Genomic DNA, 71,837 nt, shown 5'->3' on the forward strand with positions numbered 1-71,837 from the left:
CATGTATGTATATGATCATTCTTATCACTTACCATGTGTATCTCATGCACAGTAGAGTATCAAACTCGTTTGAGTAATGATTCCTGGACCTTTAATGGAGGTGTTTCTGCTCATTCCATGCCAATTGAACAATTCTATCAAGTTTTGTGGATATAAATATGTGAGAGGGTGAATCAAATAAATTTGAAACTGTAATACGAATTGCTGGCCTGACACCAGATTCAAGAATCAATTAATGATAATTCTTTTGCGTACTCACAAACATATATAAAACATCTTTTTGGGAAGAAAATGATTTTTTTTTTTTTTTACTTTTATTTTCATTTTGCGTAAATTACACCAACCTTCCTTTCACGATATAACACTCTCCTCATAAGTTTTAAGAAATGATTTGTAAAAGTGCAACAAATAAGTGTCCTTTTAGACTATGACCTTTCTAATAGAATATTCTATTTAAAAAAAAATGATTCTTATCTATGAAGAACATGACACTCCCCCTTATTATTTGTGAATATTCTATTAAGAATCTTTTGTTCAACTTTTTGCTCTTTCAATCACAACTAAGGAAAATCAAATGAATATATTGCAAATTTTGATTGATGAATTATAAAGTGAAACACAAAAATTTGGACCGAAGATTTGTATTCTCGTTTATACAATGTTTGAGACTTTAGAATGTTTTGAGTCATTAATATATTTAGCCTTGCTATTTAGGTAAATCGATTTATATGAATGTTCAAGGAATCAAATTAAGGAAGTCTTAAGGAATTCCAATCATAATAAATTTTCTTAAGGTAAGTAAGTAATTTCTATATAGATTGTGTTTGGATGTAGTTTTTTTTTTTTTTTTTTTTGAAGGAGAGTTTCAACCTATGACATCCATTCTTAATGATAGCTCTTTATCATCAGACCAAGACACCAATTAGTTTTTAGTGTAGGTAAGGATTGAATTTCAGATCTCTTATTCAACTATAAGAAATTTTATCAGTTAAACTAACTAGAACTATTTCTTTATTTTCTAAAAGTTAGTTTAAGTTTTTTTATTTTTTTATTTTTTTTAATACATGTAATAGAATTTCATTCTATAACGTCCTCTTTCATGACAATTACTCTTTATTATCATACCAAGCATTAATTGATTTTATGTGTAGGTAGAATTCATACCTCAAATTTATTATTTGGCAACAAGAGAATTTACTGGTTGAATTAACTGAAAACGAACATTAAAGTATAATTATACCTTAAAAAAATTAGCCTTTAAAGTTCTACTTAACCAATTAAGCTAAGAAATTTAAATTATAAAATAAAAAAAAAAAAAAAAAAAAACCAACAACAACAACAACAACAAAAACAAAACCTTGTTGCCAAAAAATATCATAATAGGCAGTAACCAATTAAGCTAAAAAATTTAAAAACAAAACCTTGTTGCCAAAGGATAACATAATAGGCAAAATAATACAAAGAAGTGAGACATACCTCAATATATATACAATTTCATTCATAGTCATTAAAAAAAATGTCCCATTTTTAGGGAAGAAAAAAAGTTATTATTACTAATTTGTTGTGTCAAATCAAATAGGAGAGATATCATGACATAGTCCAATTTTTTTTTTTTTTTTTTTTTTTTACAGAATAATAAATAAATATAAGATTGTACTTGTTTACTTAATTAAACATTATTAATTATCAAATTGCGCAGCCACTAATTATAATCTAGCTTCCCTTAAGTCTGCGGTTCGGAAAAAGTCACATTATGATTCCTGTAGCTATCAATTCAATTACCTGTTGTGTTTCAACATAACGATACTTTGGATGCTGTGGCTGTGAGAGAAGGAAGAAACTGAGTAAGGTTGATATGGGGTGGTAAATCTTTAAGATGGAAACTTCTATTACCTTTAGCCAATTAGCATATATAAGTTAGAAACTGATTCAACCTTGTCCATCATTTTGACTTATGTATCAGTGAATTAATAAATATTTTTTTCCTATCCAAACCTCAAAATAAAGTCCCTTATTAATTATAAGGCAAAGGCATCATCCAAACCAAAGTTCATTTAGTAAGACCCTTGGTTCTTTAAAGAGGCTAGAGGTTATCCAAGAGATCATAAGACTCCTTCACACAAAGAGACAGACACCCACAGAGAGAGAGAGAGAGAGAGAGAGAGAGAGAGAAAGAGAAAGAGAGTGATGGGGAGGGCTCCTTGTTGTGACAAGGCAAATGTCAAGAAAGGGCCATGGTCACCAGAAGAAGATTCAAAGCTTAAGGAGTACATAGAAAAATATGGAACTGGTGGGAATTGGATAGCACTTCCGCAAAAAGCTGGTAAGATTTAACCTAAAGCAAAGATTAACCCATTTCATAGCTATGTTCAAATATTTGTCTCTCTTTCATGTTTTGAAGTTTTCCTTGTTTCTTGGTTGTTTGGCTTTTGTGGTGGATCAGGACTGAAGAGATGTGGGAAAAGTTGCAGATTGAGATGGCTTAACTATCTTAGGCCCAACATTAAACATGGCGAGTTCTCAGACGAGGAAGACAGAATAATCTGCACCTTATTTGCAAGCATTGGAAGCAGGTACTCTAATTTGTAATTTCCACTTAGTACTTTTCACCAAAATTTGCATTTTTATTAACAAATATTTGGAAAAATTTCCCAAATTGTCATATGGGAGTCATTGTTATCCTTTTTTTCCTTAATTACCAACTATTGTCATGGAAGAATATTGAAGAAATTTATCCAAAAGGAGTAACAGAAGTAAATGAGAAAAAAGAGAAATATTTTAGGTTGTCTCTTTTATTAGGGGGAAAAAATAACTTGCATTTATCAAGAATCTCCTATTTTTGGATAATTCTTCTGCATGCATGCCAAGTTTAGATCTAAAATCAACACCCACTTGCAGCTATTAAGTGAAAGCTCAGAGCTTTCTTCTCATTGAACTAATTAATATGTTTAACAATTTCAGGTGGTCAATCATAGCTGCTCAATTGCCAGGCAGGACTGACAATGATATCAAGAATTACTGGAACACCAAGCTTAAGAAGAAGCTTATGGGAATGCTTCCTCCATCTCAGAGAAAACCTCCTCCATTCCCATCTTCTCACCAAGGCCCACCATTTCAATCTCAACCACAATCATATAAAGAATGCAGCTTATCTTATTATAGCCCAACAACAACTAAGTCTTTCTCAGGCCTTGAATCCATGTCAGTCCCATTGAATTTTTCAAACACCACCACTTCTTTGGCCACCAATAATCCTTCATCTCTTTTCCAAACCCAAGAGAGCTGGTTGAGTTCCATGCAGTATTATCCTGTGAAAGAGAACCTCCTCATGTTTGGAAGTGAAGGAAGTACTTGCAGTTCATCTGATGGGAGCTGTACTCAGATCAGCTATGGCAGAGAGGTCAAACAAGAAGAAATGGGTTTTCAAAGTTACATCTCAAATGGGTTAGAAGAAAACCAAAAGTTCATGCTTAATTATGGCAGCAACAGTATTGGAGGGCAAAACGTCACAAATGGATATTTTGGAGAAATCCCATTAGACTACGGGATTGAAGATGTTAAGCAACTGATTAGTAGTAGTAGTACTAATTGCTCTAACAGTCTGCTCAATAATATTGATGAAAACAAGACACAAGAGAAGGTCACGTACTTCTACTACTGAAAAAAAAACTGATGTCTGATTCTGACTGTAAGTAAAATCAGAAAGATTTGATGGGGTAAGGGCATGGTGGTAGTGGTGGGGTTGAGAGAGAGAGAGATTCAGAAAAAGAAAAGAAAGCTTATGGGGGTTTGTGTTTTGATGAAATCAAACATTTCTTCTTTTGACAGTACATGGTAAAGCTTCTTTTTATTTTGTGCATTTCTTTTTGGGAGGATATGATGATGATGTTATGTTTGTTGTACGGCTATCTCTTTCTGCTTTTGCTCTCTCTCTCTCTCTCTCTCTGAAACCCCCAATCAGAAATAAATGTTATGAAAACTAGAAAAAAGAAGATGTTTTCCTCATTCAAGACCTAGAATCTAATGTCAAAATAAACCAAGCCAGAAGTACTGTTCCCTTTAGTTTCTCTTTTTCCAAGACTTTTAAAATTTTTTTGGCTTTGAGCATTGCCTAGTGAAAAGTCAGTTTATACATCAACTATATCACTGTTTTGTTTCATGCAATAAAGGGTAATTTAGACCCTTTGGATATAGGTTGCACAGCTTTCAAGGAATATCTAAACCCCAGAATCTTTTTCTATGAACTAGGCCAGGACCAAGGTGGGAAACTTGTTTACTCGAACTCAAAAACAAAAACAAAAAAACACTGGAATTTTGGAGTTTTGCTTCAGGCCCAAGCTTTAAAATTTGACTTATAGTTAGTGATGATCTAATCTTAGTCTTAAAGTCCCCTCACATTATGACTTGAATATATACTATAGTTTAAAGGTTCTATATTTCTTTCTTTTTTGGCTAAATGATTACTATAGTTTAAAGTCATCACAAGCCACCAACTCTCTCATTATGTTAAACTGTATAGACTTGTTCGGTGAATCAGTAATATTCTAAGTTCTGGCAATATATTCTATAGCAAAAAAAACCTATAATCTTATTATGAAATGTCGCTTAGATGATCGATAGGCAAGAAGCAAACAAAGTAATAGCCAACAAGAATGCTATTGGCTTGGACATGGGAGGACTGTTATTTGAATTGAAAAACATTTTCCTTTTCTATACTAGCTGAAAGATCATTAGATCTCAAGTGGGTACTGACTGTTGATCTGCATTGAGAGGCAATATAATTACATTAAATATTGATCACAATTATTACAAATCAACCTTGCTCCTGTTAGTAAAAGCTCTTCCTCAAAAGGTCTTGATTTTTTAAACTAATTATGAATAATTTGTATGTGATAAATGATAAATGGTCATACTAATGGGTTCTTTTAGGACAATTGTTAATAAACTATTTAAAAAAAATTGATACTATTTTCATAGAAAATATAAAAAACCGTTAAAATAATTAATTTTTTTTTTTTCCATAAAAAGTTTTTGAAAATATTTTCTAAATTAATATCTTTAAGGCATCTGTTAACTTTTCATAATAATACAAGCCTCCAATATGAATTTATTAAGTGGAAGTCCTAAATTAAAGAGATTTTTTAATTTAAGTGTAATTGTTCAAATATTCACTTGCTAGTAATACAGTTAGTCAAGTATAACCAAAATTTTTCATTCATTAATAATAATAAGAGTAAGTGGCTAATACAATATTGTTAGGTTCATAGTGAACGAATTTTTCAATTAACAAGACATTCCAATGTATTACATTAAGCTCTAACAAAGAGATCTCAAAATGTTAATACTCAACCCTCACAAACCCAATATCCCAACAAACTTGTAGTTTTAAGTAACTTTATACAATTAAAAATTAATACAGCTATTAACCAACACTTATCTCTTAAATTCTTGATCACGATAAGTTGCTTGGCTAATTAATTTGGAGGTATAGTTCAGTATTAATATTAGAGTTTTTCTTGCCCCTTTGTTATGCACATAGAAAAATATGCAAGGCAAAATGGTTGGTTGTGTAGCATGTATGCGTGTCCGCAGTGTCCATTTATTTTTTTCATATTAGGACTGTGGCACAATAATTTTAAATAAAAAATAGGAAAAAAAATTTGTGGATTGGTTACCTTATTTGGGATAGTAATTCTAAAATAACACACCTTACCACAGACTTTTTTATAGACTATAATTGGCTGCTTACTACTTCTATATAAACTAACTATTTTTTCTCCACCACTTACAACCTGCTCTATTAGAATTGTGATAAAAAAAAAAAAAAGTGTATGTCATCTCTCTCTCTTTGCATTGCACCGATGCCAAACCCATCAACTACTTCTTGCCATTGATCTACTTTCTCTCTATCATATTGGCAACCCATCAACCCCATGGAAACTTGTCGCTCATGCATCTCAAAACTTTGTCTTCAATAAGTCAATTTTGATTGGTTTTAATTTTTTTTTTTTGTTATTATTATTATTTTATAGGATTTTTTTGTTATTATTATTGAAATGTGAGTATGTGATGGCTGATGGGTTTTAATGATTATGGTCTGGTTAGTATGTAATGTATTTTTTACTATTATAAAGTATAAATTATTGTTAAGATTTTTTTTTTTCTAGAAGAGTTAAGATTTTTTTTTAAAGAAGAGTCTGGTTTTAGTTAATAGTTTAAAAATAAGTTATTGTACTTTAAACATTGTTTTATGGGTGTTATTGTACTTCTCTGTTTTTTATTATTATTTTTAAAATTTTTGATGGTTATTAATTGTTGAAGGCCTAGTGAGTTATACCTAAAAGTTAAGAGAAATGCTATGTCTACAACATTTCTACAATATTTTTACAACAAATCCTAAGTGGTAAGTTGTTACTGGTTGTTTTTGTTGGGGCAAAAAAGTAATCTTAGTGTTAGTTTTAAATTTGAACCAATAACAACTAACCACCCATGATTTGTTGTAAAAATGTTGTAAAAATGTTGTAGACGTAGCATCTCTCAAAAGTTAATATTAATTAATTGATTATCATGTCATGTTCTTTTTTCTTTTTTTGGTTATATAAATATATTATTATTATTATTATGTTGTTATATTTGTATAGTGTGTGTCGTGTCCTTGTCCATATACAATGAATGATTCACGTTGAATGTAATTGATATGCTCAAATTGATTTTGTTTTGGTTAAAAATTAAGGACCCTCATAGCCTAATTGTTAGCTATACATCCTCTCCTGTTTAGCTATTGATTTTTTTTCTTAACACTGAAAAATTGGGATGCAGAAATTTATGCAATGAGACATTTATTAATAGAATAAAAGTTGATTGAAACAATTTATTATGACAAAGTGACAAGGAATCCCCATCGGGGGAAGCAGTAGTCTTAACTCGGGCTCCAAAATCAAATGGTGCACAAGATCTTTGTCAGAGGCCACTATTTCTGGGCCTCCAGCCTTGTGTCTACTGTCTAGTAAAGCCTAGATTAAAAATTATAAAAAAAATTTTGCAACCAATGAAGTTCTAATAATTAACAACTAAAAGTGAAAAAATCAGTAATCCTTTCAGGCTTTCACCTAACTTTACATGCAAATCTACATATATATTTTTTTGAATTTAAGATTAAGACAAGTCTCTTTTGCCAGCTAAATTGAAATTTTGTTTTGAGTTTCATTACTATTTTTTAAAGCAGTGAGGGAAAGCTTTTCTAGGAATGTCTTTTCCTGTGAAGTGTAAAGGTCAAAAGGTGTGGAACCTACTGACAGTCTGACACCAAATATTTTAAACTAATCTTTTGGAGTGTCTTTTAGAGTGACATAAATCTATCAAAGAAAGATGATCTGTTGTCAACATAGAGGGATTAACATATTAGAGAGGCATGGAAGTTTGTATAGAGGAGAGGCATACTGTGTTGCTGCTTTTATATGTGGTAGTATCATTGTATTATTAATCAGAGCTTTTATCCATACCCACATTTCAGACCTTCCCAGATCACCACCGTCCAATATGTAGTCTTTGATTGACCCTTGTCTGTGACTGACCTCAATGAGCTGGTTTTTTTTTGAACAGGCGGCTTGTTTTTTTTTCCTTTTTTGAGGGATGAACAGGCGGCTTGTTAAAAGTCCAATATTACACATCATGCATGAGATGTTGATGATAATATTTAATGGGTATCACATCAATTACATAATAAATTATTTTTTTAATATTTTTTTTGAATTTTAAAAGTTGATGTCTTTTTATTATTAATAATAATATTATTTGATAGTAGGGAAGAAGGAAATTTCAACTCTAAATATATTTGCTGAAAACTCTAAAAAGTGTCAACTAATTAAGTTATAAAACTCTTAGCTAAAAGTTGATTTGTCAATTTGTAAGATTTACATATTATGATTTGACTATTATAATCCCTAGTCCAACAATTCAAAATTGAATCTTGTAACAACCAAAGAAAAAACACTAATGCGCTATACTATATTTAATGGGTATCATATCAATTACATAATAAATTATTTTTTTGAATATTTTTTTTTTTTGAATTTTAAAAGTTGATGTCTTATTATTATTATTTGATAGTAGGGAAGGAGAAAATTTCATCTCTAAATATTTACGTTGAAAACTCTAAGAGGTGCTAACTAATTAAGTTATAAGGATCTTAGCTAAAAGTTGATTTGTCAATTTGTAAGATTTACATATTATGATTTGACTACTATAATCCTTAGTCCAACAATTCAAAATTGAATCTTGTAACAACCAAAGAAAAAAAATACGAACCACATATGCGTGATACTATATTTAATGGGTATCATATCAATTACATAATAATTTTTTTTTTTTGAATTTTAAAAGTTGATGTCTTATTATTATTAATAATAATATTATTTGATAGTAGGGAAGGAGGAAATTAAATATTTTCGTTGAAAATCTAAGAGGTGCTAACCAATTAAGCTATAAGGTTCTTAGCTAAAAGTTGATATGTCAATTTGTAAGATTTACATATTATGATTTGACTACTATAATCCTTAGTCTAACAACTCAAAATTGAATCTTGTAGCAGCCAAAGAAAAAATACTAACCACATATGCGCTATACTATACCCCACTAAAACTAGTCTAGTCACAATTGGGGTTTCCTATAATTGTTTGTGACCCAAATCAACCCATGAATGCCTAATGTGAGACTTAGAACACACTGCACAACACACGCTAATAAATATCAAATCAATTTAAGGCATCACAAACAACTCCCCCCCCCCCCCCACTTAAATCCCTGATGTTCTTGTCAAAGCCTATTTTGTGGGGTAGTGTCTATGAACTCAAATGGGATTACTAGGTTTGTTTTGATACTATTTGTAATGACATAAGGAAAAACACTAATTACATCTGCGTTATACCCCCCAAAAAGACTAGTCTAATCATAATTGAGTCTCCTTATAGTTATTTATAAAGTCCATATCAACCAAATATATGCCTAATGTGTACTAAAAACACACCAAAACAATAGACATTCAGTCAATATCTAGTCAATTTGGGACATCACAAATCCAATTCAAAAGGTCCAATCATTTTCATAATCAAGATTACTAGATTAATGTCTCGTCTATAATCTCATTGTATTTAATCTAAACCTAATAAACATATAAAAAATAACTCGGTATTAATGACATCTTTTGTAGTGCTCTATATTTGTATTTTGAACCCTACTTCTCTCACTATCTACTTATCAAAACTTAATAAATAGATTAAAAAAAAAAAAAAAAAACTCACAAGAAATCTCTTGAATCATTTTGAGACATATAATGGTGAATAGCTTATGATGTCGTGCCATTAAATTTGTGCAATATAGTTATTATTATTATTATTATTATTATTATAAATAAAAGGGAAAAACTTAATTACAGTACTTAGGTGATTTTTTTTATGTTCTCTTAAAATTCAGCCATGTGGTAGTACTTAACTAAAAATATATTTCCATTCATGAGAAAAGAAAGGCATATGGCTAAATTTTAAGAAGAGAACCTAAAAAAAATCACTTATGTACTATACCTAAGTTCTGTCATATATATAAATTCTATGGGATTTGAAACCTATAACATCAATTACATGATAATTAATCTTTACCATCAAATCAATATACCAATTTGTGGTGTGCCTTTGTGAGTTAAAACCCATTTCCCTTTCCTTTGTGTGTGTTTGTTTTTCAAAAAAAATAAAAAGAAAAGAAATATATATATATATATATATATATATATGTATATATAAACACACACTAATTGGTTTATGTTCCTTATTTAATGATAAAAACAACCTTATCAATTAAATTAACTGAATCCCACTAAAACTATCAAGGTTTTCAAAACCGGACCGGACCGGAAGATCGGACCATAAAAATCAGGAACCGAGATGAAAACCGATTTTTTAAGCCTAAAGAACCGGATTTTTTGTTAATTCAGTGAACCCCTAAAACCGGGGTTGGACCGCACGAACCGGTGAGAACCGTGCGGTCCAACCCCTTAGCAATTTTTTTTTTTTTTTAAACAACTTAACACAATTTTATTCTACTTAATTAAATTATCCATCTCTTACAAGGAATAAAAAAATTATAATTAAAATCTTTCAAAGATATTTAACTTTACTTCAAAAATTAATCATAAATTTTAATATTTTCATGGTTATTATTTTATTTTATTAACTTTCTTATTTAATTATTATATATATGCTTGAAAATCATTAAATTTCCCTCACATATATAGATATATTGTCAATTTTGCTAGTTTTATAAATTTAATATCTCTATTTAGGTTTTAATTAATTATTAAATTAATTATGACGTCGTCACGGTTTAATCCCGGTTCGACCTCAAAAATCTTAAACCTCTCCCTTTTACGGTTCAATAAACGGTCCGGGTCTGAAAATCTTAAAAACTATTACACTCTTCATTCTCCAAAATAGTGATATGAAAATTAAATGAGATATGATACATTATAAGTAATAGCACACTGTTCATCCTGAATTGGCACATTAGCACGCTGCTTATAGTCAAGAGCCAGTATTGGTATTTGAGATATTGGCTTTTGACTATAGTCAAGAGACAATATCTCAAATACTACGTAGTTGGGTTAGCTATTTAAACTTCCAAAACAAGGTTGTCAAAATTGGGATCCTACGTAGGATCGTGGGAGGTAGGTAGGTAGGATCGTGGATCGTAGGATCGGATTGTGGATTGTGAGATCCAACATTATTTGAGAAAAAAACAAAAAATACACATTGGTATGTTAAATAATCATATAAATTATACATTCATTTGTAAGCATTATTTAAAGATGTCAAAAATCTCAAAATGTAATACTTTATTAGAATATTTTTTATTTGAGTCTAACTGACATGCTCTCTACATTAGAGTTGAAAAACCTTAGTCTATTGGGATTTTATTTTTAATTTGGGTCCAACTGAGCCTTTTGTCCAGTTAAAAAAGATTACAAGAAATCAAGGTCGCTTGAGATCGTCAAAATCGTATAATCCTACTGATCCTGAACGATCACAAAAATCCTTGAAAGATTTAGATCGTTTTGGGTAAGTGGAATCGTAAAATCGTAGGATCCAGATCGGAATTTTGACAACCATGTTCCAAAGCATATGATCTTCTGTATATGTACCTCTATTATTTTTTTGATAGAATTTTCGCATTATTGTTTAATGGTATACAAGCTATTAGCAAATTGTAACCCTTTTACTAAGAGTCCAATATAACCAAAAATAAAATAAAATAAAAGGTTATCATGTGTCTTAATGAAACCTACTATCAAATTTGACATAAACACTACTTTATTAAACAAGGTCGAAACTGAAGTAACATGAAATATACGTACGTATTGTTGAATTTATCTAAATTTGCAATTATTTGTGGTGGTGGTGGGAAGTTAATTTCATTTGAACTGCTCTATTTTATCAAATTTTCTACATCATCTACTTCCAGCTGGAAACAATCTTTTTTTTAAGGTCATAATTTTAAGATATAAAAAATGCTCTCATAATTTTATTAATCTTTTTCAAATTTATCATTGGGGTAATTGAGCCTTACAGTTGATCCATCAACATCCCTTCCAAATTATGGGACCAAAAGAATCCAATTCTTATTCAACATAAGTAGCCAAGAGAAGTTGAGATAGAACAAAGAAACAAACAGTACTTTCCAAATTTCCAACTAGCATTAAATTCCCTCAAAACAGTCCTAAGCGGCATAGAAAAGACAAACACTTATTAAATGGAAACAAGTACTACCAGAAAATCTCATTTCTGAAGCTGACCATGAAAATATATACGACAAACAGATGAGATCATAAGGCATGTGAAGCGTTCCACTCTTTCCTGCATTAGAACAAAATAACCTATAAAATTTGCTTTACCTCAGAATCAGATAAATGCAATGTACAAGTAAAATAAAGTATCCACAGCTGCAAGTGAAACAAAACCCTGAAATGAAGGAAAGATAAGATAAAGTAATAGAAAATTAGGCAGCCAAATAATAGAAATAATCTAAACCAATCAAGTTCAACATCAGTAGACTCATGCACATGCTGGAGATCCTAAAAACATCTGCCACAAAAGGAACTCAAAAACAATGCAGGTAGTACAGCCGGATGGGATCAAACCTTATGTGTGAGATGTTTCTTATCATAATTAGGTAAGGCCTATGAAGCATTGTCATCAAGTCTGTGAACGCGGGGATTCCCCAGTCGTGTTTCTTTCTTTATTAGTAAGTAACACATGAACCTGATGGGTTTTGAAACCCAAATCAAGCCATCAACCTTGTACTTAAAGAAGAAAGAGATACCATTTAAACTAGAGCTTATTAGCCCAAGTAATATTTTAATTATCTACTATCTAAGCAAATATGACTACAAACATAAATACAGCACCATGCAAGACTCCAATTCCTCTATTGAGTGAAAGTGCATCTAGATGTTAGTTCATCAATTGTTGCCCTTGGATATCACAACACACGCCCTGGGATATCCACTGGATTATGTGGATTGGATTATGTAAGACTCAACACACGCCCGCATAACACACACACACGTCCAAGGGCAACAATTGTGCATCCAGTGGATATCACAACATATCCAATCCAATCCACATAATCCAGTGGATATCACAATCCACTTAAATTTTTGACATCCTTGTTAGGTCCCACATTTTGTTGTAGTGTCCTTGAGCCACATTGCCGTTACCCCACTTGGCTATGATACCATTTTTCATGACTTAAGGAAAACACCAGCTACCATATATACCCCAAAAATGACAGATCAAGTTCCAATCGAGGCTTATCTTAATCACCTATATAGCCCAGTTTGACCTAGTAAACATTCGGTGTGGAACTCAGCATACATGCCCACATAACACACACTCATACAATCCAATTCACATGATTTGAGGTACCATAATATCCCCACTTAAATTCCTAACATGCTAGTCAGATCCCATGTTGTGCTGCAATACCCTCGAGCCACATGACATTACTAAATTAGCTTTGATACCATTTGTCACAACTCAAAGAAGTGCTAATCACATTTATGCTATACCCTATAAGTATCTAGTAAGCATCTAAGGTAGACTCAACACAAGTTGCACAACACATCTTAGCCTATCAAATCCAATCCACATAATCCAGGGTATCAAATTTAGACCCTAACTTCATTGGCTTTTATATGCATCAGGACTATTCATTCAAGTATTATTATTCTCCAACTTTGTTGCTTGCAATTTCCCTTTGCAATAAGTATAGGGATACAAATTTTTAACTGCTGACATGGCTTGTTTCGACTAGTGCATTATAAAAGTGGTGTCAAGGACTCAAGGGCAAGTCTTTGTGAAAGTGATGTTGCTCCAATTATAACTCGCTACCTTAGCAAGTTGTAAAAAAGGTTGTGTGATTGTGTCATTAACATTGCTCTTCCCTTTGTGCCATCCTCCATAATTTGCTTCACAAATATGATGGCATGTGTGCATCCACCACAATCATCATCTTGAGGGAGAGAGAGGAGGGTGGAGTGAAAAACTTAATTAGTTTGCAAATGCAAGCAAGGAATCAGAGAGATTGGACATACAATTTGCTCAGCGTGCCGTGCTGGTGCGGACACGAGGTACAAGCCCCCAATTACACGCATGTATAGGGGGAAGAGCAAAAGAAGACGGCCTAACCTGTGGCCTTATAGATGGAGTCTATTAGTTATTGGGCTTGAGATTAAGCAAGCCCGAGCACGACATGTTAGGATTTTTGAGTCTGCTAAGGCATTTGCACGACATATTCATGATTTCTATAATGAGATTCACAAAAAAAATTCAGGCAAGTAATTCTCAATATAAAATTCATGCTAACACTCATCGACGTCATGCAGAGTTTCAGGTAGGGGATTATGTCATGATTCGGATTCAACCTGAACGGTTTCCCTCTAGGACCGTTAAGAAATTGCAGGCTCGTAGTGTCGGACCATTCAAGGTATTGAAACGAATGGGCCCAAATGCATATGTCATTGACCTTCCTCATGATTATAGTATTAACTCCTCCTTTAATATTGAGGATCTAGTTGCTTATAAAATCCTCACAACTATTCCTGATACCCCTTTTGATGAATCTTTACCTAATCCTATTGATGCCCCTATTCCCACCCCTTTACCCTTAAATCTGCCCTATGCACATAAAGAATCTATTGATGCTATTTTAGATGAGTAGATTGTTTCTACCAGGGATGGAGGAGTTCACTGTTTCCTAGTTCGGTGGCGAGGGCGACCAGATTCTGATTGCACATGGATTACTCGAGATGAGCTACAGCGATTGGATCCTGACTTGCTGGAGTACTATCAAAGTTCTTCAGATTTCCACTCGACGGAGTTGAGTTCTTCTCACCCGGGAGGAGTTGGTGCGGACACAAGGTACAAGCCCCCAATTACACGCACATATAGGAAGAAGAGCAAAAAGAAGATGGCCCAACCTGTGACCTCATGGATGGAGCCTATTAGTTATTGAGCTTAAGAATAAGCAAGCCCAAGCATTTAATAATTAGGGTTTCTTTATGCATTTTTATTGTTAGTTATTTAAGCACTTTTTCTAATTATTGTAAGACAGCTTTTGAGAATTATTAAAAAAACGTGTGTTTTCTTTCACTGGTGTCAACTCCAGTTTTGCTTGGTGTTGACTCCAAGCAGCCCTTAGGTGTTGACTCCAAGCAGCCCTTAGGTGCTGACTCCTAGGGTTTATCTTTTTGTTCTATTGTTAGTGTGGTTGTCCTACGTCACGTGCTATGCCATTTTTTTGATTCAATGAATAAAATTTGTCACCAAGAAAAAAGAAAAAAAAGAAGAGTATCACCTTTGACAGAAGTTTGTCAAGGGCTTCCCCCCACCCCCCGGTTTTTTTTTTTTTTTTTCTTTTCTGTAGTTCTGTTTAGAAGCATGTTGAACTATTATTCATAAAGACCATGTAACTAAATAAAACCCAATCCACATTCCAGGGACTTAAGTTGGCTCAATTTACCAACAGGTGCAAAGTCAAAATGAAATCCAGGAAAGATAATAATAACATTTGACAGATCTAACCAAAGAAACTCACAGCGCAATTAACAAAGTCTATGATGACTTCCACGAATGAAAAGAAAAAAAAGATCATAAAATTTGCACCATATTTTGAACATCAAGCAATCAAAACCAATTATCATGCCATTCTTGCACCAACATAGAACTAATTAGGCGGTGGACCAATCTTTCCATTTGATCCAAGTGCTGATATTTAATCCTCAAGTATAGTAGTTCTCCACATGATTTTTGTTATAGTTTGAAGATATAAAGTTCCTATATGTTTTCCGCTGTAAGTTGCCATATGGATATGCAATACATGTTATTTGTTGACTATAAAACTCAACCCTAAATATTTTGGACTACTAGTGTATTATGGTAAATGCAACAGGAGATCCAAGTTTAATCAAATGTGTTTAGAAGAAAATCCCGAAATAATACCTGACTAAACAACAGCAATGTTTCCAATAGTTTTAAGGTCAAAGATCTCAATCCAATAGCCATCAGGATCCTTAATAAATGCTATCCCTTTCATTTTTCCTGCACCCAGTTCCAACAGAACATATTTATGCATAATCAAAGTGAGAAGTTTGAGGGAAAAAATGAATCTCTTCATCCCTTTTTATAAAATTAATACTGCCCACAATAGAATCAGACAATATTTATGCATAATGAATAATAAATTTAAACAAAACTTTGCTACCTATGATTGAATATCAGTAAGCTCATATAGGCTAACATCTCCAATAACATCTTTCTTTCACCCAAGGAACTAGAAGACTTTTACCCTATCAAAGGCTTTCAATATCCTGAGAAATGGTTGGAAACAGGGATATGTGGATCTCGTGGTCTTTGGTAATGGAGGTACTCCCCTTAAAGATGCTATTTAGGAATGAGAAATCCAAGCTATATTCTTACATAGAGGAAAGGCTACACCAGTTTTATAAAGTAAACAATGGCTCTTCTAAAGCTACACTCAAGTCAAAGCTATCCGGCTGTGAACAAGGGTCCTCAAGGAGGCATCATGCCATGCTTAATATATTTTCTCACCAGCAATCCCCACCCATAATTTGAACTTGAGATGATAATGTATATAAATAAGTCAACAAACCATGCTTAATAACTTTAGTATATGATAGAGGTGTCTTACCATCATCCGGTTTCTTTACAAACTCCACTCCTAGACGTTCAAATCTTTCACATGCCTTGGATGTGTCATCAACAGTGATGCCAATATGTCCTAAAAAAAAAAAAGAATTTAAATTTGAATATCATCCACTATTGTTCCCCCAAAACTGGATAGATCTATATAAAAGAATATCATATTCTTCTAGAGTGTGCATGTGCATGCATACACACACAAGTTGAACACCTTCAATGCACAAAAATTATTTGCATACACCCACACTAACTGAATGCACCAAATAAATAAAAATTATTTGCAGCCACAGAAAAAATAATTATAAATGTTGTTCAAAAATACTCAAAACTATTTGCATATGCAACAGTAAGAGACTGATATGAGGACTTGTGGGCAAGAAAGATAATGATGACCCCTATATCCATGAACAGGCCCATCATATATATGTTTTTCCGTTTCTCTATGGCACCCATTAGTTCAGCAGATTAAATCAATGGGCTTAATTGACCTGACAACCCCACATATGCAACAGATAAAGGGAAAGATGAATTTGGCAAAGATGGACTATAAGTCAACCTCCACAGGTAGGATGGGAAAAACACATTTATCACAATCACATGTAATCAAATTGAACTTTGAGTTACATACCAAAGCCACGAGGTTCTGAATTCCCATTGTGGTATCCTTTGAATTCAGGATCACTTTCAGTACCCCAATTGCTGTAAGAATTATTTGCAAGTTAAGACACTATCAAGGGATATTGGGTGCATAAAAGATGACATTGCACATAGTATTCTTACTGTGTTAGCTCAATTGTAGCCTTTTGACTGAAGGTCCAAACTGTTCTATCAACTGAGTTACTAGGAGCCAATGTCGGATCCTACAGCAGAAAAAATATATACATAAACTTCCAAATTGTTTAGTAAAGTGAGGAAATTATCTGAAAGTGACCTCAAGTTTTTGACACTTAACAGACTAAATGGGAAAATACAAAAATATTTCTGAAAAAAAAAAGGAGATAGAGAATTCAAATGACATGATAATCAGATCACTAACACAATTCGTAGTGAAAAAAAAATTAGGTTTCAAACATGATAAGCTGCATCGATGTTCCAGCAGCCATTAATGCATTAAGCAGAAAAATAACCTTTGCAAATGCAATGTCATGAAATTTACCTCATAGCCCATAAAGTATAAGCTAAACTTCATTTCTGGAAAGTCCAATCTCTTAAGTAGCCTGAAATTTCCAAATGTCATTATCAATTTCCAGTTTTGGACAACATATGGTTACACAAATTTCTAGATCCACTCCAACATGCCAGAGATGAAATTTCCAGATGACTGAATTGGTAAATTGGTTTAAAAACTAAAGGTAATTATGTAGCTCAATAAAAGGCATCTTATGAAATATGATATGAACATTTATGTGGGCATTATCATGAATCTAAACTCAAAGAAACTGCTAAGTATCTTAGAAACTGAGTCACCATAAATCAGCACCACCCATTAGACACTGTTCATTAGGAGTGAAAAGAAAAAAATCAACCCCCCAACCCACAGACGTCAACAATGCTAGAAACACACTTTTCACAGCTTGCTAAGGTGAAAATCAACTTACTCTTACATGGGCCTACTACTGGCAAGTGGCACCAATCACAACATGCCATGCCAGCATTTGTGAAAAAAAATTTAAGAAGATTTTGTATCACTAAATTTATTGCTGTATAATTCAATACTAGTCCCAAAAAAATATTGCAATGAAAGAACACAAGAAATGAAAGGACACAATTGAATAGTCACTTTGGTTGATAGTTTGATACAAGCCCTCTAAAATATGCCTTGGCTGTTACTAGCCATCAGAGATTGAAAAGTCTCTTTTCCCACATTTTCCTGCCGAATTATGTAGAATTTGCACATTCTGTACCTGTCTTGCTCAAGTGACCATTGAGCAAGCCCTCGCTCAAGCTCACTTGACCTGCCTGCATTTACCCTATCCTCACTCAAGTGGGCTCGCTGAAGTATCATTTTAAAACCCTGGTTTATCGTTCTGGAAATTCCGTTTCCCAAACAACACTATGCTTGCATTTTGGCTTCGCTCAAGTGGGCCTTGAGCTAGTTTGAGCAAGCCACCAAAACTCAGTTTTCTATTTTATTTCTCTTAATTCTTTTTATTCCAAAGTAAGATTACCCATATATTATAACCTGCATTTGTAGTTGTATATGATGTGGGCAGGTTATGCAAGGCCTTGGTCTAAATGAAAAGGGTGAGTTGCAAGATTACATGCCATTGGCTGGCAGCAACACTATCGGCTCTTATTACCTGATTGGCTCGCAACTAACTACGCTCCTCACTTATGCTTTAACTATCTTTGTTACAAATACAAGATTGCTAATTGTTAGAAAATCTAAATTCTAAAGTACTAGAATGCGCAAGGCAGCTAGCTCAGATGCACTGCATCAGTATATACCTATGTATACAACAAAAAAATGTGGACTACATAGTAAAAGAGAAATTCGGTCAGCTTACATAAAAAAAAATGGCATCAAACATGTCTAAAAATTACAACATAACCCAACCAGGTTAGGATTACATATAAGTGCAGCTTAGTCCCATAGACAAAGTATAAATTATACCATAACCCAAAGCCATATTTCTAATTACAGAAAAAGAAGAACAACTTACGACATGCCCAAGACGCGAGAATAGAAGTCAAGGCTCACTTTGGGATCCTTAATCCGATACATCTGCAATCAAAGTATAAACAAAAAAATACCCACAATTTTATAGTAAACAAAGATTATCATGTACACGAGGAATCTCTTAAAAAAAAAAGCTTATAATTATAAATTACAGTTTGTTGCATGAAGTAGCTCTTAGTGGCTTCATCTGGGTTTGCCTGAAGGCCCGGATTGTTGGCAGGTGATTCTTTCGCTTCTGAGGCCATTGAGAACAATCGGTAACGATTCAGACCCTGCATTTTTATTATAGTAATTAATTAGACAAAATCATCAAACACAGAAAATAGATAATAGAAATGGGAAAGGGAGGCGAAGATTCAAAATAGAAACTTGGGTTTGATTGGATTTGAACCTTATTGGATTTGGGGCTGAGCAAAAATGGGAATGAAGAAGATTGTGAAAAAGAAAAAGTTATGGGTCTAATGGTTATGGTATTGTTGGTCAATCGGAGAAGAGAAAGGCGAGATACTATGCTCGTCACTGAAGAACAGGCCATGGACTCTCTCTATATCTACATATGTATATAGTTACACTAATTTTATAGTGTGTGAGTGTGAGAGAATTTGAGAAACCAAAAAAAAAAAAAGAGTGAGATTTTTTACCTTTTTGTTTTCTAGGACTGGATAGTGGATACTAAAAACTTTGTTGGTCTTTTGTGATGTGTTTGTTGAGATATAGTTGTGTCCGACGAGAGACAAAACACACTCAGACTGACAGGTGGCTGAGTTCCAACACACCACTTTGCAATTTGCTATATAAAAGAAAAAGAAAAAGAAAAAGAAAAAGATAAAAAAGCATGTCTTTCTATCTTTTTCTTCAAGGCCCACTTGCCTCTCTCTGTCTTAATAGTGGGCTAGGATAAAGGCTGGACCCAACACAGCCCAGGTTCCTCGTTGGAAAATGCTAAGCTCAACTTCACTTGATATCTTTTTACATTTTATGTGAATTTTGTTAAATTCACAGTTAAATTACATTTTATTCTTATATTCTGTATATTTGTAAAATTTTAAAAAAATGAAAGATTAATAACTATAACATCAATCAATTGTTTAAATTGCAAATTTTTGTAATCTAAAATTACGCATAAGAAAATATGTTTATGGATCATATTATAAATAATATCTGATTACCACAAACTTTAACATGTGTGTTAAAAGTTAAAGAACTTAAAATCTAACGATTAGATTTTCAAAATATGCAATAATGTTAATTTTTAAAAAAAGAAAAGAAAATTGTAGCCTTAAACTACAACTAAATTTATAGTCAAACTTTGTCCATCCATCTTTACTACTTCTTCTTATAAAAACTAGATAATACCACAAAACTACAAAAATTTTGATAAATACAATAGAATTTCGTCTCTTGCCCCACTTTCCTCTCTATGCTAAAGACCTTAGTCTAGCTTAGTTAACATTTTCATAATCCAATCTAATCTAATTTTGGTTTAGGAAATATTTATAGAAACTTTTTATTGGATTAAAAAAATAAAAGTTTTTCAATAATGGGGTTATGCTAAAAACGCATCGCAAAAGGTTTGAGATCATTGATGGGGTTTCCCGTCCCCAAACCTTTTGAAAAATCAATATAAAATGCATATTTAGCAAGCTCCAATTGCTCCCTTGTTAACTTCTGTTAAGGTGAGTTATTATTCACAGAGAGAAAATTCTCATTACTTAGGTGTGAGATCATTCGTGGGGTTTCCCCTTTCCAGACCTTTTAAGTATCAATACAATATGCATATTTAACAAGCTTTATTGCTCCCTTGTTTAGCATTTGTCGAGGTGGGCTGTTATTCAAAGATTTTAAAAAAAAAAAAAATCCTTGCATACCATTGCATTTTAGAGCTAGTACTTCATATCAATTGTAAAAAAATAAAAATAAATAAATAAATACAAACCTGGTATTTCATAAAATAATTGTCGAGGTCCAAAATGTGCAACAAGAAGGAGTAGCCTATGGAGATAAAGAAGGACGTGGGCCTTAGAGAAGGGAGACCTGGTCCATGGAGTTGAAGAGGGATTTGGGCCCTGGAAGAATCAAAAGGCCCAACAAAAAGGGCGTTACATGACAGAAAGAAGAAGAAGAAAGTACAAGAAATGATAGGATGGGAAGAGAAGGCCCCAAGAAAAGTGCAAATGACTTTAGATTAGCCTGAAAGCAAGTCCTTGGAAAAACCCACATTTATAACAGGGAAGCCCCAAAAATGGTGCAGATGACTCGAGATTAGTCTAATAAGGAAGAGTCAACATCAAGACCATAGAAGCTTTGAAATGTCCCTATTTAAGCCTTAGAGCAACCACATCAGCTCATGGAAAAGATTCCGTCTATTTTATACAAAAAATCTACTTTTTCTATTTTACACCATTATTTTTACAAAACACCCACATCAGTTTATCTATTTTACAAGACTTTTCAATAAAATATTCATTATTCATCAATTTTTTATTATTTTCCCTAATGGTTATACTTTTTTAATTTAAACTTATATTTTAAGTAAACTACCAACACCGGTGGCTCGGCCAATGGAGCCGCTTGTGGTGGAGATCTGATGGCCCACCGGATTGGTGTCCCCGACCATTGTACTGCCATCACCGGTGGGCCGATTGTTGTAATAGTGGCTCCGACGACCGCCGCCGAATCGATGTCTCCGACGATCGCCGCCGAATCGATGTCTCCGACCGCCGTATTGCTAGAATCGGTGACCGAATTGATGTTGTCGAATCGATGTCTCCGATCAACGGTCATATTTTTTTTTTTGCCCCAACGGTCATAATTTTTATTGTTATATCCACCAGTCATAATTTTGAAATTCAAACGGTAAATTCAAACCTAACTTTAAACCCAATGGTAAATTCAAACATAAATGTCATATTTTTTTAACTTTAAATCCAATGGTAAATTCAAACCTAAATGTTATATTTTTTAACTTTAAACCCAATGGTAAATTCAAACCTAAAGGTCATATTTTTTTAACTTTAAACTCAATGGTAAATTCAAACTTAAAGGTCATATTTTTTTTTTTAACTTTAAACCCAATGATAAATTCAAACCTAAAGGTCATATTTTTTTTTAACTTTAAACCCAATGGTAAATTCAAACCTAAATGTCATATTTTTTTTTTTAACTTTAAACCCAATGGTAAATTCAAACCTAAAGATCATATTTTTTTTAACTTTAAACCCAATGATAAATTCAAACCTAAAGGTCATATTTTTTTTAACTTTAAATCCAATGATAAATTCAAACCTAAAGGTCATATTTTTTAACTTTAAACCCAATGGTAAATTCAAACCTAAAGGTCAAAATTTTGAAATTCAAACTTAAGTCACATTCTTGCTCTATAAATATGACCATTTTCTCTCTAATTTCCATCCACTTCTACAAAATTATCTATTCCATTCGGTTTTTGTTCTCTCTTAATGGATTTCCATTATGACATTTGTAGGGACACGATTTATTTAACGGCCCAAGAATGACGTTGAGCTCGTAAGCAAAGGGCCCCAACAATATGATTTGTAGAGAGTGGGCTTGAAAGGCATGACCTTGGACACAGGTGGACGGTTTAATCGTGGCGTCTATGGAAGTTCCTATATGGGCGGGCTTGGCTTGACTAGCTAAGCCCTCCATTAGTACGGGTTGTAGGACTTAAGTTCTCGGACGCTGTCCGAAGAGCCTTATATCCTTCCCTTTCTCCCTTTCACTGAGGGAGGCTGTCCACTTTTCTTCTGGGGGGTTTTTCCTTTTATACTAGTGTTTGTTTCCCCCTTTAGAGTCCACGTGTAAGTTTCACTTTTCTGGGGTGCAGACCTGTCCTGTCAACCCATACCTCGAGTGGTTTGGGTTCGTTAGAAAAGTTAAAGGGTGTGGTTTAGAGTATAGACTTGTCAGATACAGGGTTTTGTATTATGATGTTGGCAACTTTTTCCCTTGCCCTGCCCCTACACTCAGTTTGCCCCTTTCTTCAGGCATTTTGTGAGGCGCCGAGCATGGGGTTGTCCTCGGCAATGGCTCTCCCCGGCTTGGGCCCTGGGCCCTAATGTAGAGTGGGCCTGGGCCGCGAATTCTCTGCCCCCACAACATTGATTTTATTTTTCCAAATGATGAGCCTCCATTTGACTCATCTTCTGATGATGATGAGATGGAACTTACTCTAGCTATTGCCATAGAAGAATTAAAGAATGAAGGAGCATCAACATCACGTCGTCATTCGGTTCAACCTCACAGGTTTATATGGCGTAATCCTTTGCAAGGTCATGATAGGCTTTTCCATGATTATTTTGTTGAAACACCAGTGTATCCTCCTAATGTATTTCGAAGGAGGTTTCAAATGAGTTGTTCTCTTTTTCTATGTATCCATTCAAGAGTTAAAGCTACTGAACCATACTTTGTTAAAAAAAGAAATGCGGCTAACACACTCGGGTTGTCTTCCCTTCAAAAGATGACCGCTGCAATCAGAATGCTTGCTTATGGAGTGTTGGCTGATTTCATGGATGAATACATAAGGATTGGAGAAACCACTGCAATAAAAAGCTTAAAAAAATTTGTTAAAGCGGTAGTTTCAATCTTTTCTGAAGAGTACTTAAGGTCACCAAACAACAATGACATTGTAAGGTTGTTCGCGATTGGCCAACATCGTGGATTTCCAGGAATGCTAGGGAGCATCGACTGCATGCATTGGAAATGGAAGAATTGTCCAAGTAAGTGGAAAGGTCAATATATTGGTCATACACGTGATCCAACGATAATTTTGGAAATCGTGGCGTCTTATGACCTTTGGATATGGCATGCATTTTTTGGGTTACCGGGGTCTCACAATGACATCAATGTCCTAGGGCGGTCTTCTATATTTTCTGAGCTTGCTGAAGGGCGTGCTCCTCTGGTTAATTACTCGATAAATGGTAATAACTATTCGATAAGGTACTATCTTGCAGATGGTATATATCCATCATGGGCAACATTTGTCAAAACAATTCCAGCACCACAAGACCGCAAAAGACAACATTTTGCTTCCACACAAAAGGCGATCAGGAAGGATGTTGAACATGCATATGGAGTACTTCAAGCGCGATTTGCAATTGCGCGTGGGCCTACACGTTTTTTCCACCTTGAAATGCTTAAGGACATTATGATGGCATGTATAATATTGCATAATATGATTGTTGAAGATGAGTGACATACTTACCTTGGAGCAAATGACTTTGATTATGATCAAATCAACGATAATGGACCCGAACCGGTGTCACATAATCCCACTTATAACCTTATGCAGTTCATTGAATGTCATAATTCCATTAGAGATAGAGGAATTCATTCTCAACTTCAAGCAGATCTTGTCGAGCATCTATGGCAACTACAAGGCCAGTCGTAGGAATTTGTAATTCTAAATTTCTAAGCATTACTACTTTTATTTAATGTGAACCTTTGTTGGAATTTGAAATTTTCTAAGTTTAATATTACTAAGTTTCCAAAAAATTGAGACAACAAAAAGCCGTATATAAGTTGACAAACCCTTAGGTAAGTTTGTCAACTCAAGTTTAGTTGTAAACTTACACTAGATACTATCCTGATCATTGGTCATTTTTAACACAACTGTAGCTATTCAACAAAGCTTATTTGCTTAGTAAATCAGTATATGTAGCCTAAAGCAAACACCTTTTCTACCATACATTGACATTCTATACTTAATAATTCATTTGGTAAAAGTCCATTCATAATTTATAGTTATTCAATAATTTAAAGCACAGCAAAACAATAATGTAGAACTATGCAGAACAATAATTCTTCTTTCTTTATCTCAAACAGGGGTATTTAACCCCCTGCTAACAGCAGAAAAATAATGCAGAACTATGCAAAAAATCATGTCTGCAGAATTTAGAAACATAACATTATGCAGAAAAATAACACTATGCAAGTACAGCCACCTGTTGAGAAAGTGCAGAAAAATAACAATATGTAGAAAAATAATTATGCAGAAAAATAACACTATGCAGAAAAATAACATTATGCAGAAAAATAACACAATGCAAGTACAGCCACCTGTTGAGAAAGTGCAGAAAAATAACACTATGCAGAAAAATAATTATGCAGAAAAATAACACTATGCAAGTACAGCCACCTGTTGAGAAAGTGCAGATAAATAACACTATGCAGAAAAATAATTATGCAGAAAACTAACACTATGCAAGTACAGCCACTTGTTGAGAAAGTGCAGAAAAATAACACTATGCAGAAAAATAATTATGCAGAAAAATAACATTATGCAGAAAAATAACATTATGCAGAAAAATGACACAATGCAAGTACAGCCACCTGTTGAGAAAGTGCAGAAAAATAACATATACAACTAATAAAATAAGCAACCAATAAAATAGCATATTTACATTCAAATAACATTTACAACCAATAAAATCAGCAAGTACAACCACCTTCAACAGAGACATTGCTTCACCCAAAACAAAATGACAAGAACAGAATCACAAATTAAATTGAATAATCAAGTGCTATTGTTCGTGCACAATACAAAATTTACAACATTGCATCTATTTCCTTGCACAAGTGAAGACTACAAAAATATATCTAACATTATTAGAGATTGAATAATCATGTTCCTTGCACAAGTAAATACTACAAAAGAGATGTCTAACATCAAATCATCTATGTCAACTATGTGCTAGTATCTTTGCACTATACAAAAAATTACTTGATTAGATATTGTCAATAATAATATTCCATTATGATGTATATTTAGACCTTAACCTCTCCAAGATTTCCAAACGACGTAGATGAATATATTCTTTTTGCTCAGGATCCATGGTTCTTGTATCTTTCATCATAAGTTCATCTTCCATTTTCCTCTTTTCTACTTCATTCTTCTCTTCCTTGATATGAATCAACTCTCTTCGTTCTTCGGATGCAATGTGCATTGCCTCTCTTCGTTCTTCTAATGCAATGCGCATACTTTCCTTTTTCTCCTCATGCATTCTTCTATTTTCTTCCTTGATTTCGTCCAATTGGGAGGAAAGTGTTGGGACCACGTCATCACAATTCTTTCTTTTCTTTAATTTCTCATTTTCGGCCTTCTTGCCTATGGGTCTCTCCAAGGTTTCGCCGGAGTTCATCTCATCATTATCTTTATCTAGATTTATTGAGCTTGCAAAAGTATGACAAGATTGTGTGGCTGGTTGTGTGGCTGGTCGGGTGGCTGGTTGACTTGTGCGGGCCTTCAAACTATCTCTTAGAATCAACCACTTAGCTTCATTCCTCAAAATTTTCCAACAATGTTCCAATTGAAATGCATTTTTGCAATTAATTTGATACATAACTTTTGCATCTTCAATCTATAAAAGTAAAAAATTGAAAATAATGAGAATCATAAAACTAAAAGTGTTTTGATGTACAATACATATTAGATATTGAGTTGAAATACCTTGTCATGCTCATTTTTACCACTTTCATTCCGGTTCTCAATTTGGGCCAAGTATCCACAAAACTTGTTGGTCTCCATTTGAATTGTTGACCACTAACTATTTAAAGAATCCTTGGTGCGGTTAAATTTCTTGTCATTGTGGAAGGTGGACCAAATTCTTTTCTAAAATGTTGTGTGTTTTTGGTTTGTCGATGTCACGGCATCTAAGCTAACATTGAGACACGCTGACACTAGCTTAATGTCTTCATCTACGGTGAAGTTGATTCCCCGTTGACCTCTCTTAGTAGTTGATTTTTTTGCAATGGGGGGTATAGATTGTCCCATTTCAACTTGGGGTGGAGATTGATGGACATTGACGTCTGAATGCGGAGTGGACATCAAATTACTACTGTCAAAAGACTCAAAACCTTGTTCATTGTCTTGTAAAATGTCAAGGAAGAAGGGATTTTGATTTTGTGAGTCCATCACCTAACAAACACCAAAGTAATTCAGAAGCAGGACTAATAAGCAACAAAATTGAAAACAAAAAAGAAAAGGCATTGTTTAACATAGATTTAAGAGTATAACTCGCTGAAAACACAAAGGTAAGCAGTATGGGATCTGTAGGGTCACGTTCCAGAACGAACCAAAATTGTAGTTGGGTCAGGACGTGAATGGGCCCATACAATATCATTTGTAGAGAGTGGGATTGAAAGGCTAAGTCATGTTTACCCGGCGGTGGTTTTGTTAAGCTGTTCATACATGGTTCAGGTGTATTCACCTTAAGAACCCCTCCCTCTCCCCCTGGGATTGGAGCTCCCCTGTTTAGGTTACATATTTTTTCTTTTATACTAGCATGCGTTCAATTTCCTTCGTCCACGTGTAGGGTCGACCTTTCCAAGACTGATACTTGTCCCATCTGTCCCAGACCTAAGTCATTGGGAGGGGCTGATAAAGCCAAAGAACACGGCTCTGTTAGGTGCAAAGATCAGTCTGGGAAAAACAGTAAGGTCAGCCTTTCCTAGATATTTCAGATTTTCTTTTATGATTGTCCCTATGCCGCTTTTGCCCCTCTTCCTGATGGAGTTTTGGGCCAAACCGAGGGCTGCACCGTCCTCGGCTACCTCTTTGGGCCCATGTGTGCTTTACACTAATGAGCTTGGACTAACATCTTCTTCGGATTGGGCCTTAAAGCTTCCCATGAACAAATGGGCCTAGCCCATATATTGTTGGGCCCCACAGGATCTATAATAGAGCTTCTCCATCCTTCAGAAACTAAAAGAAACCTCACGAACTAAGAAGATGAACACAAGAATTTGATCAAAAAACACCAACCGTCCCCATTGACACATGATCCATCCATGTCTAAAACACTAACATTATCAACAAAACTCTCAACTCTCAAGTAAAACTCATATGCATTTGTACTTATATTAACATAGAATCAAGGGAACTCACAACCAATACAACAACCAAAATTCATTTAACTACACAAAGTTAATCAAATTCCACAATCACAACCAAGCATCCTTATGGTCTAATTCATTGACCAATTCATGTACAAACACAAGAAAATCAAACCTCAAAGCAACAGAATTGAGAGCATGGAATTCAACCACAGAAATAATAAGTATTCAACCTCAAACCTCAAACCTCAAACACAAGATAAAACCTCAAACCTCTGAAAATCAAACCTCAAACCTCAAACACAAGATAAAACCCACATGGAATTCAACCTTAAAAATAATAAGTATTCAACAGAATTCAAAAATAAACCAAAATTTAAATCGATTTCCCACAAATTATTCTATGAAGAACTAAAAAAAGACTTTGATTTTATCAAATTTGGCTTGCAAAAGAGAGACAGAAAGACAAGCAGTTAGCTATACTGTTTGCAACCTATAAGATTAGTCCTAGAATAAAAATAAAAAATTAAAGATTAGTCTTAGATTAAAATTGCTCCACAGGCAAAGACATACTAGGCAATTCTTTCATGGCCAACAAACAGTATATGTTTCTCAAGTATATCCCAAAGAAATTGTAAAACGAATATCAAGATTATCTTCCACTAAATGTTCAAATAAAACAGATTTTTTCACCAGTTAAACATCCAAATACACAAATAGCAAAACTCTAGACAGAACTGAGAGCATCTTTTACCTCTGAGTAGTGGGTGTCCAAGTCCACAGCTGCCCGTTGCTCAGGAGATTTGGCCCGTAAGAAACGGATTGTAACGGATAAAGTTTTTAGATCAAGCTGCAAGAAACAAAATAATTTGAGCATCTTTTTGAGGAATAAGTTACTTGCAAAATTAAGTAACCGAACATAATAAATTTATATCGTTGAGAATTTTACAATAATTTATCGCTACAATAATTTATATAGTTTTCTTATTAAAACATAAGAAAACTATGCACATCAAACAGAGCAAGGGGGATAATGTCCCCAGGTAAGTATTCAACCCAAAATCAATCCAAAATCAATGTAAAACCTTTAACATCAAGTTGAAGTAGTTTATAACTACGTAATAAGAGACTCCACCAAATCAGCACAGGGAAAACAGTCTGAAAACTAAGTATATAACTAAGTAGTTTATAACTAAGTATATACCCTGTTCAATCAATCCGAAAACAGGGGAGAAATAGAAATTTAATACAATTTAGAAAACTCCAAATTCTTCAAACATTCCTTACACACGGGGAAACTAATCCATATCAAAAGACATAAAATTTAATCCTTACCTGAACTCTAAAATAATCAAATATAAATACACACAAAACCTGAAATGCTAATAAATTCCAAAAATAACTTCGGGTGTGCTCCGAAGAATCCCTAAAAAAAACCCCAAACCAGAAAAAATTTGAAACAAGAAACCCCCAAAAAAATTAGTTTAGAGAAACTCCCAAGAATCTTGATTGAAACCAAAAAACCCTAAAATCTCAATGAGAAAAACCCATACCTTTTTTAGAGAAATCAACCCCAAAGTTTGTCAATAGAGAAGATTCCGTCTGTCAATTGATCCACCCTCCTCACAGAACTGCAAAACTCCTAAACCGATCACATTATTATTTCCCGTGGTGATGAGAATGAGCAAAAGAATTCGGACTGTAATATGAGAGGAAGAACTCAAGAGGGAGAGGGAAGCTGAGACCTGAGAGAGGCGTTGGTGTGCTCAGTGAGAGGAGAGAGTAAAAAAGAGCGAAAATGAGGTTTTTATTATACTGTACAGATAATATTATTTTAAGGGATAAACGGGCTACAGTGCCCGTGTAAATTTACATGGGTACTGTAGCTCGTTGAAAATTTTAGATGAGTTTACACGATTTTAAATGGACTGATATAGTGTGTTTTTTGTTTCAAAATGTGTAAAAATGGTCAAAATGTGTATTTTACACATTTATAAAAGAGCTAGTGTGGTTGCTCTTTGGAGAAAGTTTTGCCTCATTGACCCCAGAGGAGGAGCTGACTTGCCCAAAGAGATGCCTTTTATGAGTGGAAAGTCAGCCCTGACACTTTCAGACATGGGTTCCCAGGAGGTTGAAATAAGAGATAATGAGGAAATGAACAGTCACCAAAGCTTTAGATAAAAGAGATCAACTCCATTACCAAGGAAATAGAGGGAGAAAATAGTAACTCCAAGTTTCCCAAGATCAGTATAAAAGGAAAGGAAGGAAGCCATGAAGACAAGCCAAGAAGCATAAAAGAAGAAGAGAGTATACACACAGTATAGACTTAGAATATTCAAAAGGGAGCTTTAGGATTTAACTTGAGTTCATTGAGCAAATAAAAGCATTGTTAAGAGGTCCTTTAGTAATATTTAGGGAGCCACTTAGATCCAACGGCTCAAATTTCACAAATCTTGTAAACCCAAAGGGGATTAATTAAGTTTGTGAACTTGGAGGCTTATTGGGCTTTGTGGAGCACCCTTACAATATGGGACTAAATGTATTCCAATGCTTGACTTAGTCAATAAAGCCCCTTGAAGTACTTTGCACTTGTCTACGTTACTGTTTATTTTATTTTCTTATTCATATGTTGTGTACTTGCTTATATATTTAGTCTATATATTTGTTTGTTGTAGAGTTCTTTTGACTTGCGTACAGATCCGTATAACGGCCCAAAAAGATTGTGTGAGCTGAGCCCAGTTCACCCATCCAACACTACTATTTACTCCAAGCTCCCCCTTTCAATGACCCAGGAACTTCATATTGGATTTGGGCCAAGAGAACTATCCTAAAAAGGGCTCCACAATAATTAATCATAAAGAGTACTTAACAGTTAAATTACTAATAAAAATGAACACTATTATTAATATAAAAATTAAATTAAATATTAAAGAACTAAAATATAATTTTAAATATAATTAATCAAAATAAAAATAATTTCAAACTTGAAGGACCAATAATATATTTTATTTACAAGATGTAGCACATGATTAGTGTGAAACAAGTGCTGATTACCTATCGCATTCACTCTCACTCCATGTGCACGTTGTACAAACTACTAACTACAAACTCCAAAACCCATGTCATTATTCAAAACCACCTTCACTCTTACAACACCACACATTGCGACATCAATGTCATAATCTGCTTTGTCCCATCATAGAGAGTCCAAAATCATTGAAAATTGTTTCCTTCTACTCTTACCTAATGCTAATAGAATAACTATTTCTCAAAAAAAAAAAAAAAATTGCTAATAGAATAATGATTATCATTTCCCCCCCCCCCCCCCCCCCCCCCACCCTCCTTTTTTTTGATGAATTTATCATATGCCCCCTTTTGCACACACTTGTGTAAAATTGTGAATTTCCCATACTAACATACTAGTAAGTATTTATAGCAATGTTGCTAAAAATATAGTTTTTAGCAACTCAAAATACTACTTTATCTATTTTAACATCCTACTTTATAATACATCCAATATCAAATGTTTTACTTTAGCATTCAACACATTAAAATAATATAAACAATACAATAAAATAATATTCTCAACGCAATAAACAACCACAATAAAATAAAGAGGAGAGATAATGAAATATTATACTTTTTTTTATAGCTTTGGAGCTACAATAGAGTGTCAAAGATGACACTTTACTACAGCTTGGTTGCTAAATTTTTTTAATTTAATAACCTTGATGTAGCTTGTTTTTTTTTTTTTTTTTTTTTTGTATTTTAATTACTAAAATAAGTTTTAAGTCATTTTAGCATCTTTAGTATGAGTGCTCTAATATGTTACTTAGCAACATCCCATACTATAAGTGGGCCGGTTACACTTATTTCGAAATTTGAACTTTCTCTTTTATTTAAACTCTTGTGCACATTTTGTAAACTTATACTTTACCAATTCCAAAACCTTAGAAATTCCACACAAACCATTAGTCATTACATGTTCTTATGAATAATTAATAACATTTTTATTTTCAAATATTTTGTTAACACTTCTTCTATAAATAATCTATATAGTATCTAAAAGTTGAAGTATAATATTTTTTGTTACTACGATTCTGTTGAGCTACATTAGTAGTCATATCATCATTTTTTATCCATCATTTCTTAAAAAAAAAAAATGTATATAAATATTAAAGTATGCAATAATGTATTATGCTTTTACTCATTCTCGAAACTAATTATAACTTATCAATCATGATAGGACTATCACTTTTTCACTACTATGACTTTACACATTCTTGAACCTATATGTAACTTATAATAGAAGATACATTTAATACAAAAACCTTAGACGGAGACACCATTTATTTATTTATAGTTTATATTCACCAAAAAAATCTATTTTTACCACTTTATTCATATTTGTATTCTAATATGGTTTTCAAGGCCATGTTGAAGGGTTTAATTCCACTCCTACTTAGTGTCCATTTGGGAACAAATTATCTAATTTTTTTGCTGAAATTTTTTTACTGAAAGTGTGCTAAAATATATTTGTACCTTGAAAAAGTGAGAAAACGCTGGAAAAATTAAGATTTTAAAAAGCTGTACATAAAAACTAAAAGCTAAAAGTTAAAAGCTGAAGTTGATGCCAAGCAGGCTCTTAGAAAACCATATGTCATTTTCATTGACCGCAAGAAATAGAGATAATAAAGCTCTTAAGAAAGGGTTTTTTCCCCTTTCTTTTTCTTTTTGTAGAAAATGTTACATGCAAATGGTTTTCCTGATATATGTATATATATGTGTGTGTGTATATATATTTCTTTTTGTGATGTACCAACTTTCTCTATATGGTACCAAATTCAACTTGAATAAAATCTTCAACAACCACATAGAATCACGGACACATGCATAATAATTTAGTTACAAATATTAATGTGATAACAAATCTGATTGATGTTATTTCAACAACAAACCACTTCTATCACATTAAAATACATTACTTATCACATATTATAGTTTTACATCATTTTATTATTATAATTATTATTAATTTTTTGAGTCGTGTTCACTAATTATGGTTTGAAATTCAATCCACTTCAGTCCAATTCTGTCCAATTCGATCCAATTAGTTATTTCAGTCTACTTCAGTGTACTTAAGATTGTGAAAAACACAAGTTTGGGTTGAGAGTACTATGGAGTATTTGAGTAATATCAAGTTTAATTATATGATAAGTTTTTATTATCATGATAATCTCCTTAAGAGAATGGGAAATTTGAATAATAAATTTGAAACTTAAAAAATTTAGTTATACCAAAAGAAATTAGGAAAATATAATGCATAATAAAATAGTTAGAAGAATATAGACCACTTCGAGAAAGAATAATATCAATTAAAATGATAAAATTTTATATATGTAAAAATAGATAGATAAAAATTACTTTTAGAAATTTTTAATATTTTGGGAGGACACTATAAAATTTAGAGAATAAATAATACATTATACTACATTTTAAAATAATTATATATTCTCATGCAGTGTATGGGTCTACAACTAGATACATTAGACTGCAAATCCCAAGCTAATTGTTTTAAACAATTTTGCATGTTACAACTGGTTCTATTTGTTGCCGTGGATAACATTTTGAGGAGTACGCTATAAGGGAGCTTTTGACCTAAGTAAATAAAATAGTTGAATTTAAAACAAAAATTAAAAAGGAAAAGAGGAAAAACAAATTGTAAAAAGAGTTTAGACAAGTAGGAAAACCCTCACCTAAAATGTGGTCCAATTATCTTCTGAAAAAAAATTGACTAGCACTATTTTAATTTCGATTAAATACGTTGATGATGTGCAAAATTGGAATTGTAAAGACCAAAAAGTTTGTAGTCCAGGCCCATTTAGAGTAATGGGTTGGTTCCTTCAAACTTGGCCCAAATCAATAAATTTGTAAGAGGTGGGAAAGATCAACAACAATGAGCCCTGTCCGAGGACAACAATAAGCGAGAATCAATTATTATTCAGGAATCAAAGAGTGTTGAGTTCTACAAAAGTGCTCCTGAGGAGACTAGGTTTACAGAAAAAAATCAAACTGTTCGTTCTCCTCTTCTTTCTCTCTGATCACTATTTTTCTTTTCTCTTTTTTTCCGATCCTCTTTTCAATGCTCTTTCCTTTCCTTATATAGCTCCCTTCCCTTGCATCTCCACCATCCATTTTTGCCTAACCCCCCTTCTTTTCCGACACTTGTTACCTTTCACATCTGGAAAAAATGGTGGTAGGAATCAGCTTAGCTGTGTCTTACACTGTTCAGGTCACTTCCTCATTAATGCTGCTGATAAAGTTGGCATTTTCCAATTAATGTGGATGCAGCAGGCTACACCAGGCCTAAAGCTCCCTACTGCCCATTGTCTTCCACTCACTTTAAATCCTTACTTCCCCTCAGAATGCCTTAGAGTACCATGATTCATTTCTTCCCCTCCTCAAGCGGCTTCTTCCATTTGGCCCGTGACTTACAGCATCTCCACGTCATTATCACAACCCTTCAGCTTTATCCTTGGTCCTCGGGCCAATAACACGACCCTTCAGCTTCATTCTCGGTCTTTGGGTACCCACAATAGCCCCCTAAAGCAAGATCTTGCCAAGGTATGTAAACATTCACCCTTGACCTTATGATGTTACTCCATGCGCAAGGTATAAGCACTTACGTATTTGTCATCCGTGCAATCCGCCCAAGCCGCCTTTATGGCCGAGGAGTGGGTGGACCACGCTTTGGATATGGCAAGGGATGCTAAGGCCAAGCAAAAGGCAACCGAGAGGGCCCACTCGGATGCTGACAAAAACTTAAAGGATACCATCGCTTAGCTGGCCGAGGTGGAGAAGGCTCGCAAGAATACTAGTTTGCCCTCTCGGGCTATGAAAAGCAAGCTGTTAAGGCCTTGGAAACCCAAAAAAGGGTGGAGAACAAGCTGGCTCTGACCATCGTAGAGCTGACGCAGGCGAATAAACAGTTGGAGACAAAGGAGAAGGAAAAAGCTAAGGCCGAGCAAGTGGCCTATGATGTTGGGATGACTAAGGCGCAAAGAGCTTAACCACCCAGCTTAGGGATGTCTCCCGTGCCTTCTGCTTGGAGGTGTGGGGCTAAGCTATGTCTACGGCAGGGGTTGACGTTGAGTCAAAGCTTCGGGCTCCCGACAAGGTGTACTACCTACCTGCCTTACGCTTGGCCCCCATCTCTTCCCTGCTTCCAACAGACACCAGCTCCGCCCCCTAATCTTCCTCTGCTCAGCTGAGTGACATTCCCTCTTCCACCTCGGCCAAAGGCAAAGAAAAGAAAAAGGGGCTTCCACCTCTGGAGGACGCTTTGGTCGTGGAGGTCGAGGAGGATGTGCCCGAGGGGGCTCCTTTGAAGAAAAAGAGCATGAGAAGAAGGGATCCTAGGAGCAGGAAATGACGACTTAGTTTAGTTTTTAGGATAGGAAATCCTTAGGTAAATTTTGTGACGGGCTGTGTAGTTAGTGCCCCCTATTGCCTTTCTTGTGTACTGCACTCCTTTGCTTTTGAATGAAAAATTTTAAAGCTGAATGTTTCTATCTATTTGTTCTCTCTCTTTTTTTTTTTTTCTTTTTTTTTGTACGTTTCTTTAATGTTTACTTTGCACAAGCTCCTTTGCATAACATGTCGGTTTCCTTTAGGGATTTCAATAAAATTGGCAATTAGTACTTGAACGGTGCAAAACTGCAAGTGCACAGTATCGTAGTTTTATAGTAAAGTGATGAAAAGAGTATCGTCCTCAGGGATTGGTTACTTACTTTTGACAAATACCAAAATTATGCTAATCTCAATTTTATCTAGAGAAGTCACTAAGGTGTTTTTTTTTTTTTTTTTTTTTTTTTTTTTTTTTTTTTGTAATTGGAATTCAAAATAAAATCAATTTAAATAAAAGATACGCAAAGGAAAAGAAAGATGTTGCTTGAAAATCAACTTAATGAGAAAGAAACTACTAGGAAATCGATTTCACCTAATCCCTCACTATGCTTTACTCATCTAGCTAATTGAATTTAATTCTCTCTGTTTGTTAGCAATCTCCAAACTCATCCAAAAGCCTCTTTCGATAGTCATTTGGAAACATTCTTGTTCATTATTTTACACAAGAGTATGCAATTTAATAAAGCAAGAAAGCATTAAGACCAACGATTTTAGTACTACATAGGTTCATACAAGTCTTTCGATCTCTATATTTACCTATGCTGAAATATTCAAGATCTATCCTATAATCCCCTCTTTCGACAGCAAATCACAAGATTAAAACCATCTAATTAATGGCCAGTTAATTAGAAGCAATAAACTTAGAATAAATCAGACAAACATGAAGAGAAATTGTTCAAATTAACATAGAAAAGCAAGCATAGTTCGGAACTAGATTACATCATTTTCCTAGAATAAAGAAAATTTAGTTCATGCTAAAAATTAAATTCAACATAAACGAATTCACCATAATTTTTTCTGAGAAGATTTGAAGAGAAAAACTGAACGCAAAAGAATCTTTTTCAGTGTCTTTTCTGCTTCAGCACTCCTTGTTTCAGCACTCTTTTATTTTGTTCTCTGTTTAGCCCTCTTTCTTTCTTTTCTTCTGTTTCAGCCCTCTTTCTTGTTTCTGTTCAGCGCCACTTTTCTTTTTTTTGTTCAGCCCCCCTTCTTTTCTTTTCTGTTTCGGCTGCCTTTTTCTCCTTCAGCGTACCTTTTGTTTGTTTTCTTTTAACCCTAGTGTTTTTAAAGTCCAGCCCAAAACTTGTTGCAGCCTAACACAACCCAAAACATTTTGCTTCAGCCCAAAACATTTTTCAGTTCAGCCCAAAACCTCTTTTTTCAGTTCAGAACGTTTTTTTGCTTCAGCCCAAAATACTTTTTCAGTTCAGCCCAAAAATCTCTCCCTGTTTGTGGTTCAGCTCCTCCTTTTTGTTTCTTTTCTTCCTGCCTTTCTTTTCTACCTTATCCACTATGTATTGCCCTTTTTTAGCCCAAGTGTTCAGCTCAAAACCTTTTTCAGCTGCTTCATGTCTCTTTATTTGAGTAAATCTTCATTTTCTTCAAATCTGAAATAAAATTTAAATAACAATAATGAAGTCTAAAATCAACAAATAAATAAATAAAATTAGACTAAAGTTTAAAGTTGAGAAGTGATAAATTACACTCAATTATGCAAGTCATCAGTACTCATTTAAAATTGGATCCAAACTTAGGCAAATTTGTTGGCCCTATTTTAGAGGCCCGAGAAAATGCCTTTGACGCTTATTGCCCAGTCCATTCAAAGAAAGGTGCCCATGTCAAATTACCCTAGGCTTGTGACCCGAGGAGCCAAACAAGGCCTAGGTTCTGTTTAACACTTAAGAAAAATTTTGTAATGCTAATTTACCCTAGGCTTATGGCCTAAGGAGCCAGACAAGACCTAAGTTCTGTTTAACATTTAGAAAAAAATTTTGTAATGCTAATTTACCCTAGGCTTATGGCCTGAGGAGCCGGACAAGGCCTAGGTTCTGTTTAAAACTTAGGAAAAATTTTGTAATGTTAATTTACCCTAGGCTTATGGCCTGAGGAGCCGGACAAGGCCTAGGTTTTGTTTAACACTTAGGAAAAATTTTGTAATGTTAATTTATCCTAGGCTTGTGGCTTGAGGAGCCGGATAAGGCCTAGGTTTTGTTTAAATTAGGAAAAATTTTGTAATGCTAATTTACCCTAGTCTTATGGCTCGAGAAGCTAGACAAGGCCTAGGTTCTATTTAACACTTAAGAAAAATTTTGTAACGTTAATTTACCCTAGGCTTATGGCCCGAGGAGCCAGACAAGGCCTAGGTTATGTTTAACAACAATGCATTCCCACCAAGATTTAACCTGTCAAGACATGAGTAGTGTTGAGGTACAAATTTTCGAGCCTTAAATTCTTTAGCTCACTCACAAAAATACCCACATGAGCCCACACATTATTTTAAGCCTACATAAATATTTCCTGCATATTACTCGAATATTCTCCATGATATTGGGCTCCCACAAATATTTCCTATATAAAGCCCTATAAATTACGTTGGGTCCTCTCACAAATATTACCCATTACATCCCATAAAAAAAAATAATAAAATACTCACCATGTTACAACCAAAATTGGGCCAAAAAATTATACCATCTCTATAAAAAGCCCAACCTCATTTACCTTGTGGGCAAAGCTCAAAAGCCCAACAAAACTTTTACAAAGCCCGTTGCTACACGGCACTTTTAAAGCCCGCACCTTTAAAGCCCATTGCTACACTGCACCTCTAAAGCCCGGTATGATCCAGCACCTCTAAAGCCCATTGCTACACGACACCTCTAAAGTCCGATACGATCCGGCACCTCTAAAGTCCGTTATGATGCGGCATCTCTAAAGCCCGTTACTACATGGCATCTCTAAAGCCCGTTGATACACGGCACCTCTAAAGCCCGATACGATCTGGCACCTCTAAAGCCTGTTGCTACACGGCACCTCTAAAACCCGCAACGATGCAGCATTTCTAAAGCCCGTTGCTACACGGCACCATTTACAAAGCCCACTACGATGCGGCATCTTTAAAACCCACTACGATGCGGCATCTTTAAAACCCGCTATGATACAACAATATTTTTACAAAATCCTATAAAGCCCAAATGCTAATTTGGCGTCTATTTTCGTAAAGCCCAAACATTAATATTTGGCACTTATTTTACAAAGCCTAAATCTATTTTGGTAACTATTTTACAAAGCCCAAAATAATATTTTGGCAAAAACAATTACTTTATACTCAAAGCCCAAATACTAATTTGACACTTATTTTACAAAGTCCGAATCTATTTTGGCAACTATTTTACAAAGTCCAAAATAATATTTTGGCAAAAACAATTACTTTATGCTCAAAGCCCAAATACTAATTTGGCACTTATTTTGCAAAGCCCGAATATTCTTTTGGCAACTATTTCATAAAACCCAAATGCTACTTTGGCACATATTTACTATATTCAAATATTATTTTGACACTTGTTAAATCCCTCACTCATGGGAAATATAATTGTTCATCTTTCAAGAAATATCTCTCTTACAAGATTTATAAAAGCCCATGAATATCACCCATGGCAAAACTATTCATTTTGTAGGGATAACCAAGCCCAAGGAAGCTTAACTACAAAGCCCAGCTGAGTCAAGCCAGTCCACACACAAATCCTAGCAGCTAGAGGTCACGTGAACTAACTAGCCAAATTTCAGCAACAACTAAACAACTGGAGCCCCTTTCCATCAAGTCCCAACTTGTCCAATCAGACCAGAAGAGGACACATGTCCATCAAAGGTTGAACCCTTCCTTCACAAGCTGAAATTCCATTATCTTTCATGTGACATAAAGCTGAAACTGATGTGACAAAAAGCTGGGAAGCTTCAGCCAGCTGTCCCTTCTTTCTTCTCCAACCTAGCTGGTCAAAAGTCAAGAGCAGCCATGATCAAACCACTAAAGCTCCTGAAATAACATGAAATTAGCTCATTTTCATACTAAAAATATGTATTCTCTAGTTCATGGACCAAGCAATGAACCACAAATGGGGAAATTTAGGAAAATGTGGTTTGAAGGGCACTAAGGGGATCCCAACAGAGTTCCCAGCAAGGGCTCCAAGGTTGACACTTGGCTTGGGGTGGTCCAATCGGCCCTAGGGAGCTCTGATTCTAGTTGTAGCACAACCAAGATCATTAGCCTAAAGCATGCTCTAATCCCATCAGCTAAGGCTAATCAGCATTCAATATTAAGTCAGAATCCTAGCTGTTATTACCTAAAAGAGCAAGAACCTTCTAAAGTTGAGCTTACTACTCTTAGCTAAAATCCTAAGAACGATTCTCTAAAAATTTTCTGAAGATTGAGAAAGATTTAACAAAGATTATTTGCTAATTACCCCCTAAAACCCAACTATAAATGGAATTCTCCATTAATGCTTCAGAGGACACGAAGCTACACACCAAGACTTTTCCTTAACCTCTCTATAAAAGGGCATTCTCTAAGCTCTGAAAAAGACTGAATTCTTAGTTTTTCAAGCTTAGAAACTAAGTTCCCCATCTCATAGCTCTATTCATAAACACTCGGCTACCCCAAGCGAAAAATCCCAGCAGTCTTACTATACACTCCCACTCACTACTTATACTACTTACAAATGACTCTCACTACTCATACTACCTGAAATATCCCTCACTACTCACTATATTCATGAGCATGTCTTGGCACCATAATGATCTTGTTGTGCTAGCTGGGATTTCTCTCTCTCCCTTCATCCCACACTAAGTTTTTCTCATTATTTGTTATAATGGAACCCATGATATTTACTTATTCATTTACTATTGATGGTTATGATGTAACTGGTACTATAGCATTTTTCCCTCATGTTATTGTATTGGAAGACTCTTCTACAGAAATAACTGATGATGAGTCTGAAAATGTAGATATTTTCCTTAATTTGTGAAATAGCTAATAGCTGGAGATTTACACCGTTTTATCTTACTTTATCGTTGGGACATTTTATTGCTTGGCTGTTTTCTACAGAAACATTTTACCGCTGGGTTGTTTTATGCAAAAATACTTTACTATTGGGCTGTTTTCTACAGAAACATTTTACCACTGGACTATTTTCTGCAGAAACACTTTACTGCTGGGTTATTTCTTACAGTATGTTTTTTAATCGTGCTAGCATGTCTACTGTAGGGATTGTTTATGGGTTACTCTTGTCAGTCACAATCTAGGCCCAAGGCATAAAATATAGTGGATTCCTTGGATTTTCACTGATAGCCTTTGGGCCATGCATCAAGCCCATCGTCGAGTTTCGGTTTAGACCCTCCAACCCAACATAAATCTCATTTGTCGAAAAGGAAACATTTTTGCCCCTGACAAGTAGCAACAGAAATTATTAGTAATAATAACACCGTAGATTGTTTACATTCCATGGACGAGGGATTACATTTTCATCCAAATCTTCTAAGTAGTAGGACCCAATGCCAGCAATGGAAGTGATTCTATATGGGCCTTCCCAGTTGGGACCCAGCTTGTCCCAGGCAGGGTTCTTAGCCATCCCTACCACCTTTCTCAAGACCAGGTCTCCCGGGGCCAAGGGTCTAGCTTTAACTCCCTTATCATATGTTTGCTTAAGCTTTTGTTGGTAGTAAGCCAACTTTAACATTGTTGCTTCTCGTCTTTCCTCGACTAGATCCAAGCTATGTAGGAGTGAATTGTGGTTTTTGATTCATTCTTAAAGTAGGGAATTCGGATTCAAGTGGGATTACTGCTTTTGAGCCATAGGTCATTAAAAATGGGATCTCCCCCGTCGATCTTCAGGGTGTAGTGTGGTAGGTCCATAACACATGGGGCAGCTTATCCACCCATCTTCCTTTAGCATCATCCAGCCTTGGATGCGTTTAGGCGTAGTTTATATTTTCTCAATGTTAAGAAAGTTTCTCCTAAATTGGCCAGATGTTCTTCTACCTTCTTGCTCTCAACCACCATATCATCAATGTATGCTTCCATGTTCCATCCAATCTGTCCTTCAAACATTCGTGTTACCATTCTTTGATAGGTGGATCCTGCATTCTTGAGGCTGAAAGGCATCACACGATAATGATAGTTTCCATTGAGGGCACAAAAGGCCATCTTCTCTTGGTCGGACGGTGATAGAGGTATCTGATGGTAGCCCTGGAAGGCATCCAAAAAACTCATCTGAGGATGTCCCACCGTGGCGTCTACCAATTGGTCAATTCTAGGAATGGGAAAGGGGTCTTTTGGACAAGCTTTGTTCAGGTCTGTAAAATCTACGCACACTCGCCACTTCTTGTTTTTCTACTTCACCACTACCGTGTTGGCCAGCCACTCGGGGTAGAAGATCTCCTTAATAGCCCCAGCTTGTTTCAACTTGTTCACCTCTATCCTGACTGCCTCGGCGTGATCTTTAAATGATCGCCAAGGAGGTTGCCTGCGCGGCACAGCTTCAGGATTCATATTTAACCGGTGGTATGCCAGCTCGGGATCAATTCCTGGAACATCATATGCATTCCACGTGAAAACATCAATATTGGCGTTTAGGAAGTTCATCAATTCTGCTTTTTCCATAGGTGGCAACTGCGAGCCTACTTGGAAATATTGCTCTGGATCCAGCCCTATTATCAACTTTGCCAACTCCTCAGATGATTCTCCCGATGTCCCAGCCTGCTGCCCATCTGCAGGCCCCTTTGATTGCTATTGGATTGCATCTTCATTCACCGCGGCAGGACCCGATGACTATTGCATAACTGCTGACACTAGGCATTGCCTGGCTATGGCCTGATCACCTATCAGCTTTTCTACTCTCCCGTGAGTAGGGTACTTGACCTTTAGATGCAAAGTTAAGGGTATTGCTCCCACAGCGTGAAGCCAAGGTCTGCTGAGGATTGCAGTGTATGGGGAGAATGCCTCTACCACTATAAAGTTAACCTGGACCACCACATCACAGACTTATATGGGGAGTTTGATCATTCCTCAAGGGACCACCATTTTGCTGTCGAAGCCCATCAACGGGGAATCACATATGTCTAGGTCCTTGGGCTTCAAGTTCAGTCCTCGGTATAAATCTGGGTACATTATCTTAGCCCTGCTTCCTTAGTCAACCAATACCCTCCTGACATCATAGCCCCTAATCCTTATAGTGACCACTAAGGCGTCGTCATGCGGTTGGAGGGTTCCTTGCTTGTCCTCTTCGGAAAAGCTTAGGTTGGGGGGGGACCATCACCCTTGCTCTTTTGTAAGTCTGATCTCTGGCCTCCAAGTCAGAGCCCCCACAACAGACATGACTCTGGAACTTGGCATAATGTCAACCCTTGGCCTGGCCATGATCACATTAATAGTGCCCAATGCTGGCTGAGGAGTGTCGTTTCCATGCATCGCATCCCCCGAGTGTCTGGCCTGTTTTACAGGCTGATGCAGGAAGTAATTGAGTTTCCCTGCTCTCGCCAACTGATTGAAGTGATCACGTAAAGTCCTACAATCCTCCGTGGTGTGCCCTCAGTCTCGATGGTAATGGTAATAGAGGCTTAGGTTTCTTTTAGACGGGTCTCCACCCATCCTGTTAGGCCACTTAAAAAATGGCTCGTTTTGTATTTTCTCCAGTATTTGGTACATTGGCTCCTTGAATAGTAAATTGACCATTTGAACCCCTGTGGATGCTATATGACTAGGAAAGTCTCTTCGAGGCTGGTCATTATGGTACCCTCCTCCCCGAGGATCCCTCTTCTCGAGGAATGCTTTAGCTTTTCCCTTTCCCTGCATTTGGTCTTCTTTTAACCTCTTGTACTTGAGAATGTGATCCATGAGTTGGCGCATGTTTAAGGCAGACTTCATGGTAAATGACTTCCTCAGGTCATGTTCGGTCAGGAGGCCCACCTTGAAGGTCCTTACTACCACATCCTCAAAATCTCCATCCACCTTATTATACATTTCCTAATATCGGTTCGAGTAGGTCTTGAGGGTCTCCCCTTACCGCATGACCATAGACAGCAAAGAATCCACTGGCTTGGGGACTCTGCTGCAGGTTATGAATTTAGCGCCGAATGCCCTTGTCAGCTTTTCAAAGGACCTAATTAACCCTTCCTTTAATGCATCAAACCAATGCATGGCGACAGGCCTAAGGCTGGAGGGGAACACCTTGCACATAAGGGCCTCATTGCAAGCATGGATGGTCATTTTCTGGTTAAAGTGGCTGACATGCTCCACAGGATCAGTCCTCCCATTATATATGGTGAACGTTGGTTGGGAGAAACGGTGAAGGAGTTTAGCCTTGTTAATCCTTTGACAAAAGGGGACTTAGAGATCTGCTGTAGGGCTTTACTCATAGCATCATTTCCCCTTGTGTGATGAGGAGGCCTTTTTTCACTTCTGTTGTTGTTTTTCTCCAGCTTGTCTAGTCATGAGGAGGCTGAGTAGGTTTCGCTAGGTGGAGTTCTAGACCTGCGCCTGTATGAGCGATCACAACTCTCCCTTGAACCCTCACTTGATGGGGAAGATGGGCTCCTCTCATCACGCCTCCTGCGCCTTAACTTCCTACGCAAACGATCAACCTCCCGCTGCAATGCTAGTGTCTCCTGTTCATGAGAAACATGGAATTTGGACTTGGAACGACTCCGCTCAGTACGTTTATTGTGATGGGACTCCACCATAACACTTGGGGTATGTCGCTTGTCTCTCCTACGCTCCAAGTTAACGAAGGGGTTCTCCCTCTAGGACCCAACCAACTCCTCCCTATCCTGGCCAATGTTAGCCATAAGTACTCAGGACAGATCCTCCACAACTTGTTGTTTCTCACAAACGGCGCCAATTGTAAGGACCAAAAAGTTTGTAGTCTATGCCCACTTAGAATAACGGGTTGGTTCCTTCAAACTTGGCCCAAATCAATAAATTTGTAAGAGGTAGGAAAGATCAACAACAATGAGCTCTGTCTGAGGACAACAATAAGGGAGAATCAATTATTATTCAGGAATCAAAGAGTGTTGAGTTTTACACAAGTGCTCCCGAGGAGACTGGGTTTATAGAAAAAATCAAACTGTTTGTTCTCCTCTTTTTTCTCTCTGATCACTATTTTTCTTTTCTGTCTTTTTCCGATCCTCTTTTGAATGCTCTTTCCTTTCCTTGTATGGCTCCCTTCCCTTGCATCTCCACCATCCATTTCTGCCCAACCCCCCTCCTTTTCCAACACTTGTTACCTTTCACATCTGGAGAAGATGGTGGTAGGAATTTGCTTAGCTATTTCTTACACTGTTCAAGCCACTTCCTCATTATTGTGGGCCTTTTTTACAATGTTGGGTTGGGCTACCTCCTATGGTATTAGGCCCAAGTGTTCTGAGAAAGGGAGTCGAGATCGGTCCAACTGCAACTCACTTTGGTCCGACTTGTGCACAGACTATGCCCCGTTTGCCAAGCTTTGATCACAGGCCCATGGCAGGCAAAGCTGCTGCGGGTAAGTTATGACAGACAGATATAATAAAGAAAACAAAAGAAATAGTAGACAAAATGAATAAAAGGGAGCGACAAGAGGCACCTTATAGGCCGAAAGTAGAGAAATAAATGAAGAATAATAATAATGAGGTTATTGAATTAAAGAGGAAAAAATCAGTCTGCCATGCCAAGTAATGCTGCGGAGCTGAAACCAAGAAGGTAAACCACTTCCTCAATGCGACTAATCTCCCAGGGAAAAGAAATTAATTGCTTTGAGGGAATGGGCTTGAATGGTTTATGTTTAATGAGGATCCTTTGTCTTTTTTGATAGAGAGCAGGGCTTTAGAGGGAGAAAGGAGATCAATCTATTGGTGCATGCCTGCCATTCTATACTTCCTATTCTCTATCCTTCCTAGTTTTACCTTTTTTTCTTTTTTTCTTCCTTTTTCTTTCTTAGTGTTTACTTATTTTGTTGCGATTCTTTCCTAGAGGTTGCTATTACAATTTTTTTTTTTTTTGTGTCCCTTTGTTGTGCACGGCAAGGCCCCTTTTTATAGTGCCCACCATGACCGGATTTTACTATTTTAGCCTTTAACAACTTTTGTCTGGTCTGGGTATCCTTACTGATCACTTACTAGTTTGCCAATTGCTCAGCCACCACCACTTACCTGTGTTGGCCGTGACACCAAACAAAGAAGGCTATTTTGTTTATTTACCTGCCGTGTTACAGTGTGAGTGCTCTCTCTCTCTCTCTTCCTATCCCTCAAAGCATGCACCTAGTGGTCCTAGCTCATTCTTGCTTCCTTTGGGTGGTATGTCATCCCAGTAGGACGTTTCCCCCAAAAGAGCCTGAGCAGGAACCTCAGAATAGATTTTCCCCTCTCCTTACGGCCAGACCATGCCCTCTTACCTCTGACCCATGACCTTACCACCTCCTGTATTGGCAGGGTACAGGCTGGTGATATTTGGGCTTTACGCATGCTTCACTTCCATGTATATCCGAAATCTACCTGCTACTTACGTGTTTACCGTGATTTGGAGGCTTGTTTACACATCTTGCCACCTATCCTTGGCTTCTTATGGTGTAAGACATTTTCTGGCTTCTCATTCTTTAAAGTCTGCTCCTTTCGGGGCTGGGCTTTTGCTTGGCTATGGGCTTTTCCTCATTTAGCCCATTCTTTTGCTCTTTTCTGCAGTCTTTGCGTGTCCTGCCGTATTGCTCTGCCATTCCTGCTGTAGCGTTATTTGACCCAAGTTTACTGGCCTCTTTGGGTTTGTTGCTTATTCTTCCCTCAGTAACTCAGTATAGTTATTTGGGCTTTTTTGGTTACGTTGGGCATCCTTGGCCCATTAACTTTCCTTGGGCCCTTTCCTAGCTCTGCATTCCCATGGGCTTTTACTAACTCCTTTGGGCATCCCTGGCCCAATTACCTTATCCTTCATCCTTGAGGCTCATGGACTTTCCATCAACCCCTTACTTTCCTTGCTTTCATTACTTTGGGTCTGCTATGGCCCATTCTTACTTTTCTACATCACATACTGTCCATGGGTTTGCTTTTTCTCTCTTTCCGGGCTCCTTTAGGTCCGTCTACTTCCTCAAGGCCCATTTGTTTATTTCATGGCCCTGCCATCCATTATTCCTGCCACTTGAGCTTAATGGTTTTTCTATCCACTTACTAACTCTTTTCTGCCCATGTTCCTGGGCTTCTTCTTTCTATTGGGCTTTTGAAAATGATCATCAACCTCATTAATGCTACTGATAAAGCTGGTGTCTTCCAATTAATGCGGATGCAATAGGCTACATCAGGCCTAAAGCTCCCTACTGCCCATTGTCTTCCACTCTCTTTAAATCCTTACTTCCCCTCAGAATGCCTTAGAGTACCATGATTCATTTCTTCCCCTCCTCGGGCGGCTTCTTCCCTTGGACCCGTGACTTACAGCATCTCCACGTCATTACCGCAACCCTTTAGCTTCATCCTCGGTCCTCGGTTACCCACAGGAATCATTTAGGGTTTTAAAAACCTTATAATTTCTATGATTTATACCAATTATACTCTTATATTTGTTTTTTTTACATCCATTTTCATACATTAAAATGTGGCCATACCTGCATCAATTATGGATATTGATGTAGAATAGTGAATTTAAACCAAAAAGAGAATTTGCCAAACACAAAAAATTAGAAGTCCTCATAGGTCACAACTTACTAGTTATTACTACATGATACATTTCACAAAAAAGAGCCTTTCGTACTCACTTCTCTCCTTCTAGAGGAAAATTTTTAACCCAATGATACAGTAAGTTAGTACCATATGACACTACAATTTTATGTTTTGAAGGCTTAGAGATAAAAATATGGCCAAAAAATAGAAAGCTTCAAGATAAATGACTTCCCATGCTTTTCACCCTTATCCCATGTCCATGTTTTCTTTCATGGCACATTGACACTAATAATTTTGGTAAGCCCTACAAAACTATGAAGATATAGAGCTATAGCTTTCTTAGTCATCTCTTTCAGCATTAATCTAATTATGGCTTCTCTTTTGTATCTGATTCTATCTGTGATTATTTCTTCAATCAGTGCTAACTGCTCGGGGTCCACCCTCACCTATCTACAGAGCCCAAGTTCCAACATTAATTCCATAACAATTGATCAAGGCTCTAGAAACCTCTGGGGGTCCAGCCCTTCATGCTTCTTTATTGTCTAATAATTGGTTTTGTCTTTGGTCTTTATTGTCTCAACTCTCAAGTATAAACTCACTTTCTATCGAACTCTTTTTGTACAATGGAAAGGAAAAAAAAGGAAGGGCACTCTGGCTACAAGACAAGTTACTGTGGAACAAAAACAAATTTAAAATGACTAAACGTAATTAACAATAAGGCCAATCTCCTCAGTCCTCAACAATATAATACACCTCTCTGTCTGTGTCTCAATGTCACTGTTCGATCTTGAAACTTCAAATATTAGTTTCTTTTTTAATTATTTTGTTTTAATATTTCGTCTCCGTAGAAAAGAAAAAGAAAAAGAAAAACCAAAGGCAATAAGCCAGCAATAATAACTAATCTATATTCTATAGTAAGCAAAACTAAGCTCGCCTTGTCGGCCCCAATAAGCTGTAGGGAAATTATTGCTTAGTCCCGGACTACAAGGTCAGCATGCTGACTTTGTAGTCCCAGCCAATAGGAGCATGCCAACACATTAAAACTTGCTTGCCTCAACTGAACTGTCACATCTGCCCAATAAGTGTTGATAATCCTAATGTCTGTTTAACCATGAAACGGTGAAAGCAAATTCAAAATTTGGGAACGTGAATGGCGGGCTCAGATTTGGGTTTAATTAATATGCTGCAAATTTCTGTATCCATATCTCTCTCCATTTTCTCCCTTTTCTCTTCTCTTCAGCTCACTTTCTCTATTCATTTACTGGATTTTTTCTTCAACTTCGCCAAATTTTAAAATCTTTGTTTTTACCATACTTTTCTGTGGGACACCCATGGCCGAATCTCCATGGTTGCATTAGCCACTGAGTCCCACACCACCACCATCGGCTGTGCTTGCCCATGTGACCTCCTATCTTAAGGCTTTCTCACCTCTCTCTCTAGCCCAAATGTGGCTGATTTATATTTGATTTGATTTTAATGTTGTTTTTGAAATGCATAGATAATGTTTGTGAAAATACCTGTTAAAAACTTTGGTTCCAATACATTGTGCTTTACGGCTTTGCCTTGAGTTGATGTGCTATTTTAGATGTTGGTAGTTGTTTTGCCTATTGTTCTGCCACTTGGTGTGTAACTAAACTATATTCATATTTTCTTAAATTTTATGGTTTATTATGTTAGAGAGGATGATTTTAAAATTTTAATATATTCGGAATATTTCAATCAATGTTAAAAATGTTGCTTTTGATCTTATGTTGGTTCAGTTTCATGGTTGAGTAAGAGGACTACTTAAAGTTTGTCATAGTGTTTCATGGTTGAGTAAGAGGACTACTTAAAGTTTATCTGCTTTTTTACAAAATTGCAAACAGTTCCGCAGTGCAATTTCTTCCTGAGAATCGATAATGAAATTTGTGCCACAGCACCTATGCATGTAAGAAGAATGTTGTTGATTTAGAAGATAACGAGTTTGCCATGGACATCTAATTGATGAATTTGGAGGAAAAGAACATCATGAGGAAAAGAATGATTGCTGAGATTTAAATTGTGCATTAATAGAGGGAGAGGGACTACTTGTTTACTTGGCACTAAGTTTTTTTGTTGTTTTTGTGGTCATTTTAGCCTGTTTAGTGAAAGTAAAAAAGACAATGAGAGTACTTGTATTTAGAATAGGTGAAAATGTGGATGAATTGTAGTTTGGTGATTGTGATATATTGTAATGACAATTGTTTTGAGATATTGGTAAGTCTGGTCTCTTATTTATTGTAATGAAAATTGAAATGGCCACTAGTTTTACCATTTTGTAATGGAAATTGAATACACCGCTTCATGAGGAAGTTTGGTCGTTGTGAAATATTTGCACCAATTGAAAAAAGTAATTTTCAAAAGATAGAGGGTGTTCATTATACTAGATTCCTTCCATCTATACATAAGTGGTAGTTTCCTTATATAGTAACAGTTCTGCAATATGCATTCATCATAACATTGGCATAATATTAAGTTGGTCATTACAAAATTGCCTCATGAGTACACAATGGCTTTGAAAAATATCAACACAAAAAAGAAACTCATGGAGAGCTTACAAAAGAGTGACCACAACCAACTTCAATCTAACACTAACATATCCTAATAATATAAAGTCCTAACAACAACAACAACAACAACAACAACAAAAAATGAAATCCATCAAATGTTGATCCAAGTACACATCATATATCTCATGTTCTAGCTCTTCTAGTCCCAGCTCCAAACTCTACATTTTTCATATCCAGATCCAACTCATTCTTTTCCAACTCTAGTTACAAAAGAGTGGACATACGAAAAGATTCTTATTCAATATTTAGACACAAGATATACCAAAATATGCCAAAAGGTGGCCTAGAGCAAATTTATACTGATGGTAGCATGAAATTTTCCCCCTAGAAACATTTAAGACATTGCATCAATTAGAATGGAACAAAAAAGAACCAAATCCCAATTAATATAAGCTATAATAAAAAATACCTTAATGAACTCTCTTACTTAGTGTTGGGGGCGAAAAAGTTTCCTTCCCGACAAATAAGATTTATGTTGGGTCGGAGGGTCTAAACCGAAACTCGACGATGGGCTTGATGCACGGCCCAAAGGCTATCGGTGAAGATTCAAGGAGTCCATTATATTTTATGCCTTGGGCTTAGATTGGAACTATCAAGAGTGGTCCATGAACAATCCCTATAGTGAACACGTCAGCATGGTTGAAAAACATACTGTAAGAAATAACCCAGCAGTAAAGTATTTCTGCAGGAAACAGCCCAGCGGTAAAAATGTTTCTGCAGAAAAGGGCCCAGCTGTTAAGGTACTCCTGCAGAAAATAGCCCAGCGGTAAAGTAAAATGAAATTAGTTACTTTACAGACTAAGAGAAATATCTATGTTTTCAGACTCATCATCGGTTAGCTCTGGAGAGGAATCTTCTAATACAACAATATGAGGGAAAAACTTTATAGTGACAGTCACATCATAGCCATTGATAGTAAATGAGTAAATAAATATCATAGGTTCCATAATAACAAATAATGGAGAAGACTTAGTGTGAGATGAAGGGAGAGAGAGAGATCCCAGCTAGCGTAGCAAGATCATTATGGTGCCATGGCATGCTCATGAATATAATATATGTAGTGAGTAAAGAGAATCATTTGTGAGTAGTATGAGTAATGAGTAAGAGTGTATAGTAGTACTACTGGAATATTCTGCTGGGGCAAGTAAGTGTTTATGAGTAGAGCTATGAGAAAGTATTTGTGAGTTAGGAGCTGGGAGACTTAGTTTCTATGCTTGAAACTAAGAACTCAGAGGCTTTTTTAGAGCTTAGAGAAAGCTTAAACAGAGAGGTTAAGGCAAAAACTTTTCTGGTGTAAGTCTTAGTGTGTTGTTGGTTGTTGAAGCATTAATGAAGAGTTCCATTTATATTAGGTTTTTCAGGGGGGTGATTAGCAAATAATCTTTGCTAAATCTTCCTCAATCTCCAGAAAATCCTTAGAGAATCGTTCTTAAGATTTTTAGCTAAGAGTAGTAAGCTTAACTTTAGAAATTTTCTGCTGTTTTGGGTAATCACAACTGGGTTTCTAGCTTTAGTATTGAATGCTGATTAGCCTTGGCTAATGGGATTAGAGCATGCTTTAGGCTAATGATCTCGGATATGCTACAACTAGAATCAGAGTTCCCTAGGGCAGATTGGACCACCCCAAGCCAGGTGTCAACCTTGGAGCCCTTGCTGAGAACTCTGCTGGGATCCCCTTTAGTTCCCTCCAAACCACATTTCCCTAAGTTTCCCCATTTGGGGTTCATGTGCTTGGTTCATGAACCAAAAAATACATATTTTTAGTATGAAAATGAGCTGATTTTGTGTCGTTTCAGGAGCTTCACTGGTCTGGTCATGGCAGCTTTGTTTTCTTGACTGAATGAGCTGAAGGAGAAAGAAGTAACAGCTGACTGAAACTTTCCCAGCTTTCCTAGCTTTTTGTCACATCACTTTCAGCTTTATGTTACTTGAGAGATGATAGGATTTCAGCTTGTGGAGGAAGGATTCATCCCCTGGTGGATACATGTCTGTTTTTTGACTGATTAGACATGTTGGGACCTGATGGGAAATGGCTCTAGCTATTTATTTATTGCTGAGATTTGGCTGACCAGTTCACGTGTTCTTCAATTGCTGAGATTTGTTTATGGGTTGGTTTGACCCAGCTAGGCTTTGTTGATAAGCTTGCTTGGGCTTTGTTAACCCTACAAAATGAGTAGTTTTGCCATGGATGATATTCATGGGCTTTATAGTTTGATTATGGAAATAATAGATATAGTTCCCATAAAATTTTGTCAAAGAAATATTATTTTGAGAAATGAACAATTTGTATTTCCCATGAATTGGGGATTTAACAAATGTTGAAATAATATTTGAATTTAGTAAATATGTGCCTGTGGGGCCAGAGAACTTATGACCCGGCCCACTTTCCACTAGGACCTAGGGCCCGTGCCGAGGAGAGTAGTTGCCGAGGACAAGTGGTGAAAGGCCAAATAGCCTAGAGACGCAGCCGAGGATGACTCTGTCCTCGACATCCCAAGACTTCAAAGGGAAGAGCGACATCTTGTCAAAGGCCGCCTCCAAAATGCCCCCAGAAGAAGAGGCAAGTAGAATGGGATCCACATGGGGGTACGGAGTGGGGGTGGTTCAAGGTAAATACGTCACCTCTGCATTGAATGCGCCCACAAACGTCTTAGCCATATTGATGAGAAAAGACGCCTGAACAGTGTGGCTTCGGTTAGTGCAACTAACAAAAAGCAAGGGGAGGCGGCTGATGGGACAGGTATTTGAATAGGTACCTACCGGATCAACAGGTGGAGGGTCAAGATCAACCGAGAGGGGCTATATAACGTGAAGACTTGTGCACTAAAAAAGGTGGGGCTCCCAAATGATGGAGTCCTGTCCTAAAAGAGGGAGAAAAATAAGGAGATAAAGCTCCTTAGACGAGGTCGAAGGACCGGAGCTACTCATGAAGTACCGGAATAGATTATTATTAAACACTTCAGGTTCATCCTTGTGCAAGTCACTATGGAAACCCTGATTAACTACTGTTCGGTGACCAAGGCCTAGCCTTTCAAATCCACGCTCTACAAATTATATTGTTTGGGCCCTTAACGTATGAACCCAATATCATTTTGGGGTCGCTACGAATTGAGCCATTACAGTACCAAAATAGCATTTGGGTTTCATGAAATAGCTGCCAAAAGATTATTTGGGCTTTGCAAAAATAAGTGCCAAATTAACATTTGGGCTTTGAGTATAAAGTAATTATTTTTGCCACAATGTCATTTTGGACTTTGTAAGATAATTGCTAGAATGGTTTTAGGTTTTGTAAAATGGATGTCAAATTAGCATTTGGGCTTTTATAAAAATAGTGTAAGATAATTGCCAAATTAATATTTGGGCTTTATGAAAGAATTGCCAAGATAATATTTGGGCTTTATAAAATAGTGCTAAATTAGTATTTGGGCTTTGTAAAATAGTGCCAAATTAGAATTTGGGCTTTGTGAAAATAGATGCCAAATAAGAATTTGGGTTTTGTGAAAATAGATGCCAAATGAGAATTTGGGTTTTGTAAAAATGATTTTGAGATTTTGTAAAGTATTGCCGTGTAGTAATGGGTTTTGTAAATAGTGTTGCATCATAGCGGTTTTTGTGAATAGTGCCGCATTGTAGCGGGCTTTGAATTTGCCACATCGTAGTGGGATATTTGGAATTAGCCACATTGTAGTGGGACTTTGGACAATGTGGGACTTTGGAATTAGCCACATCGTAGTGGGACTTTGAAATTAGCCACATCGTAGTGGGATTTTGGAATTAGCCACATCGTAGTGGGACTTTTGGAATTAGCCACGTTGTAGTGGGACTTTTGGAATTTGGGCTTTCTTTGAGTTTTGCCCATAAGCCAAATGATGTTGGGTTTTGTGTGGGGATAGTGTAATTTGTGGCTCAATTTTGGTAGTGGTGTGATGAGCATATTTTGTGGAGAATTTCAGTTGGATGATATGTGGGATATAATAGATAATATTTGTGAGAGGGCCCATGACAATTTTTGGGCTTGGGTACGGAGTATTTTGTGAAGGCCCAATAATATGGAGAATATTTGGGTAATATATATGAGAAATATTTATGTGGGTTTTAAATAATGTGTGGGCTCATGTGTGTATTTTGTGAATGGGCCAATAAAATCAAGGCCCGAAAATTTGTACCTCAACACTTAGTTCATTGTGGCCATTGCCCCATGTCTTACTTTTGTAGCTTTTCTATGTGGTTGACAATCTAATTTAAAGAAAAATAAATAAATAAAATGTATAATGTAAGTAATCCTTGAGGACAAGAAATAAATGTCGCTATTGATAAAACAAGTATGCCACAAGAATTTCCAAATTTACCTCTTGACTATATGTGTAATCTGGTTGCTTGGAATTATAAATCAATGAGCTCATTTGGGAAGCAAATGAATTCTATAAGAACACATTATATCAAAACAAAGCTTTGTACATATAGTTTCAAATAGTATTGAATGAATGAATTGTGTCAATTTACCTGACTAATTTGGGCTACAACATTGGTACCTTGCAACATAGATGTAAATTACAATACAATAATTACAACAATTTTTACGACAAATATAAATATTAGAAACAAAATTCTAAGGAAATTACAATACAATAATTATATCATTTAAAAAAAAAAAATTTCCATATGCACCATGTTTACAATTTTGTATGTGTTCTTAAAGGCCTATAGTACACTTGATCACAAAACTCTAATGTTTAGGCACAATAACAACACTGTTTTAATACCAATTTTTTTAATATTTATTTATTAATTAATTTTTTTGGGATTGACTATGGATAACAACAACAATAACAACAATATTTTAGTCTTAAATTTTTTGGGTTGATTATGGATACTCAATAAAAAAAATTATAATAACAAAAAATTAACAATAAATACAGTAAAAAACAAAAATAAATAAATCATTTATATATGAAAAAAAAAAAAAAAAGCAAAATCTTTATGATATTTTTCTTTGGCTAGACTATAAAATTGATATATCATGTAAATACAACAAATTCAACACATTTTTATATAGTTTTATTTGAGAGCAAGTATATCACCACAAATTATTAAACATTCTTGCAAAACATAAATTAAATCAAAAAAATACAAGACAAAATATACCTGTAAGGACTCAATTTGTAATGACCCCAAATTGGGTTCGAACGTTTAAGGCCCAAACAATAAATTTGTAAAGAATGGGCTGAAAGGCTAGGCCTTGATCACCGGACAATGGCTAGTCATGGTGTTCATGGTGGACGCACATAGGTGAACTAAGTTTGTCCATGGACCTTATCCATTGAACTTAATATTCTTATTATTCCTTTCACTTTCTGGGTACAATTATTTCCGCCTCCTTTTGGCGCATGAATCCTTACATTATATAGTCTTCCTCAGTTGATCCTGACCTTTCATCTGTCAATCAGGCAGGTAACTACTCGAGTGCCTGTCCTATCAGCCGCCTCCTCTCATTTTCTGTTAGTTGCAATAATCGAAACCACATTGCTCAGGGGTCTTTTCCCATCAATGTGGCTAGGACGTTTGTTGGTGCATTCAATGCGAAGGTGACGTTTTTTCCTTGAACCATTTCCACACTGGACTCCCGTACGAGTCCCATTCCATTCGCCTTTTCTTCTGGGAGCGCTTTGGAGGCTGCCTTTGATGACGTGTCGTTATTCCCTTTTAGTCCTCGGGATGCCGAGGACAGGGTCATCCTCGGCTGCATCTCTAGGCCATTTGGACTTTCGCTACTTGTCCTCAGCAACTACTCTCCTCGGCACGGGCCTTGGGCCCTAATAGAAAGTGGGCCGGGACTACAAATTCTCTGGCCCCACAATACCTTTATCACTTTCCTCCAAGTCCATTTCCACCATGCTTTTACTTGAAACCAAATAAAATAGTATTTTGGTTTGTTCTATCCGCCGCTTGTCTTTTGCCTTTGCTTTGTTTTGTTGTCTTTATGGCTTTTAAGCCATTAAGTTGAGAACCCTACTATTATATCACTTATTTTAATGTGCTGGCATGGTCCTATTGGTTGGGACTACAAGGTCAGCATGATGCCATGGAGATGCGTGATGTTAATTGGAAAGAGTGAATGTGGCTTCAAAGTCGAAATAAATGCAAACATATGTGGTGGCGTAATTGAAAGAGATTCTATCATAGGACTCGATGAGCTGGCAGTTCAGTTGAGGTAAGCAAGTTTTAATGTGCTGGCATGCTCCTATTGGCTGGGACTATAAGGTTAGCATGATGACGTGGAGATGTGTGGTGTTAATTGGAAAGAGTGAATGTGGCTTCAAAGTCGAAATAAATGCAGACATATGTGGTGGCGTAATTGAAAGAAATACTATCATAGGACACATCTCCTCGGCATTATCATCATCCATCTTGTCCCCTTATAGAGAAAAATCCCAAAACTCATTGAAATTGAATTCTAATTTAAATAATGGTCTGATTAATGTATGACCTTAAAAAAATATATTTTAGAGAAAATTTATCAAAAATTGAAAATGCTATCTTTTTCAATTCTCAATAAAAATTTTCTTAAAATGATTTTTACTAACATATGCCAAAGAGCATAAAATTAGTAAAAACCCTTTATATAATTGTTTAATTTTCCTTTTATCTCCAATTATTTTATTTTATTTTATTTGATAACACGTTTATCTCCATTTTTAGCTGATGGACCAGGACCAGCTTATTTAATGGATTAGCTCTGACCCTCACACCCAAAAAAAAGCCTAAGAACTTATATATAATACCACTCCCAAAATTACCGCTTCATAACCTTTCTTCCTTACAAGTTTTTTGATCTAAAATCAAATGGAGAAATCTGGGTATGGGAGAGATGGGATATACAGGTCAATGAGACCACCATTAGTGTTACCAAAAGACCCAAATCATTCTATAGTCACATATCTCTTCAGAAACGCATCCTCGTACCCAAACAAACCTGCTCTCATCGACGCAGAAACCTCCGAAACCTTAACCTTCTCGCAATTGAAATCCACAATCGCAAAAGTGTCCCAAGGATTGCTCAGCCTAGGCATCACCAAAAACGACGTTGTCCTCCTCTTCGCTCCGAGCTCGATCCGATACCCAATCTGCTTTCTCTCCATCGTCGCAATAGGTGCAATCGCCTCAACAACCAACCCTCTCTACACAACCCAAGAGCTCGCCAAACAGGTCAAGGACTCGAACCCAAAGTTAGTCATTACCGTTTCTGAATTGTTGGACAAAGTCAAAGGTTTCAACCTGCCAGCTGTCATTTTAGGACCAAACTCCAACACCAACCACAACCTTAATTCAAACCCAAAAGTTATCCATTACAACGATTTGCTAAACCTTAACCCATCATCATCAGATTCCGAGCTGAACATCAACAATGTTAAGCAAAACGACACCGCCGCGTTGCTGTACTCGTCGGGAACCACGGGGACGAGCAAAGGCGTGATTTTGAGCCATGGGAATTTCATCGCGGCGTCGCAGATGGTGACGATGGATCAAGAGGTGGCCGGGGAGAGACACAACGTGTACCTGTGCGTGTTGCCGATGTTTCACGTGTTTGGGCTGGCGGTGATTCTGTACGCGCAGCTGCAGGCTGGGAGTACGCTGGTTTCGATGGGGAGGTTTGAGCTGGAGAAGGTGTTGGCGGCGGTGGAGAGGTATAGGATCAGCCATTTTTGGGTGGTGCCGCCGATAATACTGGCTCTGGCGAAACAGAGTGTGGTGAAGAAGTACGACTTGTCGTCGGTGAAGCATATTGGGTCCGGTGCTGCGCCTTTGGGCAAGGATTTGATGGAGGAGTGCAGTAGGAATGTCCCAAACGCTGTCGTTATGCAGGTACTTTACAACTTGTTATAAACCATACATTATTTTTTTTTTATTGATAATCTTCTATTTTAAACTACTTTACAAGTTTATTGAATTAAAATATAATTTTTCCTATGCAAAGTATGACCACCACATGTACCTTGTGTCAACTTTGTAAAAAAAAAAAGTTATGTACCAATCAAGAGTTAACACGTAAGGAAGTGTGATTCTTTTTAAACCATGCCTAAGAATCTTTAAGAGAGAAACTGAGAGAGCAAAATAAAGGCAAGGATAATAGTTGAATATGATGTGTTTTGGATTTCTATTCTAGCTTTATGAATTGGTTATGGGTGTTTGTTGTCTGATGGAACGACTGTAACTTCTTATGTTTTTGAAAAGTTCTATTTGTTGATTTTTTTAAAAGTACATTTAATCAAGGCTTTAGAAATCTCTGGGGTTCTTGGCATCGGCAAGACCAGGACTCTTTAACCAGGACTCTTTAACAATCTGGCTTCATAAATTTTTTTGTCTATTTTAGTATAAGAATATACTTTTTTTATTTTACATTTTTATTTTTCAAAATACTCCATATCAGATTATCTATTTTATACTATATTTCTTTAAAATATCCAATTTTCTGGATTTTTAAAATTGTTTCTCATTTTTCATACACAACAAGTATCATCCATTCTCTTTCTTCATTCTTGAGATATGTAAAGAAAGAATAAACAACTAAATACAAAATGAATAGTATCAATGTAAATTTATACAATTACTATAGCAGACTTATACATTTACACAATTATACATGATTGATGTAGGTCAATTTTAGACAAAATTGTGTAAATTCTACATTTTTTATTATTATATACAGTCCATGTATAATAAAATATGCCTCTATCTGTGTCTCAATGATGGTTGGAGTTTAGTAGAGGTATCAAATTTTAAATCCAAATTAGTCACTGTTGGATCTTGAAACTTTAAATATTGGTTTTTGTTTATTTATTATTTTGTTTGTTTTTTATATTTCGTCTCTAGATAGGACCTGTAGGGGCACAATTTGGAGCCCAAGCTCAAATTGTATAGAGTCTTAGTCTAATGAGCCCAATACAATGAATTTATAGAGTATGAGTCAAAAAACTAGATCTTAATGAGTTGGGCAACAACTAATGTTGAATTAAAAGACAATCAAACACAAATAAGAGACATTGGTGTCAATAGATTTTTAGTCCAAGGAGGCCAAAGTTAACGTATACTGATCACAGTTGGATATTAAGATAGTTAAGTATGCTACAGTGTTCTCTCTTTATTTTTCCACCACCCCTTCTCATGGGGGTTTTTCCACATTATATAGCTCATTTCTGATCATCTAGACCCTACACTTGTTGATCATCTGGAGCCCTACTTGAGTGTCCATCCTATCAGACACCCCTTTCAGCCTTTTGTGAGTTGTGGTAGCCAAGACAGCACTGTTTAGAGGTTCTCTCCACATTAATGTGGCCATAAAAGTAGCTGCAGTGCACTTAATGCGGTGGTAGCAGTTTTGCCTTAGATATTTCGAGTTTCCTTCCCTCTCAGATGTTCATGGGACGCATTTCAATTGCTAGAGTACATACTTGAACTGCATTTGTCATGTCCGAGGAGGAATTCCTCCTCGGACCTCTTTCCCTTCATCCCCCACTGATGAGACTTTTATTGGGAGTCATTTAATAGTTATCTCCTCCTCCTCGAACTTGTTAGTGTCCTCGGATAAGGTCCAAGACCCAATACATTATTTTGGGCCCTAGTCCCTACAGGACCATAGAAAAGAAAAAGAAAAAGAGAAACCAAAGGTAAGCATTCACAACAAGTTTGCTAAAAAGTTTAATTTTTAGCAATTCAAAAAGCTGCTTCATCTATTTTACCACCTTATTTAACAATACATCTTACATCAAATGTTTTATTTTAGTATACAACACATTAAAATAAAATAAACAATTTCTACTCACAAACACCATTCCACAACCTCAAAACACCCACACTAAAACACTTATCCACAACCAGCCATACGTATAGCTAAACAACCATATTTCATGGCAAGCTACCAACCACAACTCTCTCCACATAGAATTACTTTGAAAACTCATAAAAGTTCTTAGCAAAATACAATTCCCATACACCCTTTCATCTTTAACCTCAAAACACCCACTACAAATTTTCTTTTAATTGACACAAAAGAAAATCTCATGAAAAACAAAGAAGCTTTTGAACCATATCATGGAGTTGAAGTTCACATTGATCCAAATCACTCTAACGCCAAGCTAAGAAATGCAAGAAGAAAGAGAAATCTAAGAAGTTGAAGATCAAGAAAGCCATGGAGAAAGGCAGCATTGATAGAGCTCAAATTTGCGCCAAGAATGCAAAATGCATCGAGCAGATGAACTATCTCCACCTCACTTCTCGCCTCGACACTGTCGTAGCTCATCTCAACACGTAGGTGAAGATGTCGACAATCAACAAGTCCATGGGGAAGCTGGGTTCAGTTAGAGAGAGAAGAGGAGAAAGGTTGGGCGAGGCTGGGTTCGATCAGGTGTGGCAAGGTTGCGTTTGGTTAGGCGTAGGGGAAGGGGAGAGAGGGGTTGGTGAAGAGGAGAGAGGTTGGTGTGTTTGCGTGGGCGAGATAGAAAATTTTAGGAACCATTAGAAGAGAAGACAGAGACGGGAGAGAGGCACCTTAGTTTCACAAATAAACTAAGATTATTCTGTTATAACATTCAACTACACTAAGCTGCTGTAGATGGCAGTTCACTATAGGTAGGAATGGCAAAAATTGTCCAACCCACGGGTACCCGACCTGAACCGACCCTAATGGGGCGGGTTTTACCCAACCCGTAAAGCAAACAGGGCAGGTTTGGGTTTTAAAAGCCCAACCCATAGTGGGTTTGGGTTGGGTGCAGGTATTATGCATATTTGCCCTAAACCTGACCCGTATACATATGTAATATTAAAAAATTTTAAAAACCCTAAATATAAATACTGCTCTTTCCCATTTCTCTATTTTCACTTCCCTAACCATAATCACTCTCTTAGCCACCCTCCATCTCCCTCACTCTCACTCTCACTTGTTGTAGCCGCTCCTTCCTCCCTGCCTCCCCCCATTGTGCCACTCACTCCTCCATTTGGGTGGGGATGGGGAATATTCCTTTGTTTTGTGGAAGAAAAGTTGCTGTAGTGTGGATGATATTGGATTTTGTTCTAAAAGAAAATTTCCAATAGAATCTCAATTAAAGAATGACCCTAATCACCATTTTTGTGATGTATTCATTTGGCGAGGATTGGTAGAGTTGAGAGCTTGTGGTGAGTCTTGTGGGGGTGTTGGATGATTATGATTTAGGTCTTTGTTGGAATGGGCTAAGCAGCGTTGTTTCGCTGTGACACACTATGTTAGGGCTACTGCACTTTGAGTGGATGGATCGTCGCGATTGTGGTGGTTCTGGTTTGACCGTAATTGGAAAAATGAAGGATTTTTTTTTTTGGGTTTCCAGGTGTTTTGTGGTTCTGTTTTTGGAGTGTTTTACATTTTATTTATTTATTATTTCATCTTGAAAAATATTTAGAAATTCTATATTTGGGTTTGTGATTTTGAAAGGAAAAATGATATGAAATTAAATTATTGTAGATTTGTGTGATATATTGATATTGAGATATATATATATATATATATATATTTTTTTTTTTTTTTAGATTAGGCCAGGATTTAGGGTCTTCAAATTGGGCCTTGTGTTTGTGTTTGTGATTTTTGTGTTGGTGATAGGATTTGTGTTTGTGATTGTGATTTTGAATGGGAAAATCATAAATCAGGAAAATGTAAAATTGATTTTTATTTTTAAACATTTGGTCATGGATTGGGCCACGGATTAGGGGCTTTAGATTAGGCCCTAAAGTGGCATGGCGGGGCGGGGCCCACAGGGCTGGACGAGGCAGGTTTGGGGGTTAAAAAAAATCATTTAGTTAACGGGGTGGGTGGCGGGTTGGGTTCGAGCATAAAGAAACTCGCTCCAAATCCAATCTAGATTCCTAACTGTAGGTTGTAACTGAAACTCAAAATTTTTTAAGTTAGACACTTTTGATTTAGTGAGTGTTTTTAGTGTGTTGAGTATTAAATTAGCTTTTTAGTCATTTTATTAACTTAGTGTGAATGCTCAATAATAACTAGTCTATAGTAAGTGTTCATCAAAAAAAATAAAGTTCATAAAAAAAAACTAGTCTATAGTAAGCAAAACTAAGCTCGCCTCGTCGTCCTTGCTAGGCTATAGATTAGTCCTATGACAGTAATTGTTTCAATTACGACGCCACATTTACTGATCTTTCAACACGACAGATCTCCACGTCATTATCACTATCATCATTTGTCGTGTCTCTTTTCCCCTTATAGAGAAAAGTTCAAACTCATTGAAAGTTTTTTTTGGTAAACAAATCATTGAAAGTTGACACTTAAATAATTGTTTAATTTTTTGTTATGTTCAACTTGGATTTCACATCCTCTACCTCTTCCTCTCTTACCTATTTTGATGAAATAGATATTAGAAAGTGGTTGAGTGCGCTTTAAGTGGTTTTCTTCAAGAGAAACCGGGCCACCTTTAGAATTTAATTGAAATAAACTGATCTGCCATTCCATTTCATACTTCTGAATATAAATACACATTACAAGATAATGATAAACTTACTACCAACCTATATTGGATAGCTATTATAGCTCATCCTTTATTTGAAACCCTTGCTAAGATAATGCTTAGCTTATTGGAACTTGAAATCAAACTAATCTAAACAACCCAATCTAAACAATACCAATCTAAACCACCGATCCTAAACAATTAAAACCAAACCAATTTAAACAAGAAGTGATATCAGGAAACGTCATCTATTTCTCTTTAGCAACGTGACTGGCTACGGAAATCTTCTTGTCAACGTGGCCATGCAAGTCTTCTTCCTTAGCAACGTGGCCATGCAAGTCTTCATTCTCAGCAACGTGGTTATCTGAGGATGCTTGTAACATTTTCCCTCAACGTTATCTTCATTTTTAGCTTATTTAATGGAATAGATCTGACACCCACCTCACACCGAAAACCCAAAAACTTATATATAATACCACTCCCAAAATTCCCACTTCATAACCTTTTTTTCCTTTCAAGTTTATTGAGCTAAATAGTACAATACAAATGGAGAAATCTGGGTATGGGAGAGATGGGATATACAGGTCAATGAGACCACCATTAGTGTTACCAAAAGACCCAAATCATTCAATGGTCACATTTCTCTTCAGAAACGCATCCTCGTACCTAAACAAACCTGCTCTCATAGATGCGGAAACCTCCGAAACCATAACTTTCTCACAATTAAAATCCACAATCGCAGTAGTGTCACAAGGATTGCTCAGCCTAGGCATCACCAAAAACGACGTTGTCCTCCTCTTCGCTCCGAACTCGATCCGATACCCAATCTGCTTTCTCTCCATCGTCGCAATAGGTGCAATCGCCTCAACAACCAACCCTCTCTACACAACCCAAGAGCTCGCCAAACAGATCAAGGACTTGAACCCAAAGTTAGTTATTACAGTTTCTGAATTGTTGGACAAAGTCAAAGGTTTCAACCTGCCAGCTGTCATTTTAGGACCAAACTCCAACACCAACAGCAACCTTAATTCAAACCCAAAAGTTATCCATTACAACGATTTGCTAAACATTAACCCATCATCATCAGATTCCGAGCTGAACATTAACAATGTTAAGCAAAACGACACCGCCGCGTTGCTGTACTCGTCGGGAACCACGGGGACGAGCAAAGGCGTGATTTTGAGCCATGGGAATTTCATCGCGGCGTCGCAGATGGTGACGATGGATCAAGAGGTGGCCGGGGAGAGACATAACGTGTACCTGTGCGTGTTGCCGATGTTTCACGTGTTTGGGCTGGCGGTGATTCTGTACGCGCAGTTGCAGGCTGGGAGTACGCTGGTTTCGATGGAGAGGTTTGAGCTGGAGAAGGTGTTGGCGGCGGTGGAGAGGTATAGGATCAGCCATTTTTGGGTGGTGCCGCCGATAATATTGGCTCTGGCGAAACAGAGTGTGGTGAAGAAGTACGACTTGTCGTCGGTGAAGCATATTGGGTCTGCTGCTGCGCCTTTGGGCAAGGATTTGATGGAGGAGTGCAATAGGAATGTCCCAAACGCTGTCGTTATGCAGGTACCTTACAACTTGTTATAAACCATACATTATTTTTTTTATTGATAAACTTCTATTTTAAACTACTTTACAAGTTTATTAAATTAAAATATATGGTTTAAAATATAATTTTTCCTATGCAAAGTATGACCACCACATGTAACTTGTGTCAACTTTATAAATAAAAAAAAAAAAATTTATGTACCAATCAAGAGTTAACATGTAAGGAAGTGTGATTCTTTTTAAACCATGCCTAAGAATCCTTAAGAGAGATACTGAGAGAGCAATATAAAAACAAGGATAATAGTTGAATATGATGTGTTTTGGATTTCTATTCTGGCTTTATGAATTGGTTATGGGTGTTAGCTGTCTGATGGAACAACGGTAAATTCTTATGCTTTTGAAAAGTTCTTGTGGGGTCAGTTAATCATGAAGTATTGTTAAAGCAATATAAACTGGGCCTATGACCTTATCCGAGGACGTTAGACCATCCGAGGAGGTCAAAATAAGGTTATAAGGAGAACAGAATGAAGAGAGGAGTAGAGACAATATGAGATAGGCCCAATAAGCGTCTAAGGACAAAAGCCTTCTCGGTAACATGTGTCCGAGGTAGATCTGAGTGTCATATCATCATGAACTTACTTTGGAGCTACACCACAACTAAGGGTGGAACATTGGACTAAGGGAAAAAAAAGAAAGGTAAACAAATATCTTCAAAAACTGCTACCTCCGCATTAAATGCCTCTCAACCAACTCTCTAGCCGCATTAATGTAGAAGTGATGCCTGAACAGTGATCAAGCAGCCTTACAGCTACTGGTTGATGGTTCTGGAAGGTGCTGGATGGGACAAGAATGAGTCCCCCGAATCTAACCTACACGTGTGTGGTAAGGATGACACCAAGATTGTAGTATATAACATGGAAAGATGTACTAAGAAAGGGGGAGAGGAAAAAATCAATGAGAAGGACTGGAACTCTTGTATAATTTGATTATTCAACAAAACCATATGATATGAACTACTTAATCAATTCTGAGGATAGATTTTCTAATCTTACTTGCGTCGAACCATCTTGAACCGTTAAATCTAATCGTTTTTCTTCTGGGATAGATCTAGTTCTTCTATCCACGCTTTACAAATTTACTGTTTGGGTCGTTGGGGTTTGAGCCCAATCCGATTTTGGGACCAATCTAATTTTAGTCCTTACAGTTCTATTTGTTGATTTTTTTTAAAAGTACATTTAATCAAGGCTTTAGAAATCTCTGGGGGTTCTCGGTATCGGCAAGACCAGGACTCTTTAACAATCTGGCTTCATAAATCATAATAGCTCAGGTCTTATAATTAGTCCTCACTTGATGACGCCCATTTTTTCTTTTTGCAGCCCTTCATGCTTCTTTATTGTCTAGGAGCATTCATATCAGGGTGCAAAAATTTTTGTCTATTTTAGTATAAAAATCTACTTTTTCTATTTTACATTTTTATTTTTCAAAACACCCCCTATCAAATTATCTATTTTACATTACATTTCATTAAAATATCAAATTTTCGTGATTTTTAAAATTGTTTCTCCTTTTTTCACACACAACAAGTACCATCTATGCTCTTTCTTTATTCTCGAGATACGTAAATAAAGAATAAATGACAAAATACAAAATGAATAGTATCAACATAAATTTACACAATTATTGTAGCAGACTTGTACATCTACATAATTATACATGATTAATGTAGGTTAATTTTAGGCAAAATTGTTTAAATTCTACACATTTTTTTATTATATACAGTCCATGTATAATAAAATACGTCTCTATCTGTGTCTCAATGATCGTTGGAGTTTAGCAGCGGTATCAAATTTTAAATCCAAATTAGTCACTATTGGATCTTGAAACTTTAAATATTGGTTTTTTTATTTATTTACTATTTTGTTTGTTTTTTTTATATTTCGTCACTAGATAGGATTGTAGAAAAGAAAAAGAAAAAGAAAAACCAAAGGTAAGCATTCATAACAAGTTTGCTAAAATTTTAATTTTTAGCAATTCAAAAAGCTGTTTCATCTATTTTACCATCTTACTTAACAATACATTCTACGTCAAATGTTTTATTTTAATATACAACACATTAAAATAATATAAACAATTTCTACTTACAAACACCATTCCGCAACCTCAAAACACCCACATAACAACCATACCCACAGCTAAACAACCATTTTTCATGTTAAGCTACCAACCACAACTCTCTCCACATAGAATTACTTTGAAAACTCAGAAAAGTTCTAAGCAAAATACAATTCCCATACACCCTTTCATCTTTAACCTCAAAACACGCACTACAAATTTTCTTTTAATCAACACAAAAGAAAATCTCATGAAAAACAAAGAAGCTTTTGAACCATATCATGGAGTTGAAGTTCACATCAATCCAAATCACTCCAATGCCAAACTAAGAAATGCAAGAAGAAAGAGAAATCGAAGAAGTTGAAGATCAAGAAAGCCATGGAGAAAGGCAGCATTGACAGAGCTCGAATTTGCGCCGAGAATGCAATCCAGAAATGCATCGAGCAGATGAACTATCTCTAACTCGCTTCTTGCCTCGACACTATCGTAGCTCATCTTAACACGCAGGCAAAGATGTCGACGATCAACAAGTCCATGGGGAAGCTGGGTTCAGTCAGAGAGAGAAGAGGAGAAAGGCTGGGCGAGGTTGGGTTTAGTCAGGTGTGCTGAGGCTGCGTTTGGTTAGGCGTGGGGGAAGGGGAGAGAGGGGTCGGTGAAGGGGAGAGAGGTTGGTGTGTTTGCGTGGGTGAGATAGAAAATTTTAGGAACCGTTAGAAGAGAAGACAGAGATGGGAGAGAGGCACCTTAGTTTCACAAATAAACTAAGAGTATTCTGTTATAACATTCAATTATAGTGAGCTACTATAGATGGCAGTTCACTGTAGGTAGGAATGGCAAAAATTGTCCAATCCACGGGTATACAACCCGACCCGGACCAACCTTAATGGGGCGGGTTTTACCCAACCCATAAAGCAAATGGGGTGGGTTTGGGTTGGGTGCAGGTATTATGCATATCTGCCCTGAACCCAACTTGTATACATATGTAATATTAAAAATTTTTAAAAACCCTTATAAATATTGCTCTTTCTCATTTTTCTATTTTCACTTCCCTAACCGTAATCACTTTCTTAGCCGCCCTCCATCTCCCTCACTGTCACTCTCACTTCTTGTTGTTGCTTACTCCTCCACCGCACTGCTCCCTCCTCCCTGCCTCCCCCCATTGTGCCACTCACTCCTCCATTTGGGTGGGGATGGGGGATATTCCTTTGTTTTGTGGAAGAGAAGTTGCTGCAATATTGATGATATTGGATTTTGTTCTAAAAGAAAATTTCCAATAGAATCTCAATTGAAGAATGACCCTAATCACCATTTTTGTGATGTATTCATTTGGTGAGGATTGGTACGGTTGAGAGCTTGTGGTGAGTCTCATGGGTGTGTTGGATGATTACAATATGGGTCTTTGTTGGAATGGGTTGAGCGGCGTTGTTTCACAAAGACACATTATATTAGGTCTACTGCACTTTGAGCGGATGGATCACCGCAGTTGTGGTGGTTCTGGTTTGGCCTTAATTGGAAAAATGAGGGTTTTTTTTTTTTTTTTGAGTGTTTTACATTTTATTTATTTATTTATTATTTCATCTTGAAAAATATTTAGAAGTTCTGTATTTGGGTTTGTGATTTTGAAAGGGAAATTAAGAAATATGAAATTAAATTATTGTAGATTTGTGTGATATACTGATATTGATATATATATATATATATATATATATATTTAGATTGGGCCAGGATTCAGGGTCTTCAAATTGGGCCTTGTGTTTGTGTTTGTGATTGTGATTGTGATTTTGAAAGGGAAAATCATAAATCAGGAAAATATAAAATTGATTTTTATTTTTAAACATTTGGTCATGGATTAGGGGCTTTAGATTAGGCCTTGAAGTGGCATGGCGGGGCGGGGCTTATGGGGGCTCAACGAGGTAGGTCTGGGGGGTTAAAAAAAAATCATTTAGTTAACGGGGAGGGTGGTGGGTTGGGTTCGGGCATAAAGAAACTTGCCCCAAATCCATCCTAGATTCCTAACGGTAGGTTGTAGCTGAAACTCAAAATTTTTTAAGTTAGACACTTTTGATGTAGTGAGTGTGTAGTGAGTGTTTTTAGTGTGTTGAGTACTAAATTAGCTTTATAGTCATTTTAGTAACTTTAGTTTAAATGCTCAATAATAACTAGTAGTAAGCGTTCATTTTAAAAAAAAAATTCATAAAAAAACACTAGTTTAAAAACTAAGCGTGCCTCGTCGTCCCCCTAGGGTATAGATTAGTCCTGTGACAGTAATTGTTTCAATTACGACGCCACATTTACTCTCAACACGACAGATCTCCACGTCATCATCTATATCGTGATTTGTCTTGTGTCTCTTGTCTTCTTATGGAGAAAATTTCAAACTCATTGAAAGTTGATACTTAAATAATTGTTTAATTCCCCCTTGTTTCAGGGGTGGTTTCTCAAAAAAAAAAAATAATTGTTTAATTTTCCCTCAACGTTATCTTCATTTTTAGCTTATCTAATGGATTGGATCTGATCCCCACCTCACACCGAAAACCCAAAACCTCATACATATAATACCACTCCCAAAATTCCCACTTCATAACCTTTTTTCCTTTCAAGTTTATTGAGCTAAATAGTACAATACAAATGGAGAAATCTGGTTATGGGAGAGATGGGATATACAGGTCAATGAAGCCACCATTGGTGTTACCAAAAGGCCCAAATCTTTCCATGGTCACATTTCTCTTCAGAAACGCATCCTCGTACCCAAACAAACCCGCTCTCATAGACGCGGAAACCTCCGAAACCTTAACGTTCTCACAATTAAAATCCACAATCGCAAAAGTGTCACAAGGATTGCTCAGCCTAGGCATCACCAAAAACGATGTTGTCCTCATCTTCGCTCCGAACTCAATCCAATTCCCAATCTGCTTTTTCTCCATCGTCGCAATAGGCGCCATCGCCTCAACAACCAACCCTGTCTACACAACCCAAGAACTCGCCAAACAAGTCAAGGACTCGAACCCAAAGTTGGTTATTACCGTTGCCGAATTGTACGACAAAGTCAAAGGTTTCAACCTGCCGGCTGTCATTTTAGGACCAAACTCCAACGTTACTTCAAACCCAAACGTTATCCATTTCAACGATTTGCTCAACCATAACCCATCATCATCTGAGTCCGAGCTGAACATCAACAACGTGAAGCAAAACGACACCGCCGCGTTGCTGTACTCGTCGGGAACCACGGGGACGAGCAAAGGCGTGGTTTTGAGTCATGGGAATTTCATCGCGGCGTCGCTGATGGTGACGATGGATCAAGAGGTGTCCGGAGAGAGACACCACGTGTTCCTGTGCGTGTTGCCGATGTTTCATGTGTTTGGGCTGGCGGTGATTATGTACGGGCAATTGCAGATTGGGAATGCGTTGGTTTCGATGGAGAGGTTTGAGCTGGAGAAGGCGTTGGCGGCGGTGGAGAGGTATAGGGTCAGCCATCTTTGGGTGGTGCCGCCGATAATATTGGCTCTGGCGAAACAGAGTGTGGTGAAGAAGTACGACTTGTCGTCGTTGAAGCACATTGGGTCTGGTGCTGCGCCTTTGGGTGAGGATTTGATGGAGGAGTGTCGTAGGAATATCCCAAACGCTGTCGTTGCTCAGGTACTTTTTTTTTTTTAATTTTTTTTATTGATAAAATTAACTAAGCCTGTGTTTGGTCGGAAGTGAAGTTGAGAGGATAAGAAAGAAAAGAGGAAAAATGGGAGAGAAAATAAAATTTGATGTCGTTTGGTAGGAGAGAACGGATGGAAAATTTTTGGTCGGACTTATGCATTTTCCCCTTTTTTTTTTTTTTTTTTTTTTTTTTTTCCTTGGCCCACCAAAAATCGATCTCTTTGGAAAGAAAACATTGGTGGAAAACTAGTCCAATTTGTTTTACAAAACTACCCGTTACAAGCAAATTTTTTTTTTGGTTCTCACTCGTTTGTATCTTTTCTTTATTTGTATGTATTTAGCTTCTATACCTGAGTGTGTAAGTAACATGCTACTTCTTTTTATTTTTTTCTCTTCTTTGCTCTTCTCTGCTAAATCCAAATTAGTCATTATTCGATCTTGAAACCTTATATATTGTTTTTTTTTTTTTTTAATATTATTTTGTTTTTGTTCATGAAACTTCAAATATTGGTTTTTGTTTTTATTATTATTTTGTTTTTGATTTTTTATATTTCAGTTTCTAAATATAGTACTGTTTACCACGTCACTTACCCATATAACTTATCGGGACGGGATTAGGATTCAAAATTGAGGGGATAAATATAATTGTTTTGAGAGAGACAAATATAATTTTTTATGAATTCAATTTTTTAAATCTTAAATATATGCCACATGTAACACGTTAAAATAATATAAATCATTTCTACCCACAAACATCATCTGACAACCTCAAAATACCCACAAACAACCTCAACGCGGCCTAACACTTGCCCACAACACTTTGAAAACCCAGAAAAATTCTCAGCAAAATACAATTCCCATACACCCTTTCATCTTCAACCTCAAAATACCCACCACAGATTTTCTTTTAATCGTCGCAAAAGAAGATCTCATGAAATACAAAGAAGCTTTTGCACCAGATCATGGAGTTGAAATTCACATCCAAATCGCTCCAACGCCAAGCTAAGAAATGCGAGAAGGAAGAGAAATCCAAGTGTTGAAGATCAAGAAAGCCGTGGAGAAAGGCAACATCGACAGAGTTCGAATCTATGCCGAGAACGCAATCCAGAAAATGCACGAGAAGATGAACTATCTCCGCCTCGCATCTTGCATCGACGCTGTTGTAGCTCGTCTCAACATGCAAGCGAAGGTGTCTATAACCAACAAGTCCATGGGGAAGTTGGGTTCAGCCAGTGAGAGAAGAGGAGCGAGGCTAGGTTCGGTCATGCGTGGGAGAAAGGGAGAGAGGGTTGGGTGAAGGGGAGAGAAATCAGGCGTGTCTACATGGTTGAGATAGAAAATTTTAGGAATAGGGAGAGGAAAAGATAGAGAGGGGAGAGAGGCACGCGTGTTTCACAAATAATATAAGATTATTCTATTTTCACATTCAGCTACAATGAGCTGCTAGGGATGGTAGTTCACTTAGCTTAAACTAAAAAAAAAATTTAGTTCACTATAGCTAAATTAGTTTTTTAGTCATTTTAGCCGTTTTAGTGTGAATGCTCTAAAATCCAATAATAACAAGTCTATAGCAAGAAAAAATCAAAGCTCGCCTCGTCGTCCCCAATAGTCCTATGATAGAAACTCTTTCAATTACACCACCACATATTTCTAAATTTATTTCAACTTTGAAACCACATTCACTCTTCCATTCTAGATTTTCTTAATGCTGATGTTAATGGGCTGTATCTAAACGAACTCTATTGAGCCTCTTTTGGCTGTTTCTTTAAAATATTCCCCCTTTTACCCCCAAAAAAAGAGAGTCCAAACTCCAAACTCATTGAAAGTCAATACTTAAATAATTGCTTAATTTTCCCTCAACATTATCTTCATTTTTAGCTTATTTAATGGATTAGCTCTGACCCACCTGCCTCACGAGAAAATGCAACATGCATGGATGGCATGTTTCCTCCCCTCTCACATGAAGTTAAACCCCACCAGTGGAGTTTTACTTTCACGTAAGGGGAGGAAATATGCATCTGATACATGGTATACCATCTCACACACCAAGAATCCAAAACTTACATATAATTCCACTCCCAAAATTCCCTCTTGATAACCTTTCTTCCTTTACAAGTTGTTTGAGCTAAGTACAATACCAATACGAATGGAGAAATCTGGGTATGGGAGAGATGGGATATACAGGTCACTGAGACCACCACTAGTGTTACCAAAAGACCCAAATCATTCCATAGTCACATTTCTCTTCAGAAACACATCCTCGTACCCAAACAAACCTGCTCTCATAGACGCAGAAACCTCCGAAACCTTAACCTTCTCGCAACTAAAATCCACAATCGCAAAAGTGTCACAAGGATTGCTCAGCCTAGGCATCACCAAAAACGATGTTGTCCTCATCTTCGCTCCGAACTCAATCCAATTCCCAATCTGCTTTCTCTCCATCGTCGCAATAGGTGCAATCGCCTCAACAACCAACCCTCTGTACACAACCCAAGAACTCTCCAAACAAGTCAAGGACTCGAACCCAAAG

General features: G+C 36.3%; 6 protein-coding genes across 13 annotated transcripts in view; 3 read left to right on the forward strand and 3 right to left on the reverse strand.

The window, feature by feature from the left end:
• The first annotated feature begins 1,989 nt into the window (after nucleotides 1-1,989).
• Nucleotides 1,990-3,902, forward strand: LOC126723201 (transcription factor RAX2-like). Its single transcript, XM_050426515.1, has 3 exons — nucleotides 1,990-2,323; nucleotides 2,444-2,573; nucleotides 2,962-3,902. The coding sequence occupies exons 1-3, from the start codon at nucleotides 2,188-2,190 to the stop codon at nucleotides 3,659-3,661; spliced, it is 966 nt and encodes a 321-aa protein (XP_050282472.1). The 5' UTR covers nucleotides 1,990-2,187; the 3' UTR covers nucleotides 3,662-3,902.
• Nucleotides 3,903-11,615: 7,713 nt separating this feature from the next.
• On the reverse strand, nucleotides 11,616-19,716 carry LOC126723210 (lactoylglutathione lyase). 2 transcript variants are annotated; one of them, XM_050426536.1, is made up of 9 exons: nucleotides 19,587-19,716; nucleotides 19,098-19,217; nucleotides 18,929-18,990; nucleotides 17,422-17,482; nucleotides 17,046-17,125; nucleotides 16,894-16,964; nucleotides 16,255-16,344; nucleotides 15,546-15,644; nucleotides 11,616-11,900 (listed from the first exon to the last, which is right to left on the reverse strand). In XM_050426536.1, exons 2-8 carry the CDS (start codon nucleotides 19,188-19,190, stop codon nucleotides 15,550-15,552), a joined length of 552 nt encoding a protein of 183 aa, XP_050282493.1. In that variant the 5' UTR covers nucleotides 19,191-19,217; nucleotides 19,587-19,716; the 3' UTR covers nucleotides 11,616-11,900; nucleotides 15,546-15,549. The 2 variants fall into 2 exon arrangements, with proteins under 2 accessions (XP_050282493.1, XP_050282485.1); XM_050426528.1 differs by lacking the exon at nucleotides 19,587-19,716 and adding an exon at nucleotides 19,337-19,561.
• A 1,816-nt stretch (nucleotides 19,717-21,532) lies between these two features.
• Nucleotides 21,533-24,157, forward strand: LOC126723830 (uncharacterized). Its single transcript, XM_050427781.1, has 2 exons — nucleotides 21,533-21,724; nucleotides 23,027-24,157. The coding sequence occupies exons 1-2, from the start codon at nucleotides 21,533-21,535 to the stop codon at nucleotides 24,155-24,157; spliced, it is 1,323 nt and encodes a 440-aa protein (XP_050283738.1).
• Nucleotides 24,158-25,715: 1,558 nt separating this feature from the next.
• Nucleotides 25,716-26,488, reverse strand: LOC126723890 (glutathione S-transferase T2-like). The gene is made up of 2 exons (XM_050427913.1): nucleotides 26,411-26,488; nucleotides 25,716-26,321 (listed from the first exon to the last, which is right to left on the reverse strand). Exons 1-2 carry the CDS (start codon nucleotides 26,486-26,488, stop codon nucleotides 25,716-25,718), a joined length of 684 nt encoding a protein of 227 aa, XP_050283870.1.
• An 84-nt stretch (nucleotides 26,489-26,572) lies between these two features.
• LOC126723958 (uncharacterized) lies at nucleotides 26,573-28,680 on the reverse strand. Its single transcript, XM_050428021.1, has 2 exons — nucleotides 28,550-28,680; nucleotides 26,573-26,878 (listed from the first exon to the last, which is right to left on the reverse strand). The coding sequence occupies exons 1-2, from the start codon at nucleotides 28,670-28,672 to the stop codon at nucleotides 26,573-26,575; spliced, it is 429 nt and encodes a 142-aa protein (XP_050283978.1). The 5' UTR covers nucleotides 28,673-28,680.
• A 27,579-nt stretch (nucleotides 28,681-56,259) lies between these two features.
• Nucleotides 56,260-71,837, forward strand: part of LOC126723224 (probable CoA ligase CCL7) — a 21,434-nt gene continuing 5,856 nt past the window's right edge. The window contains exons 1-2 of one of the 7 annotated variants that reach the window (XM_050426554.1): nucleotides 56,260-57,163; nucleotides 63,352-63,565. In XM_050426554.1, coding sequence (XP_050282511.1) covers nucleotides 56,358-57,163; nucleotides 63,352-63,565 — 1,020 coding nt within the window. In that variant the 5' untranslated portion in view covers nucleotides 56,260-56,357. Of the gene's footprint in view, nucleotides 57,378-62,418; nucleotides 62,584-63,259; nucleotides 63,566-68,325; nucleotides 69,296-70,824 lie in introns of those variants that run through there. The other 6 variants (XM_050426561.1, XM_050426569.1, XM_050426587.1 and 3 more) reach the window with 6 other exon arrangements.

Source organism: Quercus robur, chromosome 1, assembly GCF_932294415.1.
Source record: "Quercus robur chromosome 1, dhQueRobu3.1, whole genome shotgun sequence".
NCBI classification, from domain to species: domain Eukaryota; kingdom Viridiplantae; phylum Streptophyta; class Magnoliopsida; order Fagales; family Fagaceae; genus Quercus; species Quercus robur.

Excerpts from the sequence above, each read along its gene's own strand:
- LOC126723201 (XM_050426515.1), top strand. The coding sequence starts at position 2,188 with ATGGGGAGGGCTCCTTGTTGTGACAAGGCAAATGTCAAGAAAGGGCCA. Across the intron at positions 2,324-2,443 it reads AGCACTTCCGCAAAAAGCTG|GACTGAAGAGATGTGGGAAA; the intron begins GTAAGATTTAAC and ends GTGGTGGATCAG. Across the intron at positions 2,574-2,961 it reads TTTGCAAGCATTGGAAGCAG|GTGGTCAATCATAGCTGCTC; the intron begins GTACTCTAATTT and ends TAACAATTTCAG.
- LOC126723958 (XM_050428021.1), bottom strand. The coding sequence starts at position 28,672 with ATGCTCAAATTATTTTGTTTCTTGCAGCTTGATCTAAAAACTTTATCC. Across the intron at positions 26,879-28,549 it reads TGGACACCCACTACTCAGAG|GTGATGGACTCACAAAATCA; the intron begins GTAAAAGATGCT and ends GGTGTTTGTTAG.
- LOC126723890 (XM_050427913.1), bottom strand. The coding sequence starts at position 26,488 with ATGGAGACCAACAAGTTTTGTGGATACTTGGCCCAAATTGAGAACCGG. Across the intron at positions 26,322-26,410 it reads GTAAAAATGAGCATGACAAG|ATTGAAGATGCAAAAGTTAT; the intron begins GTATTTCAACTC and ends TTACTTTTATAG.
- LOC126723830 (XM_050427781.1), top strand. The coding sequence starts at position 21,533 with ATGGCCCACCGGATTGGTGTCCCCGACCATTGTACTGCCATCACCGGT. Across the intron at positions 21,725-23,026 it reads ATCGATGTCTCCGATCAACG|AGTGGGCCTGGGCCGCGAAT; the intron begins GTCATATTTTTT and ends GCCCTAATGTAG.
- LOC126723210 (XM_050426528.1), bottom strand. The coding sequence starts at position 19,480 with ATGGCCTGTTCTTCAGTGACGAGCATAGTATCTCGCCTTTCTCTTCTC. Across the intron at positions 17,126-17,421 it reads TATACTTTATGGGCTATGAG|GATCCGACATTGGCTCCTAG; the intron begins GTAAATTTCATG and ends TTTCTGCTGTAG. Across the intron at positions 16,345-16,893 it reads TTCAGAACCTCGTGGCTTTG|GACATATTGGCATCACTGTT; the intron begins GTATGTAACTCA and ends TTTTTTTTTTAG.